Source organism: Juglans microcarpa x Juglans regia, chromosome 3D (genome assembly GCF_004785595.1).
Source record: "Juglans microcarpa x Juglans regia isolate MS1-56 chromosome 3D, Jm3101_v1.0, whole genome shotgun sequence".
Lineage (NCBI taxonomy): Eukaryota > Viridiplantae > Streptophyta > Magnoliopsida > Fagales > Juglandaceae > Juglans > Juglans microcarpa x Juglans regia.
Window position 1 is genome coordinate 39,471,143 of NC_054598.1, and position 61,210 is coordinate 39,532,352.

The 61,210-nt window shown below is 35.2% G+C and overlaps 8 protein-coding genes across 10 annotated transcripts in view; 5 read left to right on the forward strand and 3 right to left on the reverse strand.

The window, feature by feature from the left end:
* LOC121256316 (DUF21 domain-containing protein At5g52790) overlaps positions 1 to 4,659 on the forward strand; it is a 5,636-nt gene extending 977 nt beyond the window's left edge. Inside the window, exons 4-13 of the mRNA XM_041157078.1 lie at positions 78 to 191; positions 336 to 422; positions 530 to 669; positions 768 to 855; positions 1,012 to 1,085; positions 1,331 to 1,506; positions 1,673 to 1,956; positions 3,894 to 3,940; positions 4,098 to 4,389; positions 4,505 to 4,659. Coding sequence (XP_041013012.1) covers positions 78 to 191; positions 336 to 422; positions 530 to 669; positions 768 to 855; positions 1,012 to 1,085; positions 1,331 to 1,506; positions 1,673 to 1,956; positions 3,894 to 3,940; positions 4,098 to 4,389; positions 4,505 to 4,555 — 1,353 coding nt within the window. The 3' untranslated portion in view covers positions 4,556 to 4,659. The remainder of the gene's footprint in view (positions 1 to 77; positions 192 to 335; positions 423 to 529; positions 670 to 767; positions 856 to 1,011; positions 1,086 to 1,330; positions 1,507 to 1,672; positions 1,957 to 3,893; positions 3,941 to 4,097; positions 4,390 to 4,504) is intronic.
* Positions 4,660 to 15,111: 10,452 nt separating this feature from the next.
* LOC121256317 (heavy metal-associated isoprenylated plant protein 39-like) lies at positions 15,112 to 16,021 on the reverse strand. Its single transcript, XM_041157079.1, has 3 exons — positions 15,863 to 16,021; positions 15,633 to 15,708; positions 15,112 to 15,449 (listed from the first exon to the last, which is right to left on the reverse strand). Exons 1-3 carry the CDS (start codon positions 15,866 to 15,868, stop codon positions 15,145 to 15,147), a joined length of 387 nt encoding a protein of 128 aa, XP_041013013.1. The 5' UTR covers positions 15,869 to 16,021; the 3' UTR covers positions 15,112 to 15,144.
* A 16,085-nt stretch (positions 16,022 to 32,106) lies between these two features.
* LOC121254013 (protein REVEILLE 6) lies at positions 32,107 to 36,544 on the forward strand. 3 transcript variants are annotated; one of them, XM_041153973.1, is made up of 8 exons: positions 32,107 to 32,412; positions 33,398 to 33,455; positions 33,715 to 33,838; positions 33,920 to 34,096; positions 34,232 to 34,336; positions 35,110 to 35,219; positions 35,795 to 35,854; positions 36,076 to 36,544. In XM_041153973.1, the coding sequence occupies exons 1-8, from the start codon at positions 32,168 to 32,170 to the stop codon at positions 36,121 to 36,123; spliced, it is 927 nt and encodes a 308-aa protein (XP_041009907.1). In that variant the 5' UTR covers positions 32,107 to 32,167; the 3' UTR covers positions 36,124 to 36,544. The 3 variants fall into 3 exon arrangements, with proteins under 3 accessions (XP_041009907.1, XP_041009908.1, XP_041009906.1); XM_041153974.1 differs by having other exon boundaries at positions 33,926 to 34,096; positions 36,080 to 36,544; XM_041153972.1 differs by having other exon boundaries at positions 32,108 to 32,412; positions 36,080 to 36,544.
* Positions 36,545 to 37,056: 512 nt separating this feature from the next.
* On the reverse strand, positions 37,057 to 39,782 carry LOC121254014 (heat shock protein 83). Its single transcript, XM_041153975.1, has 4 exons — positions 39,522 to 39,782; positions 39,226 to 39,367; positions 38,796 to 39,076; positions 37,057 to 38,689 (listed from the first exon to the last, which is right to left on the reverse strand). The coding sequence occupies exons 1-4, from the start codon at positions 39,657 to 39,659 to the stop codon at positions 37,139 to 37,141; spliced, it is 2,112 nt and encodes a 703-aa protein (XP_041009909.1). The 5' UTR covers positions 39,660 to 39,782; the 3' UTR covers positions 37,057 to 37,138.
* A 1,014-nt stretch (positions 39,783 to 40,796) lies between these two features.
* LOC121255751 (glutaminyl-peptide cyclotransferase) lies at positions 40,797 to 46,983 on the forward strand. Its single transcript, XM_041156244.1, has 11 exons — positions 40,797 to 41,151; positions 41,512 to 41,568; positions 42,336 to 42,371; positions 42,706 to 42,770; positions 43,811 to 43,874; positions 44,754 to 44,871; positions 45,201 to 45,298; positions 45,644 to 45,714; positions 45,838 to 45,865; positions 46,109 to 46,163; positions 46,662 to 46,983. The coding sequence occupies exons 1-11, from the start codon at positions 40,879 to 40,881 to the stop codon at positions 46,781 to 46,783; spliced, it is 987 nt and encodes a 328-aa protein (XP_041012178.1). The 5' UTR covers positions 40,797 to 40,878; the 3' UTR covers positions 46,784 to 46,983.
* An 801-nt stretch (positions 46,984 to 47,784) lies between these two features.
* On the forward strand, positions 47,785 to 49,227 carry LOC121254377. The gene has a single exon (XM_041154385.1). It carries the CDS (start codon positions 47,848 to 47,850, stop codon positions 49,117 to 49,119), a length of 1,272 nt encoding a protein of 423 aa, XP_041010319.1. The 5' UTR covers positions 47,785 to 47,847; the 3' UTR covers positions 49,120 to 49,227.
* A 22-nt stretch (positions 49,228 to 49,249) lies between these two features.
* Positions 49,250 to 52,322, reverse strand: LOC121254376 (probable polygalacturonase). The gene is made up of 6 exons (XM_041154384.1): positions 52,132 to 52,322; positions 51,140 to 51,475; positions 50,794 to 50,917; positions 50,502 to 50,676; positions 50,306 to 50,376; positions 49,250 to 50,180 (listed from the first exon to the last, which is right to left on the reverse strand). Exons 1-6 carry the CDS (start codon positions 52,162 to 52,164, stop codon positions 49,483 to 49,485), a joined length of 1,437 nt encoding a protein of 478 aa, XP_041010318.1. The 5' UTR covers positions 52,165 to 52,322; the 3' UTR covers positions 49,250 to 49,482.
* Positions 52,323 to 57,851: 5,529 nt separating this feature from the next.
* On the forward strand, positions 57,852 to 59,975 carry LOC121256238 (beta-carotene hydroxylase 2, chloroplastic-like). Its single transcript, XM_041156939.1, has 7 exons — positions 57,852 to 58,409; positions 58,512 to 58,571; positions 58,689 to 58,760; positions 58,849 to 58,983; positions 59,191 to 59,316; positions 59,458 to 59,514; positions 59,611 to 59,975. Exons 1-7 carry the CDS (start codon positions 58,026 to 58,028, stop codon positions 59,686 to 59,688), a joined length of 912 nt encoding a protein of 303 aa, XP_041012873.1. The 5' UTR covers positions 57,852 to 58,025; the 3' UTR covers positions 59,689 to 59,975.
* The last annotated feature ends 1,235 nt before the right edge of the window (positions 59,976 to 61,210 follow it).

Genomic DNA, 61,210 nt, shown 5'->3' on the forward strand with positions numbered 1-61,210 from the left:
ATGAACTAAATCATGATGATCACTAAATTCATATACTATATATAAGTTTATATATTATAACTGTTTTATTTTCCCAGATTATTCCACAAGCGGTGTGTTCAAGGTATGGACTAAGTGTTGGTGCAAAACTCTCTTTCCTAGTTCGGTTGCTTGTCTTGGTCTTCTATCCATTATCTTACCCCATTAGTAAGGTAATTTTGCATCTTTATGAATTAATGAAGATTATAATTAAATAGATGCAAGCAATAGATTCCCAAAATCAAAGGGATTGTTTGTTTAGAAATTAAATTAGCTAGAATACCTAATTAAAGGCTTCGTACTCATGTGGGATGCAGCTGTTGGATTGGCTACTTGGTAAAGGAAATTCTGAACTTCTACGTCGGGCAGAGCTTAAAACATTGGTTAACATGCATGGAATTCTGGTTAGTTTATGATATCCATGCATGCAATTGATTCCTTTCACTTGCAAATTTCATTTCATGAAGCGTGAAAGCTGTGATGCAAAGCTCATTTATTATATTAATTTTAGGCAGGAAAAGGTGGTGAGTTAACATATGATGAAACTACCATAATCACTGGAGCTTTGGATATGACACAGAAAAGTGCCAAAGATGCTATGAAGCCCATCTCTGAAATATTTTCGCTTGACAGAGATTCGAAACTTGATGAGTATATATGCCCTTTAATTTCTTAATTCCTATCCATATATATTGTAATTATTATATATCAATTTCCAACTTAAGTCGATATATTATTTACCTAGCTAGGCAAACAATGGGACTAATATTGAGCAAAGGACATAGTCGTGTGCCCATCTACTCTGGAAGCCCCACAAATATCGTTGGCCTTATTTTGGTGAGCACCAACTATTATATCTAATATTACTCGCATGTATGCATGATGTATGTACGTTTAGTGTATATATATATATATATATATATATATATATATATATTTAATGTGTTATGTAACTAGAATCTATATATTCTTCTGCCTCTGCCTCTGTTTTAGGTAAAAGATCTGATCAAGTTCCGTCCAGAAGATGAAATCCCCATCCGAGATCTTATTATCAGGAAAATTCCTAGGTTTGTAGCTTCTCTCTTTGAATTTCCGTTTCAAAAGTTTTTGGACTAAAAAGACATATATCATGCATCAACTCAGCAGCTAGCAATATTGGTGATGAGTACTGTACATTTTTAATGCATGCTATGAATCAGCTTTATATATAATTCTTCTGAGACTTGTTTGTGACAATATTGTGTATGTCATGCAATGATCTGATATTGGCATAAAATTATTATATTGTGATTAAATTTCGAAATGGTGACAGGATAAATCAGTGTTTACCTCTCTACGATTTACTGAATGAGTTTCAGAAGGGTCACAGTCACATGGCTATTGTCATAAAGGGTAAGAAAGGAGATAGGCCGGAGAGTACTCCAGAAAAAGAAGCCAAACCTAGCATCATCAATTTCAATATAAAGCACACACATGCAGTGACAAAAGGTGAGATCAATCGACGTTTTTCTCCTTAAATAACTATAAACATGCATCATTCCTCTGATCGAGCTAGCTAGGCGTATATATATATATCTATATGTGTGTGTCGTGGGAATTAATTAAGAATATAATGGACTGGAGCTAATTAATTATTGCTTGTTTTCAAGAACAGATCATGATCACCAGTTGGGTCAGAATGCGCGTCGACTTAATATCTCTGTAAACACAAACTGGAGTACTGATCATCACATCAGTACTACTGCAATTCAAATTCCCACATTAGATCATGCCAATTCCAAGCTCGGGATTAAACAAAGCCCACAATCAAAGAAAATATGGGAACAAGGAGATGGGAACATTTTAAATTATGAGGATTGGGAATCTCAGCTTCCTAATTTAGATGAGGAGGTCATCGGTATCATAACGCTGGAGGATGTCATGGAGGAGCTGTTACAGGTTCATGTATTAATTAAGTAATAGACATTCTGCTTATAATATATATATGTGTGTATATATATATATATATATATATATTATAACCAAACATTCAATCATAAAGCATTCAATACAAGCTATTTTGTTCAATCCAAAGAGATTGAGCAACAAACATAGGAACATCGTCCCACCACATGTCAATATCATCGAAATTCCAAGCATAACGGGCTAGTCTACGAGCCACCTCATTCCCCATGGGATGTACATGTTGAATCTTAACCTCATGAAAATGATGCAACAAGCTCTTTGCTTCCTTGATAAGATTACCACCTGCTGAAAAGGAATCTTGATCTTCTTTCATTTCTTTGACCATCAACAAATAATCACTTTCAATAACAATTTTGGAGAAACCCAAATGGACACAAAGTTGTAACCCCAGCAGTAAAGCTAGCAATTCAATAGTACCAGGATCCTCTATCTCATTTTCCATCTTACTAGCAGCCATCACCAACTTTCCTTTGTCATCTCTAAGGACAACACCCACACCACCTTTTCTCAAGTCAAAAAACATGGCTCCATCAACATTTAGCTTGAAAAAACCCACTGGAGGTGGCTTCCAATAGCACACACATACTCTTTGCTATCTTGCCTGATGAATTCATGAGATCCTTATGTGTTTTCTACAAAGACAAATTATGATTAATAACCTGACTAGGCTCAATTAAGATTTTATCCATCTGCATTTTGTTTCTCTTGAACCATAGTCCCCAAGTTATAAGAAAGAATATAGAGAAGTCTGAATTGGTTCCTTTTTCCATTACACACGTAACCAAAGCCAAGAAATCCATTTTTGAATTCATATTTTGCATAAGATGCACATAAGTCTTCCACAGATCCCTGATGGCCAGACAAAAACTAAGGCATGTAAAACATTCTCTGGTGCTGCCTTACAGCATCATCTGTCCTCCACCTCAATTTTCTTCTTTTTAAGGTTACTAAGTGTAGGCAAAATATCTTTACATGCTCTCCATGCAAAAGTCTTCATCTTTCTAGGTATTTACATCTTCCAAAGCATTCTTCACAGTTTAGACTGATATGTATACCTAAAGCTTTCACCCTGACTTCTTTTGCATTCTTCTTGAATGAATCGATAAGCACTTCGAACACTAAAGTTGACGTTCTTTTCTTGAGTCCATATCCATTTATCCTCGTACTGATTTGTTGACAGTATGATTTTCAGAATATCAGCAGCGACAATTGGATTAAAGAGAGCTCTAATGTGCTCCACCTTCCACTTGACTTCCTTGCATTAAATCCATTTCCTACACCAAAGGATTATGACTTGGGATCCATGCATCATTCCAGATTTTAATACCTTGCCTCGTCCCTACTCTCCATCTGCAACCCTCTAGTTACCATCTTTTTGCTTCCCAAATCCCTTTCTATGCATATGAGGGATTTGCTCCTAGCTTAGAATAAAAAAAAAAAGCTCCCTTTTGGAAAATATCTTGCCTTAAAAATTATGTGTAGAAGGGTCTCTTCATTTTGCAGTATCCTCCACCCTTGCTTAGCCAATAAAATCATATTAAAGACATTTAAGTCTTTGAATCTTATCCCTCCTTTGAACTTAGATTGACACATACGATCTCAACTCATCCAATGGAATTTTTGTCATATTATTTTTCTACCCCCACCAGAATGTTGCCATCATCTTTTCCAAATCCTTACAAAAACTAACAGGATTTTAAAATAACTCATAGCATGATATGTAGGTATGGATAAGACAACTGCTTATAATATCTATATATATATATATATATATATATATATATATATAGATATCGTCCAACAGTTCTTACTTTTGATGGTTTGAATTAAGTGCATATTACAATTAATTAATGTATGCATGCATCCGATCATTAATTATGCTTGATGCTTTTTAGTTTCTACTTGTGCAGGAGGAAATTCTGGATGAGACCGATCATGAGTATGTTGAAGATCACAAGTAATCAGTACTGCTTTCATTTACTACATATATAATTATTCATATAATTTTGGCTTAGTTATGATCACTTGACTTATATCGAATAATCTTTAATGTTGTTTATATCATGTATTAATCATGACTATGCTAGCTGTGTCGTCTATGATCACTGCAACAGGTTTAAAAATATGACACCATCATCAGGGTCAATATCATCTGATCCTGCAGCAGCATCGGCTTCTCATTTTCAAAGGCAAACTTCCATGGCATCCCCAGTACTTTCTTCGTATCGTAATACCCCACTATCTTCATATAACCATTCTCCGATACTGCATTCACCAATTTCCGCATATCTTCGTCAATCTCCAACATCTATTAAACCAACTCTATCTCCTTCCCCTGAAAAATGCATGCCAAATTATCAACCAATTTATGCAGGTGGTGCTCGCTACTCACCATCCTTGCACAAGGTACGTACGTCTAAATATTCAGCATTAATATGTTTTTCTTTTTTTAATTTGGGCGAAATCGTTTCTAGCTATATATCAACTGAACATGACTGACATTTAGCTCTTGAATCGAAAGGTTTCGAGGATGCTGTATGAGAAGCTGAGGCAGCCTGATGATGCTCCTTAATTAGATCAGTTCGAAATTAAGCGTCGATCGATCGATATGCATGCATGTCTGTTACGCTAATCTTTGTTAATTGATAAAAGCACTTTGAATAACCATGAATTTGAAACAAGTACTAGACTTTCTCAATTAGTCCAGAATAAAACGTGATTTATATCCAATAATCGTTTAAACGAATTAGTTATTACATTACGTACCCTTCTTATACGTACGTGCGTACCCTTGCATATATGATTGGAATGGTTAAACCAACAACATTGTTCATAATTATTAGTACGTACTGGTGCGTTATGCATTGTTGGTGACTGCCAGACTGAATTTCTACGATTTGATCACTCGTAATCTGGTGTTAAGAGCTTCAAGAAATAAATAAGAATTAGGTATTCAAATATATAAGTCATTATATATAATAATATATAGCTAGCTAGCAATATGGGTTAATAGCTCCCCGCATGTCCTTGATGCGAAGAGATATCCCAAAATCAACTTTTACAGCAAGGGATCATTCGAGAATTCTAGCTGTTACCACTACAAGTGATCGTTGGATTTTTTGGAACCAATCATTTGTTAAGTAATAATTTTTTCATTGTCTATAGACAATATCTTAAGGCATGTTTATAAGGAATGTACAATTCTCTCTTATAGAACCGATTTTATGAGATGAGTTAGGCCCATAAATTTCTACATGGTATCAGAGCAAAGATCTTGAGTTCGAACACCAACTCTACACTCTACCCCATTTAATTAAATATTCGACGTGTTGGATTATTCATTGAGGGAGAGTCTAACTCACATATGAGAGAGTGTTAAGATATAAAATAAATAATAAAAATCTACATCTTCCTATCAGCTTAACCTTTTGGAACAAATAGTGATTTTACATGGTATCAGAGCCTACTACCGGAAGAATGGAGCTCGCACTACTTATCCGGAGACAAGGACCAGAAAAAAAATACTGGTCTGCAAGTGAGGGAGAGTGTTAAGAAATAATCTCGCACTATCTGTGGACAAGATCTTAGGCATATTTATAAGGAATGTGCAATCCTCTCTTATACAACCGATTTTATGAGATGAGTTAAGCTCATGAATTTCTTCATCATTTTGTCCCAAAAAATCCAAATTTTGTTCCAAAAGATTTTTGGAGATGAAAAAATTCCGTCTCTATTTTGTTTCAAAAAGATTGTCTCAAATGATTTTTAGATTTTCATCTCAAAAAATTATTTTTAAGAATGAAATTAAATAGAACCATTCGAAAGTTTTCAAATAGATTTTTTTTTTAGATGAAAAAAACAAAAGGTGAGCTATTTCTTGGGCTAAATCTATCACGGGTTCGTGAGAGGGGTGATGCATGCGACGGTGGAGGGGCTTTGTAGATGGGGACTCGTGGCGCAGTGCACGGTGGAGACCCACGAGAGAGAGGGGGCTGCAGGATCTGGGGGAGGAGATTTGGCCGGCTAGGAGGAGCTGATGATGTCGTCGACGACAAGCGGCGGCTATGGTCTAGGATACGACGGTGACGTGGAAAAGCCACGAGAGAAAGAGTGCAGGGATAGAGAGAGGGGTTTGCGTTGGGATCTGGGGGAGGAGATCTAGCCGACGATAAGGAGCTGATGATGCCGTGGTGGCGAGCGGTGGCTGTGGTCTAGGATGCAACGGTGACGTGGGGAAGATGAGAGGGAAATCGCAGAGGAAGCGGGTGCAGCTGGAAGGGAGAGGAGAGAGAGGGAAGAAGGAAAAATGAGGGGTTCATTTAGGTTTCCTTTTGTAATCTACGCTCTTCATAATCTAAAATTCTTAACCTAGATTTAAAGGTGGAGATTAAACACTTTAAAATAACTAACTAAAATAGATAAATAAGAGTATTAACTTTATCACTTTCTATAATTTTCCTTCAAAAGATAATTGAAATATTGCTATATATAACCAAGGTCAAATCAATCAAGAGAATTGTTTTTATTTTGTTTAATAAGACCACATCCAACGATGTTATTTTGATACAAGTTTCAAAAACATAAATATTGTATAGGCCTTTGTAAAAATTAAAGTGCGTCTTATTGAAAAATAATAAGTTTTTTTTATTTTTTATGGTAGACTCCATATTTTACAAAAAATTTATGTAAGACTTATCTATTAGGAATTTTTATAAATTATTATTTTATGAAAACCATCCATGCCAGTAATTATGGGAGAGTGGTGCATATGTACTTTGGACACTGTTGTGAAAAACGATGCAAGAAAGTAAAGTAAAAACAAGACATCAATGACATGATACAAAATATTTCGACAACGTGCCTACATCTAAGGAGTTGCGAGAATTTTATTATCTTGAAGAATGAAAAAATATATTTTGGAGAGAAATATATTATTTCAGACGGTCATACTGTTCATAATAAACATATACATAGGTTACACAATGGAAGCCGTAATTCTTCAATTATCGCATTATTCGTTCAAGCGAGGTGTCAAGCGAATCTCGAGAAAACTCTTTGCCTGAACTTTGCTTGAGTAACCTTTCACACGTATGTCGAGCGAACTTCCAATCTGGCAATTCTCAAGTCACATACATGGTCAAAATATTTTTCCAGATCCTCACGAGAGTTAGGCCGAAAACCCGCCAAAAAAACATAATGAATCATTTTCGAGTCAGGTCATTAAATCGGGCCGCCATAAGAATAAACTAAACTCCACAAACCCAACAAGCACATCTCATAATTTAGAACATCTTCAATCAAATAACCAAGAACATGAATGTAATACCCCGACGCATATTGTTGAAAAAAAAAACTGCAATGGTAACTCCCCACTTTTCTCTCCCTCTCTCTCCCTTTTCTTCTTTTTCATAATTTCTCCCATCACCTACTCCACACACGGACCCTCTCTCTCATTTTCTCTCTCTCTCTCTCTCTCTCTCTCTCTCTCTCTCTCTCTCTCTCTCTCCCTTTTTCTTCTTTTCCATAATTTCTTCAACCCGTTATCAAAAACTCTCAAATTGAAACCTTGTACTAAGAACTCTCTCTCTCTCTCTCTCTCACTTCATTTTTTAATCAATGAAAACTCATCGATGGCAAAAACTTTCGTATGTGATTTCTACGTCAACCATTGTTATCTCTAAAATGTTAAAGGAATTAGACAGCAGATTCACTACGTATTGGGCAACAAGCAAATTAAGGCAAATGATCATCTCACTCATTTTTTCATAAATTAGTAGGCGACATATAATCTGGAAGTACTCTAAGTATATATTTATTAAGGATTTAGTAGGGGTGTAATTGGTCAGGTCTGGAGGAGGCCATAGATCGAAAATTTCGGTCCACCCTTTTTGTTGAACCAGACCTGACCGATTACCCCTATAGATTAGATCGGACATGCCAATTCTTATTGTTGTCAAAAGCATACCAACTTGGTAACATCTTTCTTGTCGCCCTAGTTGATATCCACTTGTATGATGATGATTATTTGATGAATCAAGAATATAGATATTCATGATGTACTAGTAGCCTCTAGAGATTGCTCTAGAAAAAACAATTTGTATGATGATGATTATGTGTTGAATCAAAAATATAAATATTCATGATGTATACTAGTAGCCTTTAGAGATTGCTCTAGAGAAAACAATTTGTAACCCCATTATTATTGATGGTAGAAGTTTTAATTGGGCTAGGTCCCCTAATTTTCTCTTTCACTTTGGAGGGTTTTTTACGTAAAAATCTTGGTGTCTTGCTTATAGGTTGCTTGATTTTCTTTATTCTATTTGTAAGTTTTTTTACTATAGTGCCAATTTAATTTGCACAAAGAAGAGTAGAAAATATTCTGCTATGGTTTTGGTGTTCACCCTAACAATGTTGTACTAGAGCTAGGTTGATTGTTTTGTTTAATTATCTGTGTGGATTAAATGCAAGAATCATCTGCTAGCATGATTAAACTCACTTCTTCAAACTCAATTTGGCAGACAAGAATAGAGAATGATCTTTATTACATAAAGTTATTTGAGCCTATTGATTTTGCTGGTGTTAAATCAAAAAAGAAAACTAATGATGAATGGAAGAAATTGAACGGGAAAGTTGTCAGTCATATTAGACAATGGATTGATCAAGTGGCTTCCATCATGTAACCTAAGAAGTAGGTGTTTACAATCTTTGGATAAAATTAGAAAGTCTTTATGAGCAAAAAACTGCACAAAACAAAGCCTTTATGATAAGAAGGCTTGTTAATTTTAAGTATAAATATGGACAAAGTTTTGCAAAACATCTGAATAATTTTCAAGAATTGTTGGATGAGATGTCTACCATGAAGTTTGTCTTAAACGATAAGGTTCAAGGTTCACTTTTGTTGAGTTCATTGCCAGACAGTTGGGAAACTTTGATTGTCTCTCAATAATTCAGCTACCAATGATGTGATGACTATAGCATGTTCAATGAAAAGGCATAAGGAAAGGACATAGTATTTCTTCTCATTCAAAGGCACTTGTTTCAGAAAAAAGATGGAGGAGTAAAAGTAAAAAACCTCATGATGATGACAAGTCAAGAGGAATGTCCACTTCAATAAAAAGGATAAAAAGTCTCACTACGGTAAGCTTGGACATATGAAAAAAAGAGTGTAGAAAGTTTAAAAGTGAACAGTTGGAAGAAAAAGGTGAAGAACATAAAGAAGAATATTACGATACCTGATATCACTCATGTTATTGGAGTTATTAGTCGATTTCTCTCTAATCCTGACAAAGAATATTGGGCGTTTGTGAAATGGATTTCCAAGTATCAGAGGTACTTCTAGGGTTTGTTTGTACTTTGGAAATAGTAAGCATATGCTTGATGATTTTATATAGGGGTGGGCTCCAACTCTGACGAAGTTGAAGTTGTTGTTTCCGACCTCAGACTCCGACAAAAGTCGGAGTCAAATTGCCCCTCCAACTCCGACTCCGAACTGGAGTCAGAGTCCGACTCCGATCGGAGGTCGGAGCTCCGACATCCAATCGGAACTCTGAACGATGGTCGGAGCTCCGACATCCGATCGGAACTCCGAACGGTGGTTGGAGCTCTGACTCCGAATGAAATTTCCAACCTCCGCTCGGAAATCAGCAACATATATATTTTTTTATAAGTGAACCATCTACACATATTTGGTTTATTCAAGAGTTTTCAATACTTTAAATATTCCTTCTGATTTTGTTACTGAATTTTGATTATATCTTTAATTTGTTTTATGTCTGCCTGAAATTTAGCATTAAAAGTGCTCATGACTCATGAGTCAAAATTACACAAATTTTTAACTGACTTTAACCCTTGGGTGCACTACAAATTGATGGGATTCAGATTTTGGCAGTTAATTTTTTTTTTTGGGGGGGGGGATTAGTTTGCTTTTGTCTCTAAAAAGTCGAATTAATGGATGTATTGCCTCTCCTTTCTATTTCCATAATACGTATGTCTCTATAATATATTCCTAAACCTCTTCTTTTTCTTTTGATTTCCCTTTTCTTTTTTTCCCTTCGTTTGCAAGTCTAAGATTCATCCCAAATATCAATATGCACATATTGATACTTGTAAAAAAAAAAAAAACACAGTGTTCACGTGTTGAGAAGATCTCTTACACATTTTATCAAACATTATGCATGCATACAAAAAAATTACAAACTCATCATACATTTCATTAAACACATTTCCTTACTACAAATTTACAAAATCAATTCATAGGAATCACAATAAAATACCAATTCACGAGAGAGTAAGAGACGTTTACATAAAATTAATTAATTAAACTACTAAATTTAATTCTAGGGCTCAGAAGTTCAAAACCCGTCACTCTCACTGTAGGCTGAAGCTCGGCTTGAAGTCGCACAGAGGAGTAACGACGAACGGCGGCAACCGAGACGCGAGACGCAAGAGCGACGTGAGACGCAGCACTGCAGCAAATCGCAGAGTCGCGGACGCAACAGACGAGGTCACGAGAGAGAACTGAGAAGTGAGAATTGAGAAGGAAGAAAGAAGGAGGGCTTCTGCGTTTTGGCCCCCTCCGTTCCATAAAACGACGCCATCCCACATTAAGTGGGACGGCGTCGTTTATATTTTTTTGACAAAACCCCAGATGTAAAACGACGTCATTTTACATCTGGGTTTTGTTAAAAAAAATTCAGAGTTGGAATTCGGAGCTCCGAACTCCAACTCCGACACGAGGTTTGGAGCTACTCCGAACTTCGACTCCGACTCCGAAATCCGACCACTCCAACTCCGTCGTAGTCAGAATCGTAGCGGATGTCGGTCGGAATCAGAATTTCTGAAATTTTGCTCTGCCCTAATTTTATAGATGCAGATATGACTAATGACATTGATTCCAGAAAGTCTACTTTAGACTACTTGATTACATATTCAAGGGGAGCTATGTCATGACAATCCAGACTACAGAAATATGTTGCTTTGTCTACCACAGAGGCTCAATATATTGCCATCACTGAAGCTAGCAAGGAGTCTTTATGGATGAAGAGGTTCTTAGAAGAATTGTATAAGAAACAAAAGAAGTATATTCTCTGCTATGACATTTGAGTACTATCCGTCTTAGTAAGAACTTAACTTCTTATTTAAGACCTAAACATATTGATGTGAGATATCATTGATTTGTGATGCATTGGAGATGAAGTTTTAAAGATTGAGTAAATTCATACCGATGAAAATGGGTTAAATATAATGACAAAACCACTACCTATGCAAGAACTTAAAGTATGTAAAAGAAAAGCATGCTTGTTGGAGCCCTTTACATGGTTGGGAGGAGAAATATTTCATTCCAATATTTCAATGAAAATGGAATTCAAAAATTTAGTCATACAAATTAAAGGTTAGGTTGAGTAACGTTACTATTTATTATTTTATTATTATTTTTTACTATTATTTAATATTTTTTTATTATACTTTCATTAATATTTATAGAATATATGAGATTAACTCACAACCTAAACTCAACCTAATTGCATTGACCCCAAGCGAGAGACCTAAAGACTGGCTGGCTGTCCTCAACTTTCAAAGGGACCCTAAAAGCGCGTCAAAATCGGAATGATTGATTTTTATTTTGTGGCAGGCGGGGTACGCTTGCATGCAGCTTGGTCCTGGTGACCATGTATATATATATATCATCAAATCGATTAAAGAGATTTGGTGATAGAGACATTTTATCACTTTTTTTCATTTTTCAAAGCAAGGTGGAAAACTACTTTAAAATAAACTATCATTTGAATAAATAGCATCAAATATATGGCGAAAAATATTAATTTCCTAATTCTCAACATCATTAACATTCTTTCTCTTTCTGACATATGCATATATATATTCTTTATGCAGATACACGATAATTCAAGTGTGGTAAAGATTCTTAAACAGAGCACTTGATGTGAGATGGAAGTGAAATATTATATATAGAGAGAGAGAGAAAGAGAAAGAGAAAGAGAGAGACTGGGCAAACAGTCTACTAGTACTATATGCTCCTTTTTAATAACATCCGAAAAGAAAAATCAACTTCTCCATTAAAATAGAAGCGAAAGCTACGTGTATATATATATATATGCAAGACACTTGTATAAAAGCTGGCACTCAAGTCGATCAACTTTTCTCAATTAGCTTTTTATTTAATGAAGGAGGTTGTACGTACTGATCATAAACATATATGTCATACATTCCACCCTATAATATTATAAAATTTTATTATGAACAAGTAAATTTTTGTATTAATGTACATATTAATGTTATTATCTTTATATTTTAAATTTAAATTAATATTTTTTTAATAAAATTTATTTTCTAACTAATTATATTAAATATGTATACATATTAATACACAAAATTATTTATAATTAAAATTTTTTAATATTATATGTCCAGTCCAATTATTGAAATCAACTACACCAAAGTGTTTGCGTACATTGACCGAAAACAGTGGATAATGGTTGTCAACTTCCATCCAAGTTGACGCACATGGATTTACAAGTCCAGTTATAGCACGGCAACACTTCTAACTCATTGACTGCATCTGATCAAGACCTCAAAGACTGACAGCTTGTCATCATGCATATGTTAATTTCTCCAGATTAAAAAATACTGTAATTATTAAAAAAAATTATAAAAATAAATTCATAAACTAATATAATTTTATATAATATATTAAATATATTTTATAATAAAAATAATTTTATAATCTAATAAATCATATTAAATCATGTTAATTTATATATTTACTTTCATAAAATCTCTTCACGACTAAAGTATCACAACTAAGCCGTCCTAAGTCTGGAGAACTCGGGCAAAATCAGCGTGTACAGAGAGTTTTGCTAGTTGTTAGTTTGATGTGCAAACGCATTACTTGTTATAAAATTATTAAGTAACTTTGGATGGGCTACTCTAAGGATGATTAGAAGTTGGACGGCCTAGTTATAAACTCCATTCATATTCCCTCTTGAGTTGTTAGAATGACGTTTGTTTTTCTTTCTTTTTCTAAATTTCCACGCTGATTTGCCCCCGGCCTCTCTTTTTTTTTTTTTTTTTTTTTTCCCCTTTGTTTTCCTACTTGATAATAAATAAAGTCAGTCAAGTACGACCAGTGAACTGCACGGATCATTGCCGAATCTATATATACCGTTCATTCGTTTTGTTGTTCAGTTTTTATTTTTGTTATTTAGTTTGTTCATTTTGACTTGAGTGAGGTGTTGAGCATTTGAATCGGACGCAATCTAAGACAAAAGTTGTTTGAGAGAGGAGGACGAAGTTATGGCCGGTGGTCGTACGGCCAGTGCTCGTGCGAAAGTGCTGCCTGTGCAATGGAGGTTGTGTGTCCGTGCGTGAGCTAGGTGCTCGATTTGCCGATACTTGCGGTAGGCGTGACGTCCGGGTTCACGCCAGTACTTGTGGCTTTGTAGTTAGTTATGTGTTTTTATTTGTAATTTTTTTTGTTATTTTAGTTAGTAATATAATAGAAATAGGCTATTAGATTTAATATCTATAGCAGTGTCCCGTACTCTTCTTCCTTGAGAGGACAGAGTGGGTCGTGAAGTTCTGTTTTTACATAGCGCTTTTTCTGTTAGGAGAGAGTTTTTAGAAGTTAAGACAATGTCCGTCACAAAAGAATTTATGTGTGGGGAAACCCTAGAGCTAATGCATAGTTTGACTTATAGTCTAGATTTTCTATATATAAGTCACATTTGTAACTTCAGTTCATTAATGAAACGAGTTTGTTTCCTTCATTAAAAAAAAAAAAAAAAAAAAAAAAAAAAAAAAAAAAAGAAGGGATAAGATGGAATCAGCCAGTCACATTATACATTGTCTTACTCGTTATATGTTTCGTGGTCACATAGATATGACTCAACAGTCACCAGAGACGAAATGATAATCATATTTTATAGGGGTAATGCGTTGCAACTTGCAAATGACCCATCAACTCACCTCAAAGGGAGACCAAGTTCATTTTATCTTCAACGCTGATGCACAAGTTTTCTACATGATGTATACTTTTCTTCTAAAGTAGATCATTAGCTTATTGCAATTCATTTAAAAAATTAATGTGTATCTCTTAAACATCTGGAAAATATATATATATATTTAATATGATAATTTTTAAGTTAAAATTCTAAAATATATATATATATATATATATTTATCACTTATTTAATAGATACTTATAATTTATACAGATGTAAAAATCAATTTAGAAGAAAAAAACGTTTATGCCAAAAACAGACATTTTAGACTGTTTTCCTTTTTCTGCTTTAATTAATATTAATTTGGATCGAGTTGGTAGTATAATATATATAAAATTCTTGCTTGGTAAGGCTGAATCAGTATCTTAAACACCTGAGTTTTTTTAAATTGGTTGAAAGAGACATCAAGTGATTCCTAGCACGACAGGTGGGTGGAAGTGATGTGCACATGAAGTTTATATTTATTTAAACTTCATGTCTCCACCGAATTAAGGCATGATGAATGAAACAGGAAACCAGGGAGCTCTCAGAAAATTACTGTGGTCTACACACTACAGGTGTTTGCTGCAATATCCTGTATGCAATATCTTGAAGTTTTTACAACTTTGAAAAATACTCCAAACTTCTCCATGTTTGCACAAAATGGTAAGGGGAATGATTCAAAACTAGTGGTTGTTCAACTTGATGATAGAATTCATTCTTTTCTTGGCGAATTATAAGTATTTGAATACTAATTAACTACTTCAATTCGGATCTGATCATTCACTCATCAATCTGCAAAAGCTGTCGACCCTCCATTGACGTAAAACAGAGCTTTAATTCGACCACAATAGTAGTAAATACAATCTTCCATTGATGCAAAACAGAGCTTTAATTCGACTACAATAGTAGTAAATGCAAAACAGAGCTTTAATTCGACTACAATAGTAGTAAATACAATCTTCCATTGATGCAAAACAACTCGAGAGTACTAAAATATGTAAAGATTCCAAGCAACACCAATAAAACTTCAAACAACTCACCATCGTCTACTGTACATTAGACCTCTCCCTATTTCTTGAACATCAACCTCCTTTCGGACATAAATTCAGTACTGAGACCGACTTCTTTTTATGTTGAATATAATTCTTATGAGATCTAAGAATTAACAAATGACACAACCGTTAGGATCCTCCTCTACGCTTCTTACATAATAGTGTTGGGTCATGTAAGGATTATAAGCTTGGTAGAGCTTCACAAGCTCAGCCGCCTCGTCCTTCTTTTTCTCATCTTTCTTAGGCTCTTCTTTCTTCGGTTCTTCCTTCTTCTTCTCGGGCTCTTTTGCTGGTCCAACAGAGACTATTTCTGTGCTGTAGTGCTTCCTCAGCTTGCTTACTATAGTAACCGGATCGATATTCCCGATCACCGTCAATTTCTTGTCCTTCATGTCCATGGAGATTGAATCAACACCTACAGTACAGTAAATAGAATTCTGTTTTTCAGTTTGACATGATCCTTAATTTTACGTTCTGGGTGTTATTGCCAAGGAAAAGAAATTAAGAAGAAAGAAATCAAATGAACCGATTCTCGATACCTGCCAATCAAAGAACTCATAGTAGAATTAATAGAAGAAAGTTAACAACTGATCTATACCTTGAAGACCAGAAACTGCCATCAGGGCCTTTTGCTTTGCTTTCTCATCATGCACTTGCACTGTCAAGATCACTTTCTGTCATAAAACGTGATAGAAATCTATTAAAACCGAATCTATAGAAATATATCGGAGAATTATATATCAAAAAGATGAGTCATCAGTAGTCATACATGCAAATACAAGTTAATTTAAAGAGAGAGCCAAAAAGGGTTTTGTGTGAGATTCATACCTTCATTTGCTGAAAGGTTTGAGGGATGCAAGAAGTATCGGATAAAGTTGGAGATGAAATTCGAAGCCAAGAAAAGAAGAATATTACAGAATATATCTAGGAGATAAAACCCGATGGACATGGAGACTCCGGAAGGACCTTGGAGGCTTTTTATACTGAGCGGAGGAAACCAAAAATACAGAGCGGTCTGAGTCAACGAAGTCAAGATCAGCTAGCTGATTGTATGGGTAGGACCGCAAGTCTTGTGCTTCGAGGAACCTACACTCGGCCAACAATCAGCTTGTAAAGGAATGCGCACACTTTCTTTTACTTTTTCAAGTATTTTACAAAATGTTAAAAAGACCCGGTCCGTTTCAAATCCTCTGCAAAGTCTTTTCACATTTACAGCAAAAGTGAGCCTAAAAGGTCTGATGATACCACTTTCCAGGAAGCATCCAAATCTAACACTCTAATAATCGTGTGGTCAAGTGTTCACATCCATCTGATCATTTAAGTTGTCATCCATCCAGTCCCTGAAATTGGTTTAGCAATTCAATATATATATACGGCATTTCACATCATCACTTCTTCTTCATCTTCTTCTTCTTCTTCAGGTTCTCTTGTGTTTTCTTCTTTAATTTGCTTAAATAAAACATCAACCCATGCAGACATATTGGACACAGACATTACAAAGTGACATTTTCATGATTCTAGATTAATGACGTAGGTGATGACAGGGACAAATTGGGTAGGCCAGGAGATGAGATTTGTATGAAAATTAAGCCCAGTATAACGTGTCCAAATTAGATGATCTAGAAGTTAATTATATATACTTGTCTATATATTTATTTGACTGCGATTCATCGCGAAGTAGGATCATGCATCTCAATGGTTCATTCAATCAATCGTTTTGACCCATTTTAATTTGTGTGGTTTTTGGACTAGGCGGCTGCCTCATTTGATAGTCATAATTATATTGAAGACCTATATATTATAATAATAATAATAATAATTAAAAGGTGATTAAATTAGAGGCTCTTTTTTTTTCCCGATATTTCTGTAACTTTAAATGGACAAAATTAGAGCAGCCAACATAAAGAATTTTTTTTTTTTTTTAGTGGTAGGATTTTTGGTAATAGGTTAGAATATTGACCTTCTCGATCTCCATTTTTGACTTTATTTTTGGCTCTTGATCGGAGTAGAGTATGTTTCTGTTCTGAATTCTTACATGCATATATATATATATATATATATATATATATATTGCCTTGCCTTGCCCCCCATCTCTTCATGATGATGAAAAGGTATCAAGCAGCATATTATGGACTAGTTTACGTACTGATCAAAAGCTAATTTGCCCGTTATTGATCTTCGTCGATCGGACATACATTTTAGTGGTCGACGATCGAGGAGAAGGTTTCAATCATTAATATATATCAAGGGTTTTAATTATATACACACATATTTAGAGAGAGTTGTGCTAATTTTGATTCTCCATCTAATATTTAATAGTAATGTTAGATATAAATTTTAAATAAATAAATTTTACGCAAATTTTTGTAAAAAAATGGTTGGACTCTAGTTCTTACATTTTTTTTAATGTTTGGTTCACTTTTTTACAAAAGTTTGCATGTGTGAAATTTAACTATTTGAGATTTATATAAATCATTTCTTAATATTTAATTTAAAGAATTAAAGGTATTTTGTAGATGCCGGGGCAAGCAGATGTAATATATATATATATATATATATATATATATATATTATATTTGAAAAGTTACTGAAGTTTTTATAAAAGCATTTTAGATATTATTTTAGGAGGTTTCGTAAATATATATATATATATATATATATATATATATATATATTATCGTATGATGCATGCACCAAAAATATTTTTGATTTAAGATATTTGTTAAAAAAATAAAGAAAAAAACAAATATTAATACTATTGGATAAAAGTGGTTGGGCCGGCCCATTGAAAGAAAGTATAAAAGGAGGATAATTTTCACGATAGTAAAAGTTATTTTTATATTTTGCTTATGGTATAAGTGGAAGTAAGATATTTTAGTTTTTGAAATTGTTTTTATTTGCCAAACATCATGGTCACTTAAGTGTCTATATGATGAAGATCAGTTCAAAAAAGAAATATCCATAAAAACCAAATGTTCAAAAAAAAAAAAAAAAAAAATAGGGTGATCTCGCTCACCTCCACTAAAGAAGAATTGAAAAAAGAAAATAATTTATATATAATATTTTCTACAACACATTACACAATAATATGTTAAATGAAGAGTAATTTTATAAAATATTTTATAAAAATAACATTACTTTATAAAAATATTTTTATCTTACAATATTATTGTGAAAAAAGAAAGCAGAAAGAAGACAACCATGATTAAATTGATAGAAAAACATGTTTTTAAAGCGACTGTCCTCTCATTGTCGTCAAATGTAGTGTATCACGCGGTAACTCGGAGAAAAACAAGTCATAATAATTATAAAAATAAATACGTTCAAAACAACAATACATTTCGCAAAATCAAGGAACATACAAGTCTAGACCTTTGGAACACGGTACACGCACGTGATTCATGAAAATAAACGAAATCAAAAGGGAAAAATAAAATTATTTGTACCTTATTTCTTGTTTAATAGACAGAAAAAACTACTACAATCCATACCATCATATATATTATTATAACATGTAATTTTGAAAGTAAACTTGAGTTGACACACAAAGAAAAAAAAATCAAGAAATTATTAAAAACAATGAGATTTAAGAAAAAGAGAGAATAAAGAGGCATATTAAAAATTACAAAAAAAAAAAAAAAACAAATTAGATTATGTAAATTCATTTTAGAGTTTAAAATGATATGAATGTTATCTAGTTTAAAATTTTATAAAAATGTCATTCAAATTTAAGAAAATTACAAAATTGTCATTAAAAAAGTTCAAAATAGAATATAGTCTGAAATTTCTTCATTTTCTATGATTGTATAGAGATGGACTTACAAGAGCACATAAATATGTTCTTCACGACCCACCTAACACAAGACTCTGACGTTGACCACACTTTCTTAAGTTAAACTTAACATAGTCTAGTGTTGGTGAAAGACTCTCCACCCCCACCCTAAATGGAGGTTCTTACTACGAACAAATCCAATAGGGGTGCCAACTTCACCCAAGGGGAAAACAAACTGTTTGTGTTGGCATGTTTAAATACTTCAATAGATGCAATATAAGGAATCGATAAAAAATGTGCCCAACTTTGAGAAAAGATTTCTTTATACTTCGATCGGTATAAGCAAAGTAAAATGGAGTGGACCATTGGGTCTTTAATGTATTAGTGGTCGACGATTCAGAAAACAACCAATAAATTCAAGTGGAATGGTTAAACCGAAGTGGCGAAGCTAGCCCAAGTAGAAAGGTTAAACCAAAGTGGCATGATCGAACAAGAAATGTATATCCATCCACTACTTTGAAGTTCTTGTACATATTGTTTTATTATATTTTTAGATAAATACACATTAAGCTTTTTTTTTTTTTTTTTTTTTTTGCAAGTTTGAGAAAACAAAGTTGATGTACCAATCACTAGAGAAAAATCAATTTCCATTTGAGCATTGTTGACACTTGTTGAAGGACTAACTAAAATGGATTCAGCATTGCTCCAATGATGGTCCAAATCGAATATCTATGATGTCGCCGACCCTAACTCGTACCTCTATTGTTGTCGATTTAATACATGATGCTAAGGAGGAGCATGTTCTTGGCAATGATGATATCGAATTGGAGAGGCTAATGAGAAGGAAAACAAACTGAGAAAGCAAAACAAAATGCCCCAATTAGGCTAGTTGAGGACATTGTCAAGTGCTCCATGAAATATACTCTTCTTGAAGAGTCACACACTTAAGAGAAAGTGTTTTCCGTCTTATGGAGTAGAAAACGCATTATAATTGAGAGAGGATGGAGCCGCGAATACGGTAGGAGAACAAAAGGCTAAGTTTGGAAGCGAGTAGACTTGAACTTGCCCGATTTAAAGCGGAGGAGAAAGCAAAGAGTGACGGTTAGAAAAGGAAAAGTGAATCGTGTTGGTGGTGAACTTTTGGAAAAACTGACGCTCAGTGTGTTTGGCCACCTTTCTTATCAATATGTTATATCTCTTTACAAAGGAAAGTAGGTCAAATGCTATACACAGGAAGCCCACTGATCCTTGATTTTTAGGCTACATACATGGTAATATATCTATACAACTAATATTACTATAGAAGTCCTAAATTGTATACGTTAACATCCTCCCTCAAATTGATACTGGTAAGTCAACCAACAACAATTTGCCAACCAAAAATTGATGTTGTTGTCGAGTCATTGCTTTGGTAAAGACATCGGCCACTTAGAGATCCGAAGAAATGTAAGGAAGAGATATCACCCGACTCTCTAAGGTATCTCGGATAAAATGACAATCAACCTCAATGTACTCGGTAAGTTCATGGAAAACGGGATTGGTGGCAATCTGAATAGCACTAGTGTTATCAGCATGAAGGGGTAGAAGTAGTATGAGGAAACTCAAGCTCCTCAAGAAGACCGCGTAGCCATACAATTTCAGAACAAGCAGTAGACATGGCACAATACTCGGCTTTAGTAGAGGATTTAGAAACACGATCTTGTTTCTTACATCTCCAAGAAATTAAGGCATCACCTAAAAACATACACCAACCCGTAGTAGATCGACGTGTATCCGGACACCCAGCCCAATCAGCATCACTATAGACAACAAGTTGAAGAGATGAGCCTGTAGGAAATAATAACCCACGAGTAGGAGAACCTCAAAGATAGTGGATGATGCGTCGAACTGCAGCAAGATGGGGATGCCGAGGAGAGGACATAAACTGACTGACCTGATGAACGGTATAGGAGATATCAGGGCGAGTAGTGGTCAAGTAGATGAGACTCCCAACCAGGCACCGATAGAGAGTAGGATCATCCAGAAGGTCTCCTTCATCTTTCCTGTATTTGACATTTACCTCTATAGGAGTATCAACAGTAGAAGTGTCCTCCAAGCTAGCCAAGGTAATAAGATCTTGAATATACTTATGCTGGTTTAAGAAAATACCATTAGCCCGATGATGTACTTCTAGTCTTAAGAAGTATGTGAGCTGGCCACGATCTTTCATATGGAAAGTCGCATGCAACAGCTGTTAAAGCTTAGTAATCAAACCATAGTCAGTGCCAGTAATGATAATATCATCCACATAAACTAAGAGAATGACTATACCCGATGCAGACTTGTGGAAGAAAAGAGAAGAATCATACTGACTTTGTGTAAAACAGAATGTAAGAAGTGTACTACGAAACTTCTCAAACCAAGCCCGAGGAGCTTGCTTGAGCCGATACAGAGAACGTCTTAACTTACAGATATTATGCGGAGAAGAAGTAGTCATACCAGAGGGAAGCTTCATGTAGATCTCTTCTTGAAGATCACCATGAAGAAATGCGTTCTTCACATCCATCTGATGCAATTGCCATGACTGTGAAGCAGCAATAGCTAAGATGGTTCGAACCGTGGTCATTTTAGCAACAGGAGCAATTATCTCCTCATAATCAATCTCATATTCCTATTTGTTTCCCAAAGCTACTAGACGAGCTTTGTACCAATCCAAAGAGCCATCAGAATGAAGCTTTACAGAGAAAACTCATTTACTCCCAATAGGCTTGACTGTAGGGGCAAGGAACAATATCCCAAGTGTGATTTTCCTCAACTGCTTGAAGTTCTATTTGCATTGCATTTTGCCAATACTCATGTTTCATGGCTTGTTTGTAGCAAGAGAGAATGGAAATAGAGAATAAAGTAGCTGCAAGAGAGACAGTGGAAGAGAAACCATACCAATTAGGGGTTCGAGAAGGGCGAGTAGACCGGCGAAGAGTGGTGGAAGCAGGAGCAGAGCAGGAATAGGATTAGGAGTAGAGCAGGATCAAGTGCCGGGTCAAGATCGTGATGGGGCACATAGGAAGTGGAACCAGACTCATGTCAACTACGTCTTCCATACACAAAACCAGGTTTGAACCTTTCCACAATTGTCGGAAAATCATAAAAGCTAGGCAGAAAAGATAAAGATGCAGATGGCAGCTCAATATGAGATGGAAAGAAATATTAATTTTCAAAGAAAACCACATTCCTAGAAACACGTATACGATGAGCATGGGGATCATAACAAACATAAACCTTTTGAGGTATAGCATAACCAAGAAACGCACACTTAATAGATTGAGCAGTAAGTTTATATTGTTCATGAGCAGGAAGATGCACAAAACAAACATAACCAAATGTCCGAAGATCAAAATATGAAGGTGAATAGCCAAACATCTTAAAGAAAGGAGAAACATAATGTAACGTAAGAGAGAGTAAGCGATTGATCAAATGAACCAAAGTAGAAAGTGACTCACACCGAAACTGAGGAGGAACAGATAATTCAAGTAAAATGATTTTTACCACATCAAGAAGTTGACGATTTTTCCTCTCAGCAACACTATTTTATTGTGGTGTCAAAGGACAAGAACGCTGAGAGATAATCCATTTGCTTTGAAAAAAGTCGTGAAACTTATTAGACATGTATTCGCCGCCAGAATCAGAGTGTAAGACCTTGATGCTGGCAGAGAATTAAGTCTCAATAAGTGCAAGAAAGCGCTTAAATACTTGAAAAACTTCAGCCTTAGCCGGTAGGAAGTAAACCCAAGTAAAGTGAATATAGTCATCAGTAAAAGTAACAAAGTACTTGTAATGTGCATGAGAAACAATAGGTGCAATCCCTCAAACAACACTATGAATAATATCGAAACATTGTGAGGTATGAGATGCATGATGAGGAAAATGTAGAACTTTACTTTTGCCAAGTTTGCATGATGTACAATCAAAAGAAAGATCAAGAGAAGAACATGCTTTATTTCCCAATAAACCAGAATTAAACAAAGTACGAAGTACATCAGAGTTTGGGTGGCCTAGACGTCTATGACACATCTTATTTCCAGAACCAACAATATTACATGCAAAGGAAAACTAGGAATAATTGTAGAAGGAAAAACGTGAAGAGCAAAGAGTTGTCCCACTTTAGGCTCCTCTGTGATCATCTTCCCTGACACTTGATCATGCACAACACAACCAGAACGAGAGAAATAGACATTACAATTATTATCAACCAATTGATCGACATAAATAAGGTTTGTGGAAAGGTCAGAAGACACAAAAAATCAGTTAAGGAAGATGAAAGATCAGCAACAACACTGATAGGCAGAGAACTGCCATCAGCGGTATAAATTTTTAGATTTCCATCATAATTTAGAGGAACAATAGTATTAGTCATATGGTTAGAGGCTCCAGAGTCAAAATACCATGGCTTAGAAGAAATGTTATGATTATCTGTGAGCCCAAAAGTAGAAAAAACAGAAATGATCATCTGTTGTACCATTTCAGGAGTGAGTGTGTTTGGGTTTGCTAAGGCTGTAGGAGCAGGAATAGGAACAACCGGTGAGGCAACAGGCAATGTAGCAGAACTAGAGACGCTAGCGGAGGTATGATAAGCAGTACCTTGCTTCCTTTCAGGTCGAATGGGACAAGTAGAGATGATATGACCTTGTTTCTTGCAGTAGTTACAGAACTTCTTGGGGCAATCCCGAGCAATATGGCTAAAAACTTTACAACTAAAGCACTGGACAGCGCGTATATCTCTACCCTTATTCTTCCTTATGCTGTATAAGCCACAAAAATAGGTGCACCAACAGTAGCCCGATGTTCCATGGCAGCCTAAGTTACGATACGTTGCTCCTCACGAAGAAGTTCACTAAACAAGCATTCAGAGATGGTACATGATGCAGATTCATCAAATTAGAACGTGCAATTTCAAAATCAGAACGGAGCATTGATTTCTCTTGCTTGTTTCATGCACTGCTTGAACAGTAGAGAGAGCTGCAGCAGGAACATTAGCATAAACAAAATCTGAATAATCAGCCCAAAGATTTTGAAAACCAGAAAAATATTCCTCAATAGAGAGAATTTCCTTTTTGAAATTAGCCATCTCATACTCTAATTGAAAACGCCGAGCCGTACTGTCTTGATTGTAAACCTTGTTTAGATAATTCCACATATCAGTGGTAGTTTTATAAGGCCTTGGGTTGAGAACAAGGTGAGGCTCAACCGAGCTAAGGATCCAAATCATAACCTAAGTATCCTTAATTTCTCATTTAGACAAAGCCTCTACAGCTTTAGGTGCGGGAACACTCCCATCAATATGACCCCACAATTCTTTCTCTTTCACAAATAATTGAAATTAAAACTCCTAAGCAGAATAATTTTTACCAGTAAATCGAATGTGAAACGATTTTAACTTATCGGATGACATGATCCAATCCAGAGAAAATTATATACAGTGCTGAGAACACCCAGACCAGAAAAGACAAATTGAAATTACCGAAAAGGATAGCCACATAAGAAACAGGAAAAAAATACACTGAAACAAGTACAAACCAGAACTTGGAACAGAGCCGTCGAGACAATAGGCCAAAAACAACAACAAAAGTGTAATAAAAATAGACCGAAACAGCAACGAAGTGCAACAAAAACCTCTCCTCAGCAACGCTACAGAGAACGCCGAAGTGCAGAAATACTAGAAATACCAGAAACAGAGACAGACGACGCCGATACCCATAAACGCAGCAACGGAAGTGATCGAAACCCACAAAATCACCCACATAAACTACCGAAAGCCACAAATGCACCAACAGAAAGTGTCGAAAGCCACAAACTCAAACCCCCGAAAGAGAAAAAAAAAATCGAAAAGCCAAAGACTTAGAAACTTGCTCTTGATACCATGTCAAAACTAAGAGAACTTTTATAAAAATTGACATTCAGTGTGTTTTGACACCTTTCTTATCAATATGTTATATCTCTTTACAAAGGAAAGTAGGTCAAATGGTATACACGGGAAGCCCTCAACTGATCCCTAATTTTTAGGCTATATACATGGTAATATATCTATACAATTAATATTAATATAGAAGTCCTAAATTGTATACGTTAACAATTAACTTACCTAAAATACAATACACATATTTCTAGCAACACACATATTTCCAACAACGTCATTGCCTTTTTGCACTATTGTATTTCTCTGCACATCACTGGACCCTGATGTTAAATACAAACCGTTAGATCTTTTACCATGAGCTAATACCAATACACCCTTAGTGATCTTCCAAGCTTCTCTAGAGAACACTATTGCATAACTGCTATCATCAAGTTGTCCCACAGTGCAGGTTTTTCTTCAGATTTGGAATGTGTCTGACCTGTTGTAAAGTCCACAAGCCCTTGTTCAGAAGTGTGATGTACACATCACCCACTCCCACTACATCTAGTGCCTCTCCACCAGCTATGTACATCTTTCCAAGACCACCAACAACATGATTTTGCATGATCTCTCGATGTGAGGTGTTATGGAACGAAGCCATTAAATCTAACACCCAATCATCAATCGGCATGTGCACTCCAAGAGTTAGGGCATCATGTATTTCTTCAGCCACTACATTCACTGCATTCTCCTCAACACTTTCTTGATTCTTACAGTTTCTCTTGATATGACTCGGCTTGCCACAACTCTAGCACATGATCTGCTGCCCAGATCTTGTCTTGTTCTCCCCCTGCTCTTAGAGTTTGACCTGTCATGTCCTTTGCCCCAATTGTCACGGACGTCATCGTAGTTCAGTTTCATTTTATTGGCTGAACTACTCACAACCATCCTCATGGCCTCCCAACTATTTGGCAGTGATACTAATTGAATCAATACTTTGATCTTATCATCAAACTCAATCTCTACAGAAGATAGTTGATTTTGATCGTATTGAATTTATTCAAGTGTTGGGTCATTGACATACATTCTAACATCTTCAAATTGAACAATTCTTCATCAAGTGCACATTGTTATATATACCTGACAAAACCGTCATGAGATTCATCATAGTTTTCTCCTTACTAACGTTGTGTGTCGCTGTTCTAGATAGTGTTAGCCGAACAATCCCCAGAACTTGTCAATCTAACACGATCCACTCAGCATCATCTATACTCTTCAGTTTCTTTCCCAACAATAGAAAATTGAGCATTTTTCATAGAGATAGTCATCAATTTGCACCTTTCAATACCCAAAACCAATGTTGTCAAACTTCTCAATCTCGGGTACTTTCATTTTGTTTCCAACCATCCTTTTTCTTTAGATCTGACCTTGTATCTTGATACCAGTTATTGTGTAAAATACACACACACCAACAACAGCAACCAAAGTAAACAAACACACAATCAAGCAAACACAACACACAATTTACATGGTTCGGAAACTTGCCAATGTCTACAGAACTGCAGAAATCTTATTAAACAGAGAAGATTATAATCGCTCAATCTCAGCTCACTCTTTAGGGCTTTTACTTTCTCACATAATATGCACTCATTTGACTATTATTCTCTCTAAAAAAGTAAGCTAAAAAATCGATAACAATAAGTCAAATATTACATATTTATACTAAACGGCGCTACAAATCTTAATTGGCAAAAACTAGGTCATTCGCTTGAGCGGCGTGTCGAGCGCGCCTCGAGAGAATAACCAATCAACATTGACTTAAGCGGTGTGTCGAGTGCAATTTGACCGAGCACTAAGGTTTATGTCTCACTCTATCCCACTATCGCGCGAGACTCTAGCGAACTCACGGGTTGAGCTTCGCTCGAGTGCTCAATCGAGCGATAGTCGAGTGAACTCTCTATTTCTTAATTTTTTGCTCACAAACCAGACTCCACAGACAACCCAACATGTTATTTTATTGGTTAATTTGTTGTAACTAAGTTAATCATTGTGACACTTGGTTTTGGATAGATGTTGTATAAGGATAATGTTTTTTACGATGGATGTATATAACTATATTTGATTTTGGATGCATGTTTTATGAAGATAATATTTGTAACACAAGAATTTAATTTTTTTTCAACAGATATTAATTTGATACAAGTAGCCAGAATAAGCTCTAATAAATTTTATAAAGAAAGTTAAATCGTACATAAGAATGGAAAGAACAAAGACCTTATGAAATAGATATTACACTAGCTCTAGACATTTCTAACTATGACTATATAATTGCCATTGATGCTCTACTAGATCCGAATAATAATGAGTTGAATTGTCTCTAATCTGATGATGACGTTGAATGAACTTCATCAGTTCAATTTTATGATTGTTCATACTCAAAGTTGGGAATATGATTATCATCAAGTTGTTCGTACTCGAAGTTGGGAACATGATTATCATCTCTCTTGCCTTCGATAATCATGTTATGTAGAATTATGCATACTTTTATATTTTTTTAAGATCATTGACTTTAAAGATTCGAGCTAGTCCACAAAATATTGCAAAGCATTGTTGAAGGACCCTAAATGCATTCTCTACATCGTCTCTTGCTGATTCTTTTGTTACTACAAAATATTTCTTTTTTTGCCCTTGTGAGGATGAGATCGTCTTAACAAATATTAATATTTTGGATAAATACTATTGGCAAGGTAGTACCTTATAGTGTAGTCATTATCATTACTTGAGTAATTGAATGGAGGAGCACGCCCTTAGATAAGCTCGGTGAAAATAAAATATCTCTCTAGCACGTTGATATTATTATAAGAACCGGGTAAGCATGTCGTATCCAAAGATCATATGATACCACCGCTTCTAAGATAATAGATGGTTCACGATGGTGACCGGAGTAAATACCTTACCATGCAGCCATACAATTTTTCACTTCCAGTGCATGCAATTAATGCTCTCTAGCATCCCAGGGAACCCACGTTATTCACCAAGAGAAAACAATCGAGTAATATCATTGGCATTTTGAGACATTAAATATTCATTGAAAAAAATATTTACAATGGTAGTCACAAACTTTCTCAAACTCTCCATTGTGGTGCTTTTTCCAATCCTTATATATTCATCCATGAAATTGACAGTTACTCTATATACAAGCATTCTAAGTGCAAAAATTATCTTTTGTAGAGAAGATAGACCAAGTCTTCTAGCATCATCTTTTCTTTGGATGAAGTAAAGCTCGTAAACCTCTACCTCACGTTGAATACAAAGAAAAGGTTTAGGACTTATAAGAAATCTCATTCGAAATAGATTTGGGGGATATATTGGTGATTCTGCAAAATATTCACAAAATAACCATTCTTGACCTCCTAAATTATCACGCCTAATATATTTACGAAGTTGACGAGTACAACCATGATGAGACATTGATCCTCCATTTTCATTAAGAATTATCTTCAACTCATCTTCAGAGTCTAAGTGAAACAATAATTTGCAAAAGAAAGAACAAGTCATTTAAGAAGCGAGTAAATAATGAAACCAGAATGAGAATTTTCTCTTAATTAGAAATGAAACTTATATTATTCTAGATGTCAATGAAAGAACAAGTGCTCGTATTTATACACCAAAATCTATTTGAAAATATGTCATTTGGGAAAAGGACAAAAAAATTACCGTTAGACAAATGATAAAATCATTACCATTTAAAGTTTAACTATTACAAAATACTACTGATGGAAAATGAATTTTGAAGAAATTTTATATTATTCTTAAAAATGCAATAATTTTAAAAATTTGATGGTACCAACAAAAAAATAATTTTTGACAATGTGTTAAAAATATTTGCTAGAGAGTAATAGTTCAAACAAAAGAAAAAAGAAAAAAGAGTAAGTAGTTAAGATTTTAAAGAGAAGTAAGAAAATTAATAGGAAAATGCTACAACCATCATTATTCCTTCTCCTTTTTGCTTCCCGCTTGACGTGGGCATGCCACCGTGGCATGCATTTTTTCTTTCGTTTTTGCTTCCTTTTTTTTTTTTATTCCAATTTCATCTTCCCCTCTAGCCCATTTCATTTTGTTGAAACCTCCATAGCATTACAGATTCGCGACCCTCTACATTTCGTCTCTCTGAGGACCCTTTGCATTTTGTCTTCCCTCCAACCCATTACAGATTCGCTCCCCTCTGCCAAATCCACATCATCGCCGCCCTTCACAAACATATAAATCAATGCACACCCAACACACACATCGGACTCAAAATATCTACTTTTTATCACAAACCCAAAAATCATTTTTCCAATCAACATGGTATCCACAATCGAACACGCTTGAATTGTTGCCGCGAAGCAAAACTCATTTGGATGAAACCCATTTTCAAGCATTTCAAGAATTGTCCCAATCGCTTCATATTCCATATCATTATTTGCAAAACATGTGACCATTGCGGTCCAAGAAACCAAGTCTTTCTTATCTCCTACACTATCAAATATGGCTTTTGCTTTAGCCCAATCCCCACACTTTGAGTACAAGCTGATTAGAGAGTTGAAAATGAAGGAATTAGGTTCAAGTTGGGACTGTGTGAACTGATTGTGGACAAGTTTTTGGAGTTGGAAATTCTGGGACCTAATGCATGATTTGAGGAGTACAGCGTACGTGGTGAGGTCTGGATGGACACCCTTTCGGGCCATGACGTCGAGGGTGGAGATTGCTTCGTGAAGGTGGCCACATTGTGGTGATGGGTCAGACGGTGGTTAAGAACTTCAAAGGTTGGGGTTGTGGATGATGGTTTTGACGATGGAAGGTTACGACCGGAAGATGGTTTTGATGAAATGAAATGGATTGGAGGGGAGCGAATCTGTAATGGGTTGGAGGGAAGACGAAATGCAGAGGGTCCTCATAGGGGAGTGAATCTGTAATGCTATGGATGTTTTGACGAAATGAAATGGGCTGGAGGGAGAAGGCAAAATGGGAAGAAAAAAATGGGAAGCAAAAATGGAAAAAAAAAAAAATGCATGCCACTGTGGCATGCCCATGTCAAGCGGGAAGCAAAAATGAGAAGGAATAACAATGGTTGTAGCATTTTCCAAAATAATAATAAAGAAAGAATATAGAAAAATTATTTCAATAGAATAGAAAAAAATAGAGAGTGAGATGTAAAAGATTTTTTAGAGATAAGTAAAACTTAGGAGAAAGTTTAGAAAAATATGATTTTTGGCCAAAATTTAGGAGAAATTTTGGAGAGCCGAATGTGGATGTTCTAAGGGTGAGGGAAAAGTTGGTTTCTGATAATGAAAGAGAAGAGCGAAGCAACGTGGGGAGGAGGGTTTGGCCCAGCCGAAGTGTGATGTGGCTCCAATCTCAGATTGGGTATGTGGTATGCTATAGTTTTCATTTAGAACTAATGATCATGTTGAAAAATTCTTCTCATTAACCATTATTCATTATCTCACACCCTTCACCTTATGAAAAGCATTCTCATACCTTATGAAAAACACACTCACACCTTATGAAAAAGTTATAAGTGTGAAATGTGAGAGTAAATAGTGACTGATGCATAATAAATCCCGATCATTTTAGTTTACGTGATGTATATCTTTGATTTTTTACGTGAATTGATATATAACTTATAAAAAATAATGTATATCTTTTTGTGAAGTGCTATAGGGTACAAACTTCAAATTGATATAATTTCATATCATATTTTAAATCTATTTAATAATAAAAATAATTTTATCATCTAACGTACCACATCAAGATTGAAACAGGTTAATTTGTGAGTTTATTTTTATAAAATTCTTATAGTTAAAACATTTTTCTAATTTTTTGGTTTATTAACTCATAACTTTTCAGTTTTGTTTATAAGAATTTTTGTTTATAAAACATTTCTCTAATTTTTTTGTTTATAAGAAAAAGTATTTTAAATTTTAGAGGAAGTTAGTAGAGCTATAAGTTACGAGTTTTGAGTGTTTAGACAACTTTGGTGCATTACAAATTTTGTGAGATTTCTAATTAGTATTTACTTTCACAAAATCTAAAAAAAGAAAAAATGTTCAGTTTTTGAAGAATTCTAAGAAATTAGAGAAGTTTTCACTCTTACACTTCATTTATATCTCCTAATTCTTAATTGACAACACCCACTCGAGGGTTTGGTTTATGCTTTGAAATGAAATTTGTGAAATTTAGGATTGAAGTGCTTTGAAATAAAACCAAACCGGAACGGAAACAGAAAACAGAAAAGAACATGAGATATTTTTATGTTTATTTCCTTCTTTTTATGTTTGAAGGGAAATATCTTCCTCTCACCCCAGACACATCCCACCATGTTTGTTTCTGGCCACTGGGGCTGGGGAGTGGTGGACCCATGGATTTCAACGCCAATCAGCCTGCGTCTGCCACGTACCCACCCTCTCAAACGTAATGCTCTATCTCTTCCTATCCTTTTCAATGAAAAATAATGAATACACCTTTCATTGCATAACACATTACATAGCATCTTATAACATATTACATAATTATATTTTAAAATAAAGAGTAATTTAATAAAATATTTTATAAAAAATTCTTATTTTATAAAATATATAATATTATACATATATCATTATCCAATCGGTATCGTATCTTATGAATTATTTTCTTCATTCACCTACGATCTTTTTTTAAATGAGACAGTATTTGTTTTGTAGTTCACGATAATCAGTAAAATTGTATGACACATAAAGAATCAAATATGTGTTCTACCTAATGAAAAATTTTATTTATCAGCTACTATTTACCCTTATATCTTACAATTACAATTTCTTTTTAAAAAGATTTGAGTTCTTTTTATAGAATGTGAGATTTACAATATTAAATAATGACTAATGAAAAGAATTTTTCATATCTAATAACTAATGGTTTTTTGTTCTTTTATAAGAATATAACATATCCAAATCAAGTATCCTTAACTCCACGACACACTCATTTTTATGCATTATGGGATCCCATCTTAAACCTAACTTTACGTATTTTGTCCTTTCAAATTATATGTAACACATTTTTAATAAATTAATAATAATAACAACAACAATAATATAAGAAATATCACATATATAAAAGATTATTTCACAAAAATAAATTTATAAAATGACGTAATTTTATGTTATTTATTAAATTTATTTTATAATAACTTTATCATATTAGTTTGTATTTTTTTTTTTAATGAAATCTCTATCACTAAAATATTTTTTTAATAATAATAATATAAACTCGAGGTTTTTTCAAACCATGCTATACTAATAACTATGATTGGCCATCCACCTCCACTACCGAGAGGGTTAATGTACTGGATGGCAACCCAAGAGCCCGTTCGTATGACTATGGATACTGTGTCTCTTATTACAGCCAAACGTGTGTAAACAAAACTCATTTCCTCGATCCCAAAACTCCCGTGTCCCCCAACAGTATTGTTATGGTGTCCAAAAACCCAAACCCGGCTGAGGGCTTCTACTTGGACCCAAACGGAGTGGCTCTTCCCGGACTCGGACCCTTCACCACCACCACCACCGCCACCACTACTACTGCCACGACGGGGTCATCTACCTCCGCTTCTTCGGAGGACGCGAATAAGAAGATCCGAAAACCCTACACTATTACCAAGTCCAGAGAGAGCTGGACGGAGCCCGAGCACGACAAGTTCCTCGAAGCTCTCCAACTGTAATTAACACGCCTTCTTACTTCTTTTCTTTTCGAGTTAAAAGTTTAAATTAGGGTTTGTGTATATATTGAGGGTCGTGTGTATATATTTGAATCTATATGCTGTGGACTTTTGGAATAGAAATTCAATTGTGATTTTGGAGTTGTTAGTTAATGAATTCGGTATTTTGGGTTGGGTATACTTGGAAGGGAGGTTTAGCTTTTGTTTGGTTCCTGAGAAAATGTGTAAAAGGAAAGGACGTCGGAATTTCCAAGTGTTAATGGAATTCGTGGGTTAATAGATGGGCTCCATGGAAGAGAATATATTAGGCTGTACGTGTTTGATTGCTTAGGAAGTGAACACAAAGAACACAATTTGAATTTGATTGTTTGTATATTTGCTGAGATGATGTGGAGAAGCGAAAAGACAGTGTATTCTTTCTACACGCACACACATGTATATGACATGTGTATGCATGCATTTCTTTTCTTCTTGATCGGTGCATGTATTTCAAATTAGAAGAAATTTATGGTTGTAAGTTTCATTTTTCTCTTTCTTTTTCTTTACTGCTAAAATCAATCTATTCTGTCCGAGCAAATGAGCTCTCAGTGAATTATTAAATTCCAAATCAGTTGGAATGTAAGAATTGACGAATTTGAACAAAGAACATTTCATTTGCTTACTACCTATCAAAAAAAAAAAAAAAAAAACATTTCATTTGCGTACTCGACTTAAGTTCTTTGATGATTCCATTATCACATGGTAGTAAATAGGTTATATGAAATTTGTGAAAGTTACACATTACAATTTTGATAATGCTTCTAGAGTTATACTTTTTTGGGCTCTTATTGAGTCAAATTAGAGGAACCTTTTTTTTTTTTTTTTTTTTTTTTTTTTTTTTGTCAGTAAAAAACAAAAAGCTTGGTTTGCTTAAAACTTGGTTTAATTGCTTGAAAGCCAACACAGTATTCCCTGATATTATTTTATATTCCTTTATCGTATCAGTTTTGACCGTGACTGGAAAAAGATTGAAGCATTTGTTGGTTCTAAGACTGTTATACAGGTAATCTTGAACGCAGAACTCCCATTTTGTTTTCTAATTATTCATTACATCTAGATGTTGACTCTTTCATTGACATGGTAATCCAGTTATTTTCCTCTTTCATTTCTGTTCTTTTTCTGGTGATTATCATTTTTTTTCAGTCTCAACGAGTGTTGAGGGAGTTATTGACTGTTCAACTCATGACTCATACAGTTCTTGTAATTTCATTTACTTTAGTTCATTTATTAACAGTACCAATACTAAGAAGGACCTTTTGCAGATACGTAGCCATGCGCAGAAGTACTTTATGAAGGTTCAAAAGAATGGGACAAGTGAACATTTACCTCCACCCCGGCCAAAAAGGAAAGCTGCTCATCCATATCCCCAGAAGGCTTCAAAAAATGGTCAGCATTCTTCATTTCCCCGTATGATTAGGTTTTTTTAACCACCCTAGTGCAACGTCAAGCTCATATCTTATTTGGCAGCTCCAGTGCTCTTACAAGTGTCAGGGTCATTTCAAACTTCATCTGCTTTGCTTGAATCTTGCTATGACTTAAGGCCTGATTCCTCGACAATGCTTAGGAGTCCTGTTCCTAGTGCTGCTGTGTCTTCCTGGAGAAACAACAGTGTGCAGACCATTAATATGTCGCATGGAACAAAAGGTTTGGTTCTTACACATTTGGATTTCACTAACATCAACCTGATCTCTAGTCAATAGATATGTAAATGTTACTTGAATCTTTTGCAAAATTGACATCTAAGTGGCATGTGTTCTCCATATGATGTTTGCTTTCCAGGGCCAACAGTGGCAAATAACTGTTGCAGTAGCACTGAAAGCACTCCAAGAGCACGGCCAGTTGCCGAAAATACTGATAAAGGAGATCCGAACCATCCATTGAGAGGTGAGTGCTTTAATTCTTTCAAGGCTGTATTATTCTTTCTGGAATTTTTGTACCAAATGTTTTTAACAGTAGTTTTTATTTCCTTCATCTTGATCATAAATAGATTCATGGCAGATGTATGGAGGTTTATCTAGAATATGGTATCTGTTGATCAATGCATGAAATTTCCATTCCATCATGTTATGAGCGAATGAGCTCCAACTGAAATGACTCCTCCTCTACATGAAAACCTGATGGAGGTCATGGGTTCAAGATCAAGGGTGCTGTCTATTACATTAAAAAAAATGATCGTGAATGCTTGATGTTCTAAATTTCCAAAATGTGAACGCTGCTGTTTTCTGAGGTTGCCAACGTGATGCTGGTGTCCACTGGGGCGCCAACGTGATGTTGGTGTCCAACCACTGGTAGGGCTATGTGAATGTAAGCTTTATGAATGATTGATTAGTGATAGTATGATCTCTTGCTTACAACAATTTTTTTAATATCTAGTTTGCGGCTCCTATCATTTAGATATAAGCTGAAGAATAGCAGTCATTCAGTTGGATACTGGATTATTGGAAAGAGTGTAGAAATCTTCTGATGCAACTTAGACTTCTTTTATCTAGTTGAACATCACTCACCACCACTGATCACTTTCTCTTCATATGTACATATTTATGTGGGATTATTGTACGTGTGTGCCTCGCCTCCATCACTGAAAAAAATGATGGTTTTCTCACATGCTATTGGTGATTCATCATGTATACATACTCAAAAACCCTCGTCTGATGCAGTTCTGCCTGACTTTGCTCAAGTATACAACTTCATTGGCAGTGTCTTTGATCCGAATGCTACTGGTCATTTGCAGAAGCTAAAGAAGATGGACCCTATAGATGTGGAAACAGTACGTAAACCTAAATTATGTTGATCAATTTTTTTAATATGGTGTACATTACTTGGTTATATGATGTGTATTGTTTGATAGTAAAGATGCTGCTTAATCTTTACAAATTATTATGAGTTTTCCACTAATAGTAGATACTATGAAAAATTGTAGATGCTAATATCTTGCAATTTACAAAATCTGTTTTTCTATGCCGTAGAAATTGTATTCCATCATGGTAGAAATGACCGAATGCAAACACCTTTTGACAAAATTTTCCAAAAAGTTGTAAAAGAGAGAGATTGTCATTAATCAAGGGTAATTTTTATTTGGTTGCTGGTCAACACTTACTGTAATTGAAGACCATACTTTTTTGTAACGAAAAATAGCCTGGCACTTCCACAGAAAGTGCATGCTTGTTGCGCTTAAACCACATAAACAGTACCTTTGAGATCAAGAAGCACTATCCCCTTGGTACTTTGTGTTTTTAGTGTGACGGGGCTTGCTTTTAACACTGCTAACTGCTACAATCGTAAAAATTATGCTTTGAAGATGACTCATGTTGTAATTTATTCATATTTTTGTCTCGTCTTCAGGTGCTTCTGTTAATGAGAAACCTGTCCATCAATCTGACCAGCCCTGATTTCGAGGATCATGTAAGGCCCTGTTTGAGCTCTTTGTTTTATGATACTCTCTTTTCTCGGCATTAAGGTATTTCTTTTGTGGTCGTGAAATATTTGAACAACCAATGTTATGCTTGTTCATTTATTTCTGGAAAAATAAAACCAATGTTTTGCTGTTATATGTGTATTATATAAGCACCTATTTTTTTTTCTTTTGTTTTTTTTTAAATATAATGCATATATGTTGCTTTAATGCAGAGAAGGTTGCTGTCATCCAACGAGATTGGCACAGATGCAGCTAATTAAAATGCAGGAGTTAAAGCATTGTACAACAACCGGTTTGTGAATGTTGCATAGCTTCAGTAGTAAGAGTTTTTGTTCTTACCTTGTGCCCTGTGTTTTCTCTTCATATATTTACTCTCAAAGAATATGTCGATACTGTTGGGGGGGGGGGGGCACGGGTTTGTGACTAGGGTTGCTCACATGGCCAGGCCATTGGGCAAATAATTTGGCTGATGTAACTGTTGTTATTTTAACGTCACCTGTAATATCCGACGAGATAAAATCAGGAGGAGAACGTACCGTATTGCGGGAATATGTATAGTAATAGTTGGTTTGGTTTCTTTGAAGGACCTTTTGATACTGTACAGTGTCGAAAGTCTTGTTGTCAAGTTTTGACTTTTTAATTTTCTGAAAGGTGCAATATACAGTGTATGCCAGTCATTCGTGCTAATCTGTCATCTGTGTTATATTTTTATTACTGCGCAATGGATGGTTCTATATCTGCACATCTGAAACTGAAAGTATGAATGCTGCGTCTATGCGTGTGCGTGGGCCTCATATTTTCTCGTTCGTGGGTCAACCGCTCAGCTAATTGTTAAGCTAGAAGGGCCGCATCGTTGATGCTGCTTGTTAATTGTTATTCCATTGTTTTTTTTTTTTTTTTTTTTTTTTTTTTTTTTTTCCCCTAGAATTCTCTTTGGTTCTTTTTCCTATTGTCATTCGCAAAGGAATTTTCGTCTCATCCAATATTTTATTTTTAAGGAAAATCCGATTATGTATTACTTCACGAATAGAGAGTTAAAAATAAAAATAAAAAAGAAAAACTATTTTTTATAGACCCAGAAGGAAAAACATATGTAGATGCTTACATGACAGATCACGACCCTCCCCTTTGAACAGACCCCAAATACACAGATATTGTTTAAAAAAAAAAAAAAAAAAAACACTCCACCTGAACAGTCAGGCTCACGCTTCTAACATAGGACCGAAATACCGAATTGCACTCTACCAACAGAACCCCCAAAACCCAGAACATTAGTCCACTTCTTCCATCTTGCTCTCCTCGGCGGCATCTTCCTCCAACGGAGGCATGTCTGCATCCTCTACTCCAGTCTCTTCCTCGTCAATGCTAAGACCAAGCTTCAACATCCTGTGAATCCTAGAACCAAACGTATTTGGATCATCAAGGCTAAATCCAGAAGTCAAGAGAGCTGTCTCGTAGAGCAGCAACACAAGGTCCTTCACCGACTTATCGTTCTTGTCAGCCTCTGCCCTCTTCCTCAGCTCCTCCATGATACCGTTGTCAGGGTTAATTTCCATCGTCTTTTTGCTCGACATGTAGGAGCTCATGCTGCTATCCCTTAGTGCCTGTGCTTTCATGATCCTCTCCATGTTCGCGGTCCAACCGTACTCCCCGGTCACCAAGCAGCACGGAGAGTCCACAATTCTGTCAGATACGACGACCTTCTCCACTCTGTCTCCCAATATATCCTTCATCGTCTTGCAAAGGTTCTCGAACGACTTCTTCTTCTCCTCCTTTTTCTGCTTCTCCTCCTCGCTCTCATCCTCGAGCTTCAAACCCTCCTTCGTAGCAGAAACCAGTTTCTTACCATCGTACTCCTTCAACTGCCCAACGGCATACTCATCAATTGCATCAACCATAAAGAGCACCTCGTAGCCCTTCTTCTTAAGCCTCTCCAAGAATGGAGAGTTCTCCACGGCCTTCTTGCTCTCACCAGTAATGTAGTAAATCTCCTTCTGACCCTCCTTCATTCGAGTCACGTAGTCCTTCAAACTCGTCAGCTCGTCACCGCTTTTCGTGGAGTGGTACCGGAGCAAATCAGCCAATTTGGCCCTATTCTGACTGTCTTCATGAATTCCGAGTTTCAAGTTCTTAGAGAAAGCTTCATAAAACTTGTTGTAGTCCTCCTTATTTTCGGCAATCTCATTGAACATCTCAATGCACTTCTTGACAAGGTTCTTCCTGATCACCTTCAAAATCTTGTTCTGCTGTAACATCTCACGCGAGATGTTCAATGGCAGATCGTCGGAATCCACCACACCCTTGACGAATCCGAGGTACTCGGGGATCAGCTCCTCGCAGTTGTCCATAATGAACACCCTCCGAACATAGAGTTTGATGTTGTTCATCTTCTTGCGTGTGTCGAACAGATCGAATGGAGCCCTCTTCGGAACAAACAGAATGGCCTTGAACTCAAGCTGACCCTCGACAGAAAAGTGCTTGACAGCGAGGTGTTCTTCCCAGTCATTGGTCAAACTCTTATAGAAGGAAGCGTATTCATCTTTGGTGATCTCCTCCGGCTTGCGCAACCAGATGGGTTTCTGCTTGTTGATGAGTTGCCATTCGTGAGAAACTTCCTTAATCTTCTTCTTCTTCGACTTGGTCTCCTTTTCCTCATCCACATCCTCCACATCTCCTTCCTCTTCCTTCTTGGGTTCTTCATCTTCATCATCACTGATCTCCTTCTCAGTCGTCTTCTCGGTCCAGAGGTAAATGGGGTAACTAATGAACTCAGAATGCTTCTTCACAAGGTCCTTAATCCTCCTCTCCTCCAAGTATTCCAACTGCTCAAAAACAATAACCAATATAAGCAACTCGTTTCAAATAGCGCCCAGAACCATACGAAACCATTCGAGGCAATGCAGGACTCAAATGAAAATGGTGTTTTACCTGGTCCTCCTTGAGGAAGAGGGTGATCTTAGTGCCCCTGCCAAGTTGCTCTCCGTTAACGTCCCTTGTCACGGTGAATGAACCACCGGCTTGGGATTCCCAGATGTACTGCTCATCGTCGTTGTGCTTCGTGGTTACAATGACCTTCTCCGCAACAAGGTAAGCCGAGTAGAAACCCACACCGAATTGACCAATCATGCTCACATCTGCTCCGGCCTGCAACGCCTCCATGAATTCCTTGGTCCCCGATCTCGCAATTGTCCCCAAGTTGTTAACCAAATCTATTACCAAAATGAGTCACGTATTAAGGTCAGATAAACCACCAAACAGCAAAAGAATAGAGCAAAATCCAAGCGTGAATGTTTCAAAGGCTTATTAGTTATTCAGAGCTTATCGACGAAAGCAAAATAGCGGGAGCATCTCTGATTACCTGCTTTGGTCATGCCGACGCCACTGTCAATGATAGAGAGGGACTTGTTGACCTTGTCAGGGACGATCCTAATGAAGAGCTCCGGTTGAGCATCTAGCTTGCTCTTGTCCGTGAGACTCTCAAATCGGATCTTATCCAAAGCCTAGTACCAAAAAAAAAAAAAAAAAAAAAAACGATGAATCAAGTCTCAATTTAAAAAGCCCGATAATGGTTATAAGAAAAAACTCGGCGTAATTAACACTGACGAAACTAACAAGCCAAAACAGAGGGAGGGAAATAGGAAGAGAGAGAAATACATCAGAGGCATTGCTGATAAGCTCGCGAAGGAAAATCTCCTTGTTGCTGTAAAAGGTGTTGATGATCAAGCTCAAGAGCTGGTTGATCTCAGCCTGAAAAGCGAAGGTCTCGGCATCAGCCATCTGCACGTCCGCCATTCACACCAATTGCTTCGAGAGGAAAAAATAAAGGAAATCGAAGAGAAGCTACAGAAAGATGCTTGAGAGAGAGAGAGAGAGAGTATCAGAGATTGCTTGGGAATTAGATTAGCGAAAGAAGAAGGTGGAAATGCTCTTTATATAAAGAAAGCGAGAGGCTTTTAGAGGTCCCAAAGCTCTCCCCGGGGGGTGTCGTTCTGGATTCTTCTACGGCTCTCTCGACTTACCCATTTTTTAAAAAATAGAAGTTTAAGCGGTAATGCAAAGGAGCAGATTAGTTGAGCAGGTGAAACGAGGTCGTTTGTTCGCCAAATCGAGAAAGTTCTGTCCAGTTGTGAAGTCTCGAATGTTCGTTCTGAACTTCTGCGAGTCAGTCGGTCCGAGTTGGCCGATTCAAGCAGCTTCAGGACACGTGTTAACCCTTAATAATAATCGTCTACGCAGCAACAATAATAATAATGTTTTTTTATTAGTTATGTATTTTCATAATAAAGTTTTATTAATTTTGAGATGCACGGTCTTTGATAACGAATTTTCTACAAATATTCTTAAAAACTATTTCAAATAATTAAAAAAAAATCTTTCAATCCAATGCTTACTAAAAATTGTTTACATGTTCAGATTTGAATACATAAAACTATCTTATTTTATTTTATTTTATCTTATCATTATAATTTTTTTAAATTTTCATATAAAATATAATAAATAGTTTAATTTTTTTAAATTTTAAAATAAAAATTATATTAAAAAATTATATTTTAATAATATTTTATTTAACTTTTAATAAAATATCTTCTCTCATCTCATCTGAATCCAATAATCAAACGAGACAGAGTTTAGATTCAAAGAGAATAATGTCATTAAAACCAAAACTCTTAAAAATTAAGCATTCTTCGCGTAATTTAATTTACAGAGAATTGAATTAGCCTATGATTAGCTTAAATAAACATTCGTTCACTCATCAGTATAATTTTGTTCACAAATATTTATACATCTAATTTGACAATCTATAATTTCATTGTTATTGAAAATTGAGAGTTTTCAGTAATTTCTTTATTTTGCATTTTATGAAATCTTTTACCAAGTTTTTCAAAATTTTTAAAAAAATATTACGACGACTGTCATCAACTGCCAACAGAATAAATAGTCAACCAACTTCAGCCACGGTCCAATGTTATGATTCCATTCCCAATGAACAGAAACAATCCTCGATTACTTCATGGCGAGTGGATCGCTAATTCGCAAGAAAAAGAACTATAAACAGCGAACGATTCTCTACCCATCCCCTCCAATGGCCTCCCGCCCTAACCCTTGTTCATACTTCCATAAATCCTCTCTCCTTCTTTCCCTTTTCTTGCTTCTCTCCGTTATTGTTCTATTGGGCATTTCGTCCAACATTCGGACCAAATTCATCCATGATGATTCCTTTCCCAAAATCTACACGATCCAGGTGGTCAACGAGTTTCCTCACGATCCTGATGCCTTCACTCAGGTACCTCCATGTTTCCCAAATGTAAGTTTCATCATAGCATTCGAAGGGAGCTACTTCTTTTACGCCGGGATGCTCAGCCCTAATTATATTAAGGGAGAGTGGAAGCGTCTTCTTTCTTCTCTTTCCCATCATATTTTATCAGTCGGGTGATTATTTTTGTTGTAGCATGCCACATTATTCGGGATTGAGAGCCTCGAGCAATATCTATTATCTAGATGAATCTATTTCCTTATAATAGTTTCTTTGGATTATTTTACTTATATTTTTGCTTCCCATATGAAATGCCTAAATGTTCATTTGGGAAATAATTTTCTGTGCAAGCAAAAAGTGTTAAAAATGTGTATACCTTTTTGTTTTCAGGGGCTTCTTTATGCAGGAAATGGCACTATATTTGAGTCAACTGGCCTTAATGGAAAGGTGATTTCTGTTCCAGTTATAAACTGTATTTATTATGTCAGATGTCCTCCGTTTTATTCTGAGGTGTTTCTACTTTAGAAGATCAATTGAAGCACTCGGTAGACCTGATGATTCACATGCATGGCTTGGCTCGGAAAAAATAAAGCAAAATATGTGGTCATTATGATCGGACCCTCTTTATTGTTTTAGTATTGTTATGATTGTATTAAGTCTATGTCACTCCAGTTAATGTTTGGCTGTTACAAAATTTATTAATTGTTCTTTAGGCTCTATGTTGCATTGAATTGAAAAATCCTTAGCTGATATTCCATGTTTAGAAGATCAATTGAAGCACTCGGTAGACCTGATGATTCAAATGCATGGCTTGGCTCAGAATAAATAAAGCAAAATATGTGGTCATTATGATCGCACCTTCTTTATTGTTTTAGTATTGTTTTGATTGTATTAAGTCTATATCACTCCAGTTAATGTTTGGCTGTTACTAAATTTATTAATTGTTCTTTAGGCTCTATGTTGCATTGAATTGAAAAATCCTTGGCTGATATTCCATGTTTATCATAAAATGATATTCTTTTATCGATTGTTTGTGAGTGTGCACCTAGCCAGGCCTTTTAGCAGGTAAACAAGATCCAAAGTGTATTACGTATAATCATCTAAAACTTTTCCATTCAGACAAGTTCTTTTCTTCAAAGTAAATTACATATCTTGCAAGATCCTTTGCTGTTATTTACCTCCTCACTGGACCTTTTATTTACTCATTGTTTCAGTCATCAGTTCGGAAAGTAGCTCTTCAGACTGGGAAGGTACAAATCAATTTTTGGCTTCTTTCATGTCCTTTTTGGTTTGTATTAAATACCCGGTTCTTTTCATTTTCCATTATATCATGAATAATTATCATGTTAAAGGCAAATGGAATACTCTTTCAAAATAAATTGTGTTGGCCAGACCGATTGATTGCTGTGGTAAGGACAAAGATATGTTAATTTGAAAGTGGATCATAATATGCTGCATTACAGGATAGAGGATTTTATAGTTGTGATAAGATTACTGGTACTTGATTTAGTAACCATACTAATCAGATTGCAACACTTAACTGGAGATTTCAATTATAAATTCCTTATATTTTGATATCTACAGGTTGAGGCTATTCATAATATGGATTATTCTTACTTTGGGGAGGGTTTAACTCTTCTTGGTGAAAGGTTTGTAAGGGAAAGGAAAACTTATAGTTTCGTTTTTACTGTCTTGTTGGTTAAGCAAGTTCAGGTATTCTGTATTTCTTACTTGATTTTTATTCAGAGGTACTTTCATCTACAAAGTACCATCTAAGTTTCTAGTGAAATTTTCCTGTATACCTAATGACCATCGTGCTAAGGACCAGGACAGCATTATCAGGTATAATAATTGTTGCCAATCAGCCACTGTTCCTCTGCTTGGCCCCCTAAATGGCTATGTTCTGATAATTTGGTGTGGTAGTACTGAGGGTCTTATCTTTGTCTTTATTAGAGTCTCATGCACATGTTGTTGCTGTAATAGGAGTGTTCGGATGCATATTGTGGGATTATTGTGTATAGTGTGCTATGACAAGTGCTGGCTCAGGCATTGCTTCGTATTTGAGCTTGCATATTAAGATACTTAGTGTACCTGAGATGCATTATAATATAACCACTTGCAACAAAGATGTGCACCTACACAGATGCACATGACCCACCCATCCTGGGAATACTACATTTTCATGCATGAGATTTACCATGTCTTTCTTATCTCATTGGTTGCCTCACTTTACGTCATAACAAATCTAGATTTAAGTTTGTTTGGATTGATTTATTTGAAATTTTAAGTAGTTTGATTACTTGGAAGAAGTCTATGACGGTAAGGCTTGGAACAAATAAGTATTACTTATGCTCGTCAAGGACTTCCTGCCCTTGTGTGACTTGTCTTTTCCTTTTTTATCTTGTTGCGGGGCTCACATCTTTCTGATAACTTGAGCAGGGTTAGTATTTCATATTTCTAAAATCTAAATAACTTGAGCAGGGTTCTGTATGTGCAAAAAATAATTGCTGTGCATGTTTAGTTAATTCAATTAACATATATGCCTTTCCTCCAAAATGTTTTCGCCTTTGCCTCACCATTTACATTGTATCTGTCCATGTAGTTTTTAAATTGTTGATTTATACATATTTTGTTCTTTCCACATTTGAAAGAGTAACCATTCTGATCTAGTAATTTTTATATTGTATAGGCTGTTCCAAGTAACGTGGTTGAAGAATACTGGTTTCATATATGACCGAAATAATTTGAGCAAAGTTTGTGCTTCACCTCTTTTCCTCATGTAATTTTTTTTTTCTTCCTTATATTTGTTAGCAGGTGAAGTAAATCACAGTAAAAGCTAAAAGGTTTTTAAAACAAAAATGTTGAAGAAAACCTATGTAGAAATATGCCCCATCTAGACTCAAGATGTTTAGAGTTTGGCTGTCAACTTCATCTAGATATTCCATCTCCTTACCCCCACCCCACCTAAAAAAATTCTGAATTGGTTTAATTCTGAAGTTCAAGGCAAAGCTGAAAGTTCTGATGATTTGTGATATGAGATTAGTGTAGTGTATGTAGTTGTCAACTTATCAAAAAAAGTATATGTAGTTATCTACTTGTGTGTGTGGGTCATAGTCTTCTACTTGAAATTCCAATTGTCAAAATATGATTCTCAAGACACTGGTATTTGAAGATTAGCTCATAATGTTCTATTTTGGATGTGGAACACAACATGGGTATTGGGGATCAATGAAGACCTGATGGATAAGCAGTAGGGTTGGGAAATGCAATGTGGCATCATCAATTTAGTTTCCATAAGAGTGACAAGTTTTGTGCTCTCTGGGAGCTAATGGAAATAATTTTGGTTGTTTCCAGGATGATTTAACAGTGATTCACAACTTACTATCTTGAAAAAAATTATGTCTTCTCTATGTTTCAATTTCCTTCTGTGGTGACATAGATATTTTATTGTTTAGAAATAGATTATACTTTTATTTTCTTTTTATATAATCTTAGATCCAATATTGTTTTTTTTTTCTTTTAATGTCTCTTATAAAAAAAAAAATATGTTCTCTCTGACTAAGTTTTTGGACTGCCATCAATATGGATGGCCCAAATCTGTGACAAGCTTCATGTTTTTATGCTGAATGCAGTTTGAAAAATTTACGCATCAAATGCAAGATGGTTGGGGTCTGGCAACTGATGGAGAAGTCTTGTTTGGAACTGATGGGACTTCAACATTGTATCTGATCAACCCTCACACATTGAAAGGTTTATATTGCATATTGATACAATTCCATTCCTTCTCCCAGAATAACAAACTCCCCTTCCCCGTCCAAAATAACTAGTGGGTTCATTTTCTTTTGCAATTTATTTATTTATTTATCTGAGGTTGTGCCTGACATTACTCATGGTGCATCACATTTAGGAAAATCTGAGCTTCAAGTTGTGGCAATAAATTTTCACAGCCTTCAGTTTTCACCCCCCTTACATGCACTTTTTATTCCTCCATAATGTGGTGGTATATTTTTCTTGAATTTTAAATAGTTTAAACTCATGTTTGTTATTACTTAATTGGATTTTTAACTTCTTTTATGCAGTCATAAGAAAAGATATTGTTAAATATAATGGTGATGAAGTACACAACCTCAACGAACTGGAGTTTGTTGACAGAGAAGTATGGGCCAATGTTTGGCAGGTATGTCCTTACACATAATTGACCATGACCATTTTTTCATATGGCTTGGGGGCTTTGTAGGAGTGGACATTGTTGTGCCTATTAAGTAGGAATTAGCATATCAGTCTTCTTTGTTGCCTTGGTGGTACAGTTAGTTGCATACTTTGATGTTCATCATGGTCAAAGGTTCAAGGCTGGTAGATAAAAGGAGAAAAAAGTGGTTCCTTGCAGAGTACTTCTCATCCCATTGCCTTCATGGTCCATGATTTACATAATACCCATGTTTGTTAGATAACAGTTGATTCGTGGCTTGAAATGGTTTTGTTTTCTTGGATTACCTGTTTAACTCTATATGCTTATGTGTAGACAGACTGCATTGCTAGAATCTCGCCTGAGGATGGTACTGTGCTTGGATGGATTCTCCTTCAAAATTTAAGGTTTTTCTATGCATTTGGTTTACTTTCTATTAATTGATTGACTCGAGAATTGTAATTAAGTTAAATTTTATTTTCCTGAAATTGCACTCAGTTTTCCTCTTTCTTCCCTTCTATGCATTGCAGGGAAAAATTGGTAGCAGCTGGGAATTATGTAAGCATTTGAAAAAAAAAAAAAATGATCTGTTTTTGTTAAAAAAAGAATTACACCGCATGTGATACAATGTAGGCTGTTTTTGGTTTATAGAGAGGAAGACGCTGCCTAAAATGTCTTTCCTTTTATGTGTTTTTTCTGATTCCTCTTGTTCTTTCTTAAAACCAGATTCATTTCAAAACTCATTGTATCTTTCAACTGCCTAACCTAATCGAGTTATATGAAAATCTGCTGTCTCTGTAGGGTGTTGATGTTTTGAATGGCATAGCCTGGGATAGCGAGGAAAAGCGTGTTTTTGGTAAGCTCCAATATTTGACATTCCTTTTCTACATTCACCCTTTATCATCATTTACATGTGTCCTGTATTATTATTATTATTATTATTGAAAATTTGATGTTTCGTGACCAAATATATCCAGATTGCACATTCGTAAATAATTATGTTTCAAACTGGCTATTTATAGTCAGATCGCTGGTAGTAAGGGAAAAAGAGGGTTTTGGAACAGATAGTACGTTCTTCTAAAGATAATTTTTTTTCCTGCTATTGATTAATACCACTTTTAAATTTATATTAATTTATCTCATTGTAAACTCTTCAGCATCCAGTTGCTTTTCATTCATTGCGATCTCTTAATGTGTGTATTGATATTAAGATAGACATTGTTTTGTTGTCGAGCACTTTCAAAGGAATATTGCTGCATCTAATTAGGGCATGATTTTGAGCATGTCTTGGTATTATGGTTCTGAATTAATCACCCATCTGTATTTGTTATATATATTATTTTTTTGGTTGCAGTAACTGGAAAACTTTGGCCAAAGCTTTATGAGATCAAGTTGCATCAAGCAAAGAAACGATTTAAAAGTGGAGTTATTGAGCAGCTGTGCTTGCGGATGCCATTCCATTTTGCAAAGCCATAGACAAACGCACCCGTGAAGATCTTCACATGCTACGTTGGGAGGCTGGGCCTGGGGTGATGCTCTTCTTAAAGACCCCTGCAGTTTTGAATTGATATAAAGGCATCCCTCTTATAAATTTGGTCAAAGCACAGTTCATTGGGGAATATTGCTTTACTGTTGTAATAGAACGGTTCATGTAGCAAGGATTTGGATCCAAGTTTTGGCCCAAATTTTAAGATTTAGGCTTGGTTTGCTTTCAAAACTAAAATCTAAAACTCAAAATTTTGAAAATCTCCTATCTCATCATTATAATTTTTCACACAATAAAATAAATAATTTAATTTTTTCAAATCTCAAAATAAAAATAATATTAAAATATTCTAATAATATTTTAAATATTTTTTAATTTTAATTTCAATTCATTTTATTTTATCTCATAAACGAGGCTAAAGTGTGAGAGAATATACACAATATTTAATTTTGCTAGAGTTAATTTTTCAGGCAGCATTAAAAATATTGAAGAGATGTTGTATTGTAGGACCTATATTGATTATTGTGGGTCTCTCTCTCTCTCTTGTTGGGAACTCTAGGGATCTAAATCCATTCAGAAAAGAAACGACCTTCCTTGTATGGGGGAGGGCTAGTGTTTGGACCAAATTATAGATGTAGAGAGGGATGAATGTGCCTTTTTGAAACAAGTAACAAAGAAGAATTCAGATATTGAAAAAGAATACTTAGTAGAAACAAAGAAAAGAACGAAAATATAAACATTGAGGCCCCTTTTTTTTTTTTTTTTTTTGGTGTCTGTGCGTGTGTAGTTGTTAACTTGTTATAGGGTGGGGTGGCCCAATCGAGATCATCGAATGCAAATAAATACCATAATAGCAAGGAAGGGAGGGTTTAAAGTTCAAATACAATTTTTATCTTTGTATTTATATTTCAATTCAATAAATATAAGGATAAAAAGATAAAATTATATATTTTTAAGTGGTATGTAGAGTTATTTTAAAACTTTTCTTGAATTTGGGTTGAGATCCTTGAGGTGGTGGTTTGACCATAAGCCAAGGAGTCTGCGCTGGCTTATAATGGTGTACAACTACTTACAGAAGCTTGTCCATGGTGCAAAGCTTTTAGAAACCAAGCAAATTGGAGCCTTGTATGTCAATGCGCTACTATATCACTGCTCGGAAGTATCCCATCAAGAGCCTTTACCTCGTGAATGGTATGACCACGCTTTTCCAAAGATAATAAAATTGAGCCACTCGTTGAGAAATGTGGATTGCGTTGATGGAAGGCTGGTTGACGCAAGTAATGATTCGATAGTCTCTGATGATCAAATCGAACACAGGTTGCGAACTTTCAAGTCCATGGCCAGGGTCTTTATTGGGTCTCCATCAGTTCAGCGAGTGGTTCGGGAAGACGTAACGGCCTTTTCGGTGGCGGGTGCCAACTGCACACCACTTGCTTGTTTCAATGCACCTAGTGAAAGAGAGCCCATGATTGTGAATTCGCTTACCAAAGTGAGCAACTTCCTTAACATTTCCGCGCAGCAAAGGAAGCTCGTTCGTCTCACGGTATGCCCGCAGGTCACGCAACAGCGGATATGGACAGCTGCCCTTGAGGAGATACTCAATGGATTGAAAATTGAGTTGGATTTGTTAACTTGTCGACGCCCAAGCAAAGGGACCGAGATGGGTCAGCAGATAGTTTCTAGCTGTCTAAAATTCTTGGCTGACACAGTCGTTGCCTCTAACCATGACTCCACTTCATGGATGCGGCTTGTGCCTGCAAAAGTTGTTGACTCTTCTGCTTCACATAAATGGGAAGACGTGCTTGAGATGTTCAATGACCTCATTGATTGTTTGAAGAGCGAGAAGGAATTATGTTTTCTTCTGGTGAAGCTAGAGGTCATGAAAGAGGGACTTTCTCAAATCAAGGATGTATTGATTGATAAAAGTATAGGGTACAAGGAAGCTCGACATCAAGAGAGTCTTGTACAGAAGAAGCTCTCCAAGACACTGGGTCATTCATCCAAGTGCTTGTTCACACTTCTGTTATATTATCTATGCGGACATGTTAGAGATGTCGAAGTGGATATATGTGGTGGAATTTATAGCATTGGTGAGGACAGGTTTTGCTTGTGCATGGGAAGGATTTTGACTACAGAAGAGGAGAAGATCGTCCAGAGAGGGGTGAGGCAGTTGGACAGAGCTCTTCGGCTTTTCAAGTTTGTATGGGAAACTGCCGGGATGAAGGCAGTGTTGGAGCCGCAAGGCCATTTATGGTGTGTTGGGGCTGAGGGCAGGATGCTTACGTATAGAGAAAATATGTACTTTTTACATGGGATAAATCCTTGACAACAAAAAGTTCCCAACCAAATCGGTTGAAAATTTTTAGAACCATTTTGTGGTCAAATTATGTTTGTTTTTGTTCGTTATTTTATGAAAAAACCCACTTGTCTGCTAGTATAACATGTCAGATTGAAAATTTTAAACTTTCAATTTTTAAACTCCTCTCACAAACTAGCTTTTGCCTTTGTTATTGGTGTCCACACATTGACTTGCAAGTAGAATGACTCTTAGTTTATTACATTCAAATAAATATATATGTGAGGATCTTGCGTGTTTTTTCTTTTTAGAAAACACGATTTATACACGCAAGTCTTTAGTAATCTTGAAACTGAAAATAGATACCATTTGTTACACTCTGATCTCTCACACCTAGGCAGTTTCGGTAGTAGAACAAGTCTTCAAATGTACATCCTCAATGGGCAGCCTATCCTCAGGAAAGGCACAATCAACTTTTCCCTTTTCGGGCAACAAATGGCAGGATTTAGGAGTCACATTGCTCGTCACTCCAGCAATATTAGTGCAATTCCACTGCAATTCCTTTGGCGTCTTACTCAATGAGATAGTCACATTAGAAATGCATATTCCTGTAAAATGATCGTTGGGAATCCCCTCAAGTCTTGCTGCAGCAGTAACATTCGTCGCCACCACATCTCTGTAATTGATTCCTTTAATCTCCGGAAGAGCTTTTGGGTCAAAATTAGTGTCAGGGTGTTTATTATAAGCGCCCGATATATAGAAAACGTACTTCATTGTCGTGAAGGTCATTCTTCTTGCATAGATATCCTTCACGTAAGCTCCTCTACCGATAGCAGTCTTGATTCTAACACCCGATTGAGTGTTAATGGCTGTGATGTCTTCAACCCTAACATCTTGAATTCCACCAGACATTTCACTGCCTAGAGCAATGGCGGCACTGTCGGGAGATATGCAGGTAAACCTTCTGATGATTAGGTGCTTTGTTGGCATTCCAAATTTAATGCCATATTGATCCCAACCACTTTTCACGGCAATGCAGTCATCCCCTGAGACTACGAAGCAGTCCTCAATACGAGTATTTGTGCATGAATCTGGAAAGGAAGAAACAACATCGACCCAGATTATATGGTCATCATTATTAAGTACCTATAATATAATTATCTCTCGAGCAAAGGAATGGCAAGCAATGCAAGTGACTCGCAAGTGGCAAACAAACCTGGGTCTATCCCGTCAGTGTTAGGAGAGTCAACAGGAGCAAGGATTGTCATCCCTTGGATTAGCACATTGCTGCAAATCAGAAACAAAAGATGAAGACAAGTAAGAAATGCAAAGATCATGTTTGTGCATTAAGATATATATACATATAAAGTTAAGGAGGTAGAGGATCAGGAGCATGCTGATCGTGATCAAACCTGCTATAAGTCGGATGGACAAACCACGAGGGAGAGTTGATTAGAGTAAGATTAGATATCTGGATTTTGTCAGAGTACTGGATTTCAATCATGTATGGTCGGGTGAAATTCAATTGGCCCTGGTGAAATTTGTCCCACCAAATTTTACCCTGGCCATCGATCGTGCCATTGTTACCTGATAACAATAAAAATGAGTCCCTCAGACATGGTCAGGCCAAAATGATACCAATTTGACATGTAATAATCATAATTAATGGGGGTGGCGGCGGGGTTGTAATTAGTCGATAATTACCGGTGATTACGACGTCGGTGAGGTTTGTACCAAATATGAGGCTGCTGAACCGTCCATCTCCATTTCCATCCCTTCCTGTCCCATAAGAAGGCAATACAGAAACAAGTGGAAATTCTGCCTCATCCTGTCCATTTTACTATGCATATCATGAAAGGTTTTGGCAATTAATAGAAGTAGTACTGATAGTATGGGAAGAGTAGAATTACATAGAAAAAGAGGGAGCTGTATCCAAGGTATCAAATGTATTTATAATGAATTTAATTGCTTAATGGGTTCCAGGTGTTAACCAAGACCAGTATAATTAATTTCATGGTGTTGTTCATCATGATGCGTGTTAAAAATGTACCTGAGATGCAAGAATAACCGCATCCTTTTGAAGAAAGAGGGTGAAATGGCTGCTGGTGAGATTAAAGCTCCCAGTTAACCATTTTCCAGGAGGAACAATAAGCTGTGCCCCACCGTGTGATGAATATTTGCCGAGGCTATCAATTGCAGCCTTAAAAGCCTTAGTGTTCAATGTTTTTCCATCACCAACTGCTCCAAAATCCGTCAAAAGTGCGCTGTGCTTTCGACAATTTATCGCACTGTAGTGTAAGGCGTCCGGAACGCTACATTTTTTGCACTCTACGACCCTTAAACTTACTGTTCCCAGCACAAGAACGGCTAAGATTGTCTGAATAACCTGTAAACAGAAGAATAATTAATGAAGAAAGTCAATTTTCCAGTCGACTTCTTTTGTATTACTCAATCACTGAAGTACGTAAGAGATTTTAAAAACCTGTATATATATATATATATTAAAACTTTCTACCAAAAACGACTGTTTTATATGAAAATAACCGTCACGTAGGTAAGATAATGGTTGTTTAATAATCTGTACACAAAAACAGTTATCTTCTATAGAAATTATAACTTGCTGGGGGCCTGCGGCTATCATCCATTTTTAAACACTGATCTCATGACCAGAGCGAGACAATGGTGGAATATAGGCGTAATTCCTTAAATTATCTCAATAATATTCCATCTCAAATGGAAAAGGAAATTAGAACAAGCTTATAAACAAAACCAAGAATTTATCGCATTAAAACCAAGAGAACCATATATATATATATATATATATATATATATATATATATATATCACAGAAGCGCAAAAACAGTCTGTATGTGCGTTGAGATTCAAACCAAAGATCAATCTAGCCCTCAAAAAAGTTGATACTACGGATGAAGAACATATACATATATATACATACAGAGATACACGTAATATATAAAATAGAAAAATATTTATGCATGACGAAAAAAAAGAAGAAGAAGAAGAAGAGATGGAGCGTGTTACATCGGATGCCCTGAATCCTATAGACCGCTCCATGTTCTAAGAAAAACTGTACCTAAGACTCACTACAAAAAAACTGCTTATTTACAATCAGTTAATTATAGTAAAAAGACTATTTACAACTAAAATTAGTTACAAATAGTCTTTTGATTGTAATAAATTGATCACAAAATCTTTTTTTTTTTTTTTGTAGTGACTGTTTTGCAGTGCAGGATGGGGAGGGAATTTATAATAATAGGGAAGGTGCGGGAGATCAACAAAATGGAAGGATAACTGAGCATTCTCTTCCTGTCCATGGACCATTAACAACTTATCGCTTTAATTGCTGAATCTTTCACTAATAATCTGCCTATATAAATGTTCCTTTTTTAGTTAATGAGTGTTTGAAGTACTATTTTCTGCATCACTTTTAATTATTCATCTCTTTAGTCTTTTGACTTGGTACGGTATCCAATATTTAATCTTTAAATAATATTTATAATTATAAAATGTGTAAATATTACAGTGTACTACTTTTGAAAAGAAAATAAATTTATATAAAAAAAAATTAATTTTTTAATAATAAATTTTACTCTTTATAAAAGAAATAATTGAGTCTTGCATAACTAATAACTATATTTAACATGAGTTTTATGCTAGTATGTCACATCATGATGAGCATTATTAATTGTTTCTGAACAATTATTAATTAAGGATAGTTGTGTAGGTGTAATCAAATGCATGCATGGGCTCAATTAAATTATAGACATGAGTATATTCCTTAATTATTAATTTTAAAAAAAAATATTTATAATTATAAATTGTAAAATTATTATGTAATCTTTTTTAAAAAAATAATAAAATATAAAATTTATATGAAAAAAGTTAAATTTTTTAATAATAAATCATATATTTTTTTTTAAATAATTACGTAAAATTTACACATTTCATAATTATACCTAAAATTATTCAATATTATTGTAAATTCAATTCTGCCAGGTAAAACTGCCCATGCGAAACAATGATACAACCAACTGACACATCAACATCATGTGGCTTGTCGTCCTGTGAATCAAAAGTAATCTTGAGTTTCGGTGTAAGAACTCCATCATCGTTCTAACTATTTGGCCCCCTCCCTCCCTCTCCCTCTCCCTCTCCCTCTCCATTTTGTTTTCTTCTCCCTCTTCCTCTTCGTATCTTATCCTAAATCCATCCCTCTCCCTCTCATATCACCTGCTTTTCTACTTTTGAGTGTCCATAGAAAAGCTTTTGGACTTAATTTTCTCTATTTTTGACGTTGGCATTAACTTTATTTTCTATGTAAATTTGAGTAAATAATCATTGTCATGCTAAATTAAATATGCTTGAAATTAAGGGGATTTTATTTTTTATTTTTTTTATTACTGATTTGGGCATCTGGGTATTGTTGTGATGGGGTTGGATTAGTCCATGACATTTCAAACAGATTTTGACTTCGTAGAACTTCTTTAGTTGGATATTCTTGAGGATTTTGGTGACTAGGGGTTCTAGCTATTATTGGGTTTGTGCTTCTGTGAGCTCAATGCGTGCATTTGACTCTCATCTGCTTCTATAATTAAAAAAAATAAAAAAAAAAGCAGATTTTTTGGGCGAGTAGCAGAGATTTTCTGACTCCATGCCTCTGAATCCGAGTTAGAAGAAGAAGAAGATGCGAAGATGAAGGACTCTGGGAGAGTGGCTCAAAGGATGTTGAAGAAATAGCACAAAGAAGTTCGTGTGGGAAGAAGAAGGGAGGAAGATGACAAAAATTAAGAAGAAGATGAAGAGAAGGTGGTGAGTCTAAGGGTAGAGTGGGCTGCAAGGAGAGAAAGTTCGGTGCATATATAGTGATATAAACAACACCGTTTCTTCTATGCCACATGGGCAACGTTTACCTGGCAGTTCACCTAATCGGTTGTGTTTAGCATTTTTTTAATATTACCGTACGTTCGATCTGCATACCCATCCTTCAATTGCAGTATCGCCACTGAAGCACACTGCATGCAGCATGCGTAATCGTGCAAAGTTAGAACGGCTACTATTTATTAGGCTGAAAATGAAGTGGATGCTCGCATCATAATTAATTAGATCATAAATGCAAAATTAAATTCTATCAAAAAACAATACAACCGTCGCTCTTCAGCACAATATAGATCACCAATATTTAGATTCGGTTTGAATTCAAAACTCACATCGACTCATATCATTTTATCTCATTATTATAATTTTTTTAAATTTTTATATAAAATATAATAAATAAATTAAATTTTTAAAATTTTAAAATAATAATAATATTAAAAATAATATTTTATTTTACTATTTATAAATCATCTCAACTCGTCTATAAATCTAAAGATAATCAGCTTGCCTTCCGTAACCCTTTTTTGCTGTGGGCTAAACCCATGCACTTCTTATCTTGATGGATTAAGTATTGGTTTTGGGCCGTTCGGGTTATAGCCCATATCACCCAACTTTTCATGGAAGTAGACCAAGTTGAAACTGCACGAGACTTGTTTGTGGCCTGGTCCGAGAAACTCACCCGCCCAGTACACTCACACTTGCTTTGGGTGGGCTCCGTATGTTGTGGTCTCATTAATTTAAAATCTTGGTTGACAGTAGAATATAATTTAAGAAAAAAGATAATTAAGAGTAATTCCTTGTTACTTATAATAAAATTTTGACCATGCTAAATATTGTTCAAGGAATCCTTAAAGAGAACACAACATTACATTAATACCTATCGACAACAATAATTGATGCGTCAACACCTGGGTCAAACAGGTCTGCCCCTGCAATTTGCCAGGTGTCAATCCTGGACGGGAATGGACGTGACACGTGTTTACTAAGTAGGGGTAGGGCCACGGCCACGGCCACGACAATAATCGCCATCTCCGGAAAGGGTATAAATTACCAGCTAGTTAACTGGGTACAACGTGGCAGTTAAGAAGAGCGAGTAGGTGCTAAAATCCAAACAATTAAGGGAGGGGGTGAGTCTTGTTATTCTGTCAGTATTTGGCAATCTGCAATGTGATTCGCTGTCGTCTTCCTTCGTAATCCTGCGGCGGTCCATCAGCCTCATTTTCTTTAGTCCCGACCTGATATGTGTTGCTGTTTCTGGCCCACACATCGACCTCCACTTTCCCCCACATTTTGCGCTTGCTTCTTTTCAAAACTAGGAAGAAAAAAGGTTTTTTAAGGCATTTTCTGGTCTCGTTTCTTTAAATGTTAGGCTTAATTGCTTTGGATGTTTAATGGCACTCTTAGAGCATTGGCATTGGCTTCATCAAAAGCCTAACCAAATGCAAAATTTGATGAATTTCATCAAAATAGGGCTGCATTGGATTAGTCAAATATATAAGTGTGAAACTTTGAGCTACAGTAAATGGATAGGTTTCTTCAAATTTGAAGGGCTACTATTCACTCATCAAATCTATTTTTTATTCACTTTTAATCTCCAAAAGTCTTTTTTATTCACGTTTAATCTCCAACCGTCTTGTAATAATAATGTAAGAATTAAATTAAATTATTAATTAACATATGATTAATGTAATTGTAACATATGAAAAAAATAAAAATATTTTTATTAAAAAAATAATATTATATTATTATTTTGATGAATTCAATAGCTAATTCAATGTGGAGTTATGGCTAGGAAAATTTTGGATTTATAGAAATTATGTACTTTTCATCAAATTTTAGAGATAACTTTGATGAAACCAATGCCAATGCTCTTAGATAGTTAAAAGTTAAATCTATTAAAAATTTAAATCATTAAATTATAAAATATGATCACATTAAAATAGTTAAATTTTAGCTACAATTACTTTTAAAATTATTTTTAAGTTTAAAAAGAACTATTTATTCATCAAATATATTTTATATTAATTATTTCTCTCTCCCTTTTAAATGACAATTGAAAAAATATAATTAGAATATTATTACTAATTAATATATAATATTATAAATAGTAAAATATGATAAAATAAAATAAATTCATAATTAAAAAAATTAAAATATTTTTAAAATTATCAATTACTCGTTACTATATAATAAATAAATAGATAATCCAATATGGAGATTTGATGTGAATAGTCAAAGTCAAATTCATCTTATATTATTTTATTATTATATAATAAAAAAATAGTTATTCCAATGTGGAGATTTATATAAATAGAATAGCTAAAAGATTAATTCATCTTATATTCATAAAAAATATACTTTAACTTTAACTTTAACTAATCTAATCTCGCACTCTCAATGGATTAGCTAAAACCAAACTTCAATTTTAGCTAATATGAGATGAATTTGGCTTTGGTTATTCCATTCACATCAAATTTTCACATTAGATTATTCATTTTTTTTATTATATAACAATAAAATAATATGAGATAAATTTGACTTAGGCTATTATATTCACATCAAATCTTCAAATTGAATTATTTATTTATTCATTATATAGTAATAAAATAATATTAATTTCAAAAAATAATTAATTTTTTTAATTATTAATTTATTTAATTTTATCATTCTACTTATTATATGATTATACGTTAAATAGTAGTCATATTCTAATTTATTTAATTGGTTAATGGAAATGTACTACATAGTTAATCAAAATATGGCCATAACGTGCACACACAAAAGCAATAATAAAATAAAATAAACACAAAAGTACAAAGGAATTAAAGAATGCCCAAAAGAAGGCACCCAAGAGGTAAATAATAAAATAAAGATTTGATGGTTCTACAGTATACATCAAATTTGATTTTAGTTTTAGAATTATTGTAGCTAAAAGTTACTGCAGTTACCCTTTGCCTAATTCAATGTGGACGGTTTTGTTCTCCTAATAGCTAAAAAGTACATTTATTTTATATTTAGCTATTTCATTAAGAATGCTCTAAGAGGTGACATTGTTATTTTTGGAGAAGAAAACATGCATATTTGAGGAAAGGAAATATTAGTATGTTGTTTGACTGTTTATGTTTTTTTTTTTTTTTTATATATATATATATATTTTTTTTTAAAATATTTAAATATATGAAAAAATATAAATAAATAAACAAATTTATGGTAAACGGCACGCGCAACTGTTAGTACTGGAGGGTAAGCTACTAAGCTGGCACTACTTTAAGAAATTGTTTTTTCAAGTGTTCTCTCTCATTCATATGGGAGTAGAAATACTCGTTGGGAATCGGATAAGAAAATATGCATCTTTTAACAAATTGTTTATAAAATCTCGGAATAAATCATTTTATAGGAAATATTCGAGACACTTCTTTTCCTTTTAAATTAGAAAATGTTTGGAATTGGTCTCATTTACGTCCGTTTGGATATAAAAGTGAGATGAAATTTATCTCATCTTATTTTAATTAATAATTTTATTATTATTTATAAATCATCTTATCTCATCTTATTAAATTTTAAAACATATAAAAATTTTGTTAATATTTTATTATTAAAAAAATGACAGTAAAGTAAATAAAGACAAAGATTGTGATATTTATTTTAGAATAATATTAAGAAGAAGTTATTGTAATAGTGTATACTTTGCACTCATTATATAATTACTTTTAATTTTTTATTTTTTTATTTTAAACTTGAGAGATGTGTAATCTAACTGATACCATATATTTTTAATAATAATTTCTATTTATATTTATTTTTTATTTTATTATTACAGAGCGTCTACATGGGTTTTATATTCCTACAAGTCGTAGAAAGATGTGGCCTGTGTGCATTTAACCCTTTGCTCCTCGGTCGAGACGCTACCATTGTGACATTCTCCGCAACTGTCCGCACCAGCTAACATTCTCTCTCTCTCTCTCTCTCTCTCTCTCGGTCTCTCCCGGAGCTGCTTTTGCCAAATCTGAATCCCAAGCTCGACTCTTGTGCTAGCTCCCATGGCCGCCCGACTTTTGGCCTCCTCCTCAACCCCTAAACCTGCCTTCCGTATCTACCAGTACTCCCAACTCCTCCACAAACCCACAACCGCCCTCGCTCCCTCACTCCTCCACCGCAGCACAATCATCAAAACCTCAAGAAAAACATGCTTCACTCTCTGTGTGATCATGGACGACCAAAAGCAAAGTAGCCAGTTGGAGAATCTCGTAGATGAAGGTCCCGATGGTATGAATTATCAGATCCCATCCGAACGTGCGGCAGAGAGGTTGGCCAGGAAGAGATCGGAGAGGTTCACCTATCTAGTAGCTGCTGTTATGTCTAGCTTTGGTATTACTTCCATGGCTGTCATGGCTGTTTATTATAGATTTTCTTGGCAAATGGAGGTACTTCCTTCTGCTTCTGTCTAACTGTCTGTCTTTCTCTCTCTCTTGAAGGATAGTTTGTGTATATTTATGACCTGTCGAGTGGATTTTGTTTTGGTATAGGGCGGTGAGGTGCCTTTGTCTGAAATGTTCGGTACATTTGCACTCTCTGTAGGGGCTGCTGTAAGTTTAATTATTCTTTCGTTATGGGAAATTTTGGATAATGAATTGAAATTCAAAAGTTGGGAGTTTTGAGTCCATTTCTTGTGCTGAATTGAACTGAGTAGTTCTGATGTTTAGGTGGGTATGGAGTTTTGGGCAAGGTGGGCTCATAAAGCTCTCTGGCACGCTTCCTTGTGGCACATGCATGAGGTATATATATGTTTCCCATGTCTCGGTTTATTTTGCCTTTGACAAACGTTTGAAGAAGAGAATCCTAAATTTTTGCTTTTATTTGCAGTCCCACCATAGACCTAGAGAAGGACCATTTGAACTCAACGATGTTTTCGCCATAATCAACGCCGTCCCTGCTATTGGTCTCCTCTCCTATGGTTTCTTCCACAAAGGCCTTGTGCCTGGTTTGTGTTTTGGTGCTGTAAGTCTCTCTAGATACCTTTCTCTCTCATTATCTTTCTGAAACTGACTTCATTGTTCTTTAATAACGGTTTAATTTGATTATAATATTTACATTCATACAAAAAAAGAAATCGTAGTTAATTACTGGGGATTGCTAATGATCTTTACTTTATGTGACGAAAAGGACTAGGTGAATTTCTAATATTGACCTTTTGACTTGGAGCAGGGTCTAGGAATTACAGTGTTTGGCATGGCCTACATGTTTGTCCACGATGGTCTGGTCCATAAAAGATTCCCAGTGGGGCCCATTGCCAACGTCCCCTATTTTAGAAGGGTTGCTGCTGCACACCAGGTACTATTCACCACTCATACAAAATGATGAATTATTTTATCCTTGTGCCAAACAAGCATTTGTATACATGTTTTTCATCTTTCTTTGGAACAGAATTTCGATAAAGATCATTACTTTGTTTGGTTTGATGTCTTTCTGCAGCTTCATCACTCAGACAAGTTCGACGGTGTGCCATATGGTTTGTTTTTGGGACCCAAGGTACGTAGGTTCTGTTTATTTATTTATTTAAAAAGGGTTGTTTGTAAGTTTGTTTCAGTCTAAGGGTGACTGGAATTGTTTTGCTTTGTGGTGCAGGAACTGGAAAAAGTGGGAGGCCTGGAAGAGTTAGAGAAGGAGATAAATAGGAGAATCAAATCGTATGAGGTTTCATGAGTTATAAGTGAATGGGAACCCCTTTTGTAACACAAGGTTTGATGTAGATGATGTATGGTAGAGTGATTATAAATATCAATGGTTTTGAGGCCCTGATCATTGTTTTCATGCATGGGCAGAGAGGAATTAAGTACTCGAGGGATTCTAGTCTCTAGATGTGTGTCCCACTTAAAAGACTATATATATATATATATATATATATATATATATATATATATAGCACCCTCTTGTACGAATCCCATGTTACAACTTGTGTGAATATATTGCTCAGAAGTGTAAAACAAGCACCTATACCAATCTTGTTTTAATTTGGAAGTGCTTTAATTTGCAAAACCCACCGTTTCTGTTTGATCTTTTAATTAACATTGCCTTAAATGAAAAGGGTTAAGGACACAAAAGGGATCAGATGAGAGATCTAAACAAAAATATAGTCATGTATAAAAACATGGAAAACAATAATATGTTGTTCTAGACTTCTAGGTATATATATATTCATGGACGATGCCAGGGTGATCGAAAATGGTGCCTCCATATTGTACCTGCAAATGTTTTTTTTTTTTTATTTTAATCATTTTTTATATATCTTTAATTTTTTTTTAAAAAAAATCAATTCACTAAAAGTTCAAAAAAAAAAAAAAAAAAAAAAAAAAAAAAAAGGGTCGCTTTTATGTTGTGTCAAGCATTGCAACCCTTAGTATGCAACGCCGCAAACGCACATTTTCACTTGTAGTAGGGTGAAGTAAAGTGTTTTACGTTTCTTTTAGAAGTATTTGTTAATTGCTTTATTTCCTTTATTGTAAATTCGTTATTTTGGAACACGTCAGCATCTACTAGAGCAGTGGTATGTTTTTCACAAGAATTTTGTTATATACAAACAAGTTTACGTACTAATCTGTGTATTAATATTATTGCCTTCATATTCTAAATTCAAATTAACACTGCTTTCAATAAAATTTACTTTCTGACCAATCATATTGAATGGATACGCGTATTAGTGCGCATAATCGCTTACAATTAGATTTTTCCTTTTCATAGAAGAGGGTATATGAGTGGAGGGGAGGGAAAAAAATAGGCATATGAAAAGCTTGTAAGAAAATCCTTATACTCAGAAGGTTGGGGATTCCTCGAATAATCCTGTTATCATTTTCAGTAATATCATTACAGCAGAGTTCATAGGTTCATTACTCCATTGTTCTATTCATTCCCAGGTATTACAACCAACCCCATAACAATTGGCATCATAGCCCAACAATCCTTTATGAAGGACGAAACAAGATTCAAGCAAGAGCAAGAGTAAGAAATTTTGTTGGTGAGGAAATTTATGGAAGAAATTTTTACAGCAATCCTTCAACTCAAGGATTTAGCCGAACGAACACAAAAATTACAAGATTTTTCGGCAACAATTAAACAAATTTTCGAATGATTTTGTAGAATCATTCTTGCAAGATCAGATGTAGGAGAAGAGCTGTGCTACGGATCATCCACTGTTCACAGTTGATCCGTAGCACACGTGATGTGTATT

What these genes read in the sequence shown, in the direction of transcription:
- LOC121256317 (XM_041157079.1), bottom strand. An exon ending in GGCAGTTTCTGGTCTTCAAG is followed by an intron (nt 15,450 to 15,632) that starts GTATAGATCAGT and finishes ACTGTACTGTAG; the next exon opens with GTGTTGATTCAATCTCCATG.
- LOC121254013 (XM_041153973.1), top strand. Translation starts at nt 32,168, where the DNA reads ATGGTGTCCAAAAACCCAAACCCGGCTGAGGGCTTCTACTTGGACCCA. An exon ending in TCCGAACCATCCATTGAGAG is followed by an intron (nt 34,337 to 35,109) that starts GTGAGTGCTTTA and finishes CGTCTGATGCAG; the next exon opens with TTCTGCCTGACTTTGCTCAA. An exon ending in GCCCTGATTTCGAGGATCAT is followed by an intron (nt 35,855 to 36,075) that starts GTAAGGCCCTGT and finishes TGTTGCTTTAAT; the next exon opens with GCAGAGAAGGTTGCTGTCAT.
- LOC121254014 (XM_041153975.1), bottom strand. Translation starts at nt 39,659, where the DNA reads ATGGCGGACGTGCAGATGGCTGATGCCGAGACCTTCGCTTTTCAGGCT. An exon ending in CGTCGGCATGACCAAAGCAG is followed by an intron (nt 39,077 to 39,225) that starts GTAATCAGAGAT and finishes TTTTGGTAATAG; the next exon opens with ATTTGGTTAACAACTTGGGG. An exon ending in TCTTCCTCAAGGAGGACCAG is followed by an intron (nt 38,690 to 38,795) that starts GTAAAACACCAT and finishes GTTTTTGAGCAG; the next exon opens with TTGGAATACTTGGAGGAGAG.
- LOC121255751 (XM_041156244.1), top strand. Translation starts at nt 40,879, where the DNA reads ATGGCGAGTGGATCGCTAATTCGCAAGAAAAAGAACTATAAACAGCGA. An exon ending in TAGCTCTTCAGACTGGGAAG is followed by an intron (nt 42,372 to 42,705) that starts GTACAAATCAAT and finishes TGATATCTACAG; the next exon opens with GTTGAGGCTATTCATAATAT. An exon ending in ACCGAAATAATTTGAGCAAA is followed by an intron (nt 43,875 to 44,753) that starts GTTTGTGCTTCA and finishes TGCTGAATGCAG; the next exon opens with TTTGAAAAATTTACGCATCA.
- LOC121254377 (XM_041154385.1), top strand. Translation starts at nt 47,848, where the DNA reads ATGGTGTACAACTACTTACAGAAGCTTGTCCATGGTGCAAAGCTTTTA.
- LOC121254376 (XM_041154384.1), bottom strand. Translation starts at nt 52,164, where the DNA reads ATGGAGCGGTCTATAGGATTCAGGGCATCCGAT. An exon ending in CACCGACGTCGTAATCACCG is followed by an intron (nt 50,677 to 50,793) that starts GTAATTATCGAC and finishes TATTGTTATCAG; the next exon opens with GTAACAATGGCACGATCGAT. An exon ending in CACTGACGGGATAGACCCAG is followed by an intron (nt 50,181 to 50,305) that starts GTTTGTTTGCCA and finishes CTTCCTTTCCAG; the next exon opens with ATTCATGCACAAATACTCGT.
- LOC121256238 (XM_041156939.1), top strand. Translation starts at nt 58,026, where the DNA reads ATGGCCGCCCGACTTTTGGCCTCCTCCTCAACCCCTAAACCTGCCTTC. An exon ending in CTGGTTTGTGTTTTGGTGCT is followed by an intron (nt 58,984 to 59,190) that starts GTAAGTCTCTCT and finishes GACTTGGAGCAG; the next exon opens with GGTCTAGGAATTACAGTGTT. An exon ending in GGGTTGCTGCTGCACACCAG is followed by an intron (nt 59,317 to 59,457) that starts GTACTATTCACC and finishes GTCTTTCTGCAG; the next exon opens with CTTCATCACTCAGACAAGTT.